The following is a 72,089-nucleotide window of genomic DNA, read 5'->3' as shown; positions in this document are numbered from 1 at the left end:
TAAATAGCCAATTAAGATAAATAAGAATATGCTAGTATATGAAACAATCAGGAAAGTTAATAAGTGAGGAAATGAATTCAGAAATTTATCTATCTCTCCTTTTTGATCCTAGTGATCAAAATTTGATTTAATACCTATGGCGAGGAGAACGTCGCCATGTTTTGGTTGCTTGTTCCCGGTGGCGCTGTTGTCAAATTAGACGCCCCGAAGCACTTTACGGTTGCGCTCCTTATTAGTCGCACTGGGCCATCGGCAGCGCTTGTTATTAGCGATCCTGGTTATTTCCCTTGGTTGTTGTTTTAGGAGGAGGCGCTATTGTCAGATTAGACGCCCCTAAAAATCCTCTATAGCTTTGGTTCAATTCTCTACAAGGAATGCAGCATAATGATTTGTCTATATTATTGAGAAGAGATATGGTAAAGAGAATATTTGCGATAAATGAGAGAAATAAGGCTTTTTCCAGTGACAAAGAAGAATATAAGAAATAAGAATTTGCTGTGGAAAGAATAAATAGAAGAATTTATCGAGAATATAAGAATATCTCGGCGGAATATAGAAGACAATAAGAATTACTGATGAAAGAAGAAATAAGAATTGATATGAATGGAGGAAATAAGAAACAGCGATGAATAAAAGGGGATGACTATTTTTCTTGTGAATAGAAGAAAGAGATAGTCATAAAAGGTAGAAGAAAGAAAAAGAAGATTATCCTTTTACCAAAGAAAAGAAGTGGAAATTGAAGAAAGAAGAAGCCTTTCATATATTTTGTCATAGAAGAAATTGACGAAAGAAGAAGAAGCCTTTATTTCCTATAGAAGAAATTGATGAAAGAAAAAAAGCCTTCCTATTACCATAGAGGATTGATAAAAGAAGAAGAAGCCTTTTACCAAAATAGAAGGAAGAAAATAAGAAGAAGCCTTTTCCCAAATTAGAAGAAAAGAAGAAGAAGACTTTTTCCCAAAAATTACGAGAAGAAAGAAGAAGAAGATTTCCTTTCAATTATTCATACCGAGTGAGGCACCTAAAAGTACCACCTGAAATAGCGAAGAAACCAGAAACAGTAGCGATGTGAGGTTTGCGGGAAACAATAATATCAAATGGGGCTCGTAAATCGGAGGTATGGGGTGGGTCGAAAAATATCGACAAATGGGGCATCTGGAGCAAAGTCATATTTTTTTTAATGGAACGATATACAATAACATGCATAATATAAAAGAGCACACGCAGAGAAACACAACGCCGTTGGTCCCATGCATCTACTGCACATAGGAACGAAGATACGGCCATGTGAAAATATGTAAACAAACTAACAAGTGGCCCACTTGACCGTCAGTACCACGGCATGTACAAGTATGAGATGTCGGAAGCCATTGGACAAGATGAAGACAGAACGTGTTAAAGGAAGAAAAATACAGTAGACATCGTCAGCACCATGTATTTGACAGTGTTACAGCATAATGAAAATGACCATGACAGTATGTCGAAGAACCATTGCGTAAGAAGCAAAAACCTGTCAAAGTGTGTGTTCAAAGTGGTGGTGTGGTCAAACTTGTTAGTTTGTTTACATATTTTCACATGGCCATATCTTCGTTCCTATGTGCAGTAGATGCATGAGACCAACGGCGTTGTGTTTCTTCTGCGTGTGCTCTTTTATATTATGCATGTTATTGTATATCGTTCCATTAAAAAAAATATGACTTTGCTCCAGATGCCCCATTTGTCGATATTTTTCGACCCACCCCATACCTCCGATTTACGAGCCCCATTTGATATTATTGTATCCCGCAAACCTCACATCGCTACTGTTTCTGGTTTCTTCGCTATTTCAGGTGGTACTTTTAGGTGCCTCACGCGGTATATATATGTGAATAATTGAAAGGAAATCATCATCTTCTTTCTTCTCGTAATATATATATATATATATATTTCAATGTATATACAAGCTTCGATATATATTTTCTCTGTATTGTGTACAGTTTTCAGAATATAGATCCGCATTTAACTATATCCTCTTGGCTATAAAACGCTTTCTTATTTGGAATTCTCGAATAAAGAACCTATCCCCTGAGATTAAGATATCTGTAGCCGTGGTGTAAGTTTATTTTAAGAAGTGCACTAGAGGGAACTTGCACAAGTGGCGCTCCTAACGTGGGGCATACATGAGGGCCTTGCAAGCGACATCTAGTATCAAAGGTAATAAGCAGAACCAACACTGTGAAAGCTTGTTTGGCATGAAGAGGGCGGGGGAGTTGATGTGTAATTTGGTTATAAAATCACTTTGACCCAGCTTTTCTTTAAAAAGCTAGTCAAATCATTCAAGGGGTGGTATCGAGCAGAGACGTGACCAGATAGATATAAATGCCTGCGTCACATGAGCACACGTTTTATGCTCGTTACAGTTTCGATGAACAAGACTCGATCTCGCCTGGGGTCTCGGAATGCAACGCATACAGCGTATAGATGCAACTTTACTTGATAACGCTTTTGTGTTTACCATCTCGTTTCGATGATAGGAATCCTCGAGAAACATGAATTCATTGTAAATGTATGAAACCACGCCGCACAAGTGCACAGCAGACACGAAGGGGTTGGTTCAATTATCAATGACAATAAACCATATCTAAGTACAGAATCAGGTATACTCTGCCTATGTTATCTCTGGAGCTAGCGATCGAAAACAAGTCTCTGCGCAAGTAGTGACGTGAGACGGCTCCTCCAATGAACACGTGAGAGGCAATGGGATTGCAAGGAGGAGGAAAGCGACTGCAGTTACCCGCCATCATGGCAGCGTGTACTGCTTCGCTCTGCCAACTCGATTTTCCCCCTTCTAAGCTGCTATGCGCGACCTTGCTCCCGAGGTAGCCGGGACAGAGTATAGATATCCGCTTGGTATGTCTGAAGACGTCACACAGACAGAAATTATGGTTTACGTAATTTTTTCAAATATATATTATAATTTGCCCAAACCTGGAGACCGCAAGATTTGATTTCTGTCTCTTCTCGATTGTTAGCCGACCTCCGTGGCGATGTGGTTAGCACAGCACGCTACGACAGCAGGGGTACCGAGTTCGAATCCCGGTCTGGGCAAGTATGTTCCTTGTGAACGTCCCTTCATCACATCATCACTCATCATCATTGTCGAGATTAGCCAAAGGTGGCAGAAAAGCAACGCTAAATTACAGAAATCAAAAATCAAATAAAAATATCTAGAATCTAATTCAAGTTTCCTCTTAGATAATGTAAGGAACCTAAATTAAGAGTATTTGAAAATAAAATCATTAGAAAAATATTTGGACCTAAAAGGGATGAGGAGCCAGGTGAGTGGAGAGGGTTACATAATTTAGAACTCCATAATTTGTATTCATGTTCAGATATTATTAGAATAATTAAATCGAGAAGACTTAGATGGGAAAGAAGAGAAAAGAAGAAGTCATAGGATTTTTGTTGGGAAACCTGATAGTGAGATAGGAAGGCCAAGACGAAGATGGAGGGATAACGTTGAGATGGATCTAAAGGAAATCGATAAGGATGGAAAAGATTGAATTGATCTTTCCCAGGATAGGAATAGATAGAAGGCCTGTGTTGCTGCAACCATAAACCTTCGGGTTTAAGAAGGCTAGAGAGTTAGTTAGTCTTAGGGAATGTTTTGTTCAGAGAGTTTACACACAATATGTTCTCATCTGGACAAAGCGTGAGACCTACCGTCTCCAAAACCAGCAATTCCGACACAAAATAATAACCACTTGCCCTCAGAAGCGACAGTACACTGGCACCTTCCCCCCCCCCCCCACAAACAACCTCGGTATGGACAAAAACCAATCGTGCGAATGTGCTGCTAACAGCGACTAATTACCGATAACAAACCTAGTTAATATACACCGCAGAGCATCATGCTACACGAGAGAGATTTATAGTAATGTCCGGTTGCGAGTCGTGAAAATCACCGTCATTATTGTCTCTCTTCATGATTGGAGCGTCCTCGTGAAGGCACCAATCTTGTGGAGGTGTGATTGGCCCGCAGTCACTGCACGAGGTGTCATGACTGATTGGAGTGTGGCTCTTACCCTGCAGCCTAAGCACCAATGAGTCGCCGACCCCAAGCAGCATTTACTAAGCTAGTAGTGTGCTAAAGTCTGTAATTTCAATCAAGGTCTTCCTTCTATCTATGATTCTCAGCTTATTTGTCAAAAAAGTTACAAGAACAAGATAATTCTTCCTAATGGGCTTTGATGGAAAACCTTGTACTACGCAGTTGTAAGGAGGAAAAATATTCATGTCCTTTAGGCCCGTTCCAATCACAGACTGTGCTTGAATTTGGTCACCGTTAGGGAAGAAACAAGACCCTCTGGCATCCCTAAACTCGAAGGTTTTTGACGCAACAATTTAAGTCTTCCAAATGGACGTTCGAGGGCGAAATGATCAGAAGTGAATTCATGAACCGACGAGCTGTGATGTTACTAGGAACAGTTGCGCCATCTAATGTTGCCAGCTGATGGCATGAGAAGAGTCCAGAACCCTAACCTGATCAGAATTATTTTCATGTATGGCAATATTTTCAAATTTGACACTTTGGAAACGTAGAATTAAACGCTTTTTGCAGCAGACTTGCTATTTAGTGTTATCATACCTGACCAATTTCAAAGGTAGGTACATCTGAAATCACTTTAAGGCGAAGAGGGACAATTACGCACCAGGCATGCATTTATTCCAATATCGTCGGAATGAGCAATGCTACTAAAAAGATCTCCGACAGAAATGAAGAGTATGAATTTCTCCCCATGTGGCAAGTGGAAGCGGTTTCCTAAGTTGATTATTAAGCCTTATACGATTTTTGAAAAATATGATGAATTAGTATTTACCGAATCCCATGTATTCCTTATGGGACATCAACTTCAACTTCAAGTTACGGCTCATCAAATGCGAGTTTCGACTTTCCCTACTGCTATCACATAGTTCTACGTGTCCTTTTTACGTCCATGTACTTTTATACGTCATCGGATGATTGATATTCCCGAGAGAACGAATAAAATAATGGTCCCATAAGCCTAGTGCATTTCTCCTTGCCTCCTACGGCCATCCTGGCAGTGTTGCCAAACCTGATGTGCATAATAGAACTAAATTTCACCATTAATATAGCTAAAGAGGACTTTCAAGGAGCTAGATTAACGAAGGCTGCATAAAGTGCCTACTAGGGTAATTTTAGTTGTCAGAAGGGTAGGGGTGCTGCTATTACCGTTAGCTTTAAAGTGATGGCAATTTATTCATTCTTAGTTTTCACCGCCTAGATTTGGCGGCATCACCCATCTCAATAATCCAATGATGTTAATATAAAATCGAAAATAAAGGGTTCCCGGATAACAAAATTGTCATCTTCATCTTAGCCACAGCGCTATATATAAAAGTACATGGGGAGGAAACAAAAGGTGGGTGACGCAGCCTATAGCTATACGAATATCACGTCACGTGCAAAATGTACACTCATGGCAAAAGTTGGTATTTTTGGGCCGGAGCCAGTGGTGGCATCATAGTGGGGCAGAGGGCGGGTGCCACAGTTCACAGTCAAACGAGTGCACGAAAGAGCCAGATTTGGCTCCAAAAGAGCGAAGTTGGCAACAGTGATCAGCAGCTGCCCCAGCGAGAAAGACCAAGGGAAAATTGTCCCTCCTCGCCTTAATGTAATATAAGAATGGGAAACAATAAACAAAAGAAAGTCGATATTCTAATTTATCGTTTCAGTTTCTGTTCCCGCGTTGGATGATCAGTTTTTGGGCACATGCTGTCAGCATCCATGGGATGGGACTGCTAATGTTGCCACCCAAGATGATATACCATAAAAATCTAACATTATCGCATCACACACATACATGTAAAACCATTATTGACTAATTCTTAAGGATTTCACATGAATAAAACCACAGATTATCATCGTGCCGGACAGAAACTTAAGAAACATTGATTTGACTATTAGTTAATCCGTATGTATGATAAACTGGCAAATAAAACTATATTTGAAATGTCTAGACTCCATAATACAAGAAAATGTCTCGTAACTTTCAAGTTATAAGCGATCAAAGGTATGGCTGCGAAACTTTTGAGACACACTGTACAAAGTGATTTCCAAAAGAAGTTTATAATGGAAGTTAATGTAAATCAGATGCAAAAAAATTAGGAGCTAATCCGGAACTTGAGAAATTTGCCCCGAGGAAAAAAATATCTTAACCGTGTGCTGAAACACTGTCCTGCCATGAGCTGGCAACACTGGATTGACGTAATGGCTGCTGACGCCATTACAGCATCCAGATCTTCCTGGAATTGAATCCAGTTTCTCGGAAAGTAGTGCGAAGACACGTGAGTGAGGAAGAAGAAGAAATAGAAAGGAAGAGTTTACAAGCAGCGCCAAGAGGACAGAGTTAATGGACGAGGTTCACAGTCCCCCATTACCTGCAACAGACATGGAGCTCACACAAACACACAAGAAGTGGGCAAAACGCAGCAGTAATTTCTGGAACTGTTATTATTCATAGGGTAGCGTGACCGAAGTGTCCCTCAGCTTCTGGGAAATCGGTCGAAAACTTTTTTTTTCAACTCCGTCACTTCTCTTTTGATCGTCTTGTTAAAAGTACTTCGCGCACGGCCATCTTGTCGTGCTACCAATGTCTGAACGCCAGGCTCGAGGCTCACTAAATTTGACTTAATACGCGTCAACTGCTTATTTTCTTCTCTGAACAATTTCGTCCTATAATTGCTGGTACGAGTACGGCTAACTGGAGGAGTACAAGGGAAAATGTCATGCTGGAAATTAACAAAAGTTCAAGTGTATCGTCGTCAGTTTGCAACACTGATATATGTTCTTGCGTCCATTACCAGTTTTCGTGTATTTCCCTCTACCCGTAGGCAGTTATATCCGACATTCACTTGTAGCTGGATAGTTTATTGATTGGCTTCCCCAATGGCGCAGTTGTAGCGCCGTCAAGGGATCCCGGGTTCGATACCCGGTGGAGGCACATAGTGGTTCGGATCCCACTTTACACTGTAGGTCCAGTCTTCATTAGCCTCACTGTGCATAAAGCGGACTTAAAACACAAACTCAATCAATATTGATTGATTTAGTTTATTCAACGACGCATTTCTGTTTATTTTGGCAAATCGCAACCATGGTGATAAGACGAAGGGACAATCACAAACTTATGGACAACAGAGAACGACCTTCAAATAGGATAATACGCCTGTGGGTCCAGACGCCAGAGCCTCGTTAGTGTGCAAAATGCAGTCCAGGGTGCGCTACGTGGAAGAGAAATGGACATTTGTGTGTCTTTAGAAAGAGCCACCTTACACTGGTTTGGCGCCCGACCCTTAGGCGGCCCCTGATTTATGCTCAGATATGCTAATCTGGACTGCACCTGCACTTTAAAGAGGATTCCGAACAACTGTCCCCGTTACAGGTGTTCGGAGGGAGGCAAGGGTGGCATCCCCTTCCGAAAATAAATGTCAGCCTACATTTATGTGTCCCAGAAGTCTTTCCCTGATTACCACTTTATTCATATCCACTATATGCAATGTAGAGATGCGAAAGTGGTGCCAAAATGTTGGAAAACTAACCAAGTTTATTTGTTGCAGGTTTCAGTAATGTGGCTGTAGTGTAGCAGTGTCAGTGCCAAGGAATCCGGAATTAATGCTCTTGATATCGGGTGGCATATTTCCGTACAATGTTCCTTGGACTTGACAGGATTTGGGAATGAAGATAAATTCCATTTTTTAAATACCAACTTATTGATGGCAGATATTCTGGACGAAAGAATTCTGTACATTTGAAAGTTCCTCTGCACTGTTATTGGTGAACGGGTCTCGTGATGTCAGAGGACATGCTGAGCTTTTTCCTGATATGTGAACATTTCCGGTTTTCTGGGCACTGACACTGCTACACTACAGCCACGTTACTCAAACCTGCAACAAAAACCTTGGTTAGTTTTCCAACATTTTGGCACCACTTTCACATCTCTACATTGCATATAGCGGATATGAACAAAGTTTGTAATCAGGGAAAGACTTCTGGGACACCCGGTATTTCTCAGTGTAATCTCATTTCAGTTGCAGTGATTTGCTTTAACTAAGGAACGGATACAGGGCATTGCAGGAACGTGATACGTTGAAGCTGGTAGAACTGGTCCGCATCCTGTGGACGCCCTTACCCACTGGGGATCGAATCAGGAACCACTTGATTTGAAGACGACAGTGTTACCACTACGCCATTGGAGAGTACTTCTTGTTGGAAGCTATCCTAAAGTTGACGTCAATGTGCGCACTCTAGAATTCAAACATGTTCATTTCTGTTATCTCGTCATGGTTCTCACACCAGTATCTTCAAATTCCCCATGAATAATATTTTCCATCTGCACCATCGTCTCTCCCACCCATTCTCACTGCCAGTTTTAAAAATTCTGCTTGATTTCCCAGTTCCCACACATGAGTAATTTTCTCTCCATGACCTGGCAACGCTGGTCTCACCTTACAACTAGTTAATGTTGCCCGCCTCCAATGCTAGTTTTATTTTAGCCTTTGGTGGTTGTCGTGAGGTGGCTTCTGGTCTTCAGCTTCTGGCTCAGTAAAAAAACAAAATAACAGTAACTCGCGTAGACCTGATCGTCGTCATCGAATACTACACGAGATCGTCTAATTACCATTCTTACATCACACAAAAACCTTGGCCTTGGGATACCTGTTAAGTCTTTTGATAGGCGACAGATGGCAGAGCTAACCAATCCCATTATTATAGTATAGTTTACATTGAATTTAAAACAAAGGATCCCAATATGTAATCCCATTATATGCCACCAGATACATGCCTTTATATATCTTATAGAATTTTTGCAATCATTAAGTTATTCTTAATGAAAATAAGATTTAAATGAACACACTCGTTTGTAACTATTGGGGAAATGATTATAACAAATTAAATAAGGGGACGACTATGACAAATATAATATGGAATCCTCGCAGCGACGAAACTTAAAAATTCATTATCAAATTTAACATTATTTATATTGTGATCATATGCATTCTTTAACTATCTGAAGAGACTTGTGAAGAAGGAAAGGAAAAAACGAGGAAAAGCCTGGCAATTACCAACATTATTTGTTAAGAACACTATTTTATTTTATTATTTAATTGATTTGCTTTATTTTACTTCGGTTTTGTGCCACTTTTGGCTAATTTGCGAAGATGGAGATGAGTGACGATATGATGAAATTGATGAATGGACACTCGCAAACATACATGTCCAGACCAGGATTCGAACCCGGGACTCCTGGCGTCGTAGCGTGATGTGCTAACCCTTCCGCCACGGGGCGGGCTTATTCTTTACTATGAGTCTTTAACAGTGGCGGCGATTGGGTTCCAAACCCGGGGGGCAAGGTGGCGAAACTTGGGGGGGGGGGGCAAACTTAGTATATTTCACTCTGTAGGTAAGGTTAAGCATAGTGCGGACGCAAAAGTGGCAACTGCCCCCCTCGCCCCACTGGTCTTTAAAAATGTAATAGTACTCAGTATGTGTGTGAGAGAGGTTGGTCTGGTAAAGTATTAACAATCATATTCCAGTATTTTCATTCAGTTTGCGTTACTTTACATGGCTACTTCCTGGGCTAATCGCAATGATGAGGATGAATGATGAACTGACGACCGAACTTGTAACTACTCCGCTACGGAGTGATTCTAAATATGCTAAATGTAGCTAATATGTTGCTTACGTGGGGTCTTTCAGAGATTACAGACCGAAGCAGCAAGCAACACGGGCCCCTTCACTGCACATACGTCAACAACAGACTGAGGCGACACGATGCACGGTATTGCGAAAACGGTCCAGTCCCAGTGACACAAACGACACTTGCAGCTTGTCGTGTCGCTTCGGAAGGTTGCATATATTTCTAAGGGTCATGTACCAAGAGACGCTTGTCACTTCGGTCGGAAAGCTCCCTGAGGAGATTTCAGACCGAAGCGACAAGTGACACTGAGATCTCACACAGATGCGACACGTCTCGCTTGAGGATTTCTCCAATCGAACGCAGGCTTGTGGAACCAGTACGGTGTGAAACGTTATTGCTGGGTGTGAATTCTCCCTTATAGAGATTTCATACTGAAGCGACACATGTCGCTTGCGAACGAGCCAATCAGCAATAACGTCTCTCACCGTAGCGGTATGACAGGCCGCCTAAGTCTGCGTTCGATTGGTGGAATCCTCAAGCAACATATACCGTTAGTAGAAGGGAAAATACTTTAGACCTAACAATAGACCCGTTAATTGACATTAATGGTTTTTTAATTCATTTTCGAGGGGTGACGCTATTGTTATTTAATCTAGCGCCACGTGTCGTGGGTGGAGGAGGAGATGAGTCATCGATGACTCATGCACACGTGTGAGTTTGAAATTAATGGTTTTCCATTAGTGCACAAAAGACACTATTATGTATTCCGTTTTTGACCTAAGCTAACACTATTGTTGTATATTATATATGCGTTTCTGCCGGATATGAGTCACAGATGATTTATACTGACGTTGGAGTTTGGAATTAATGGTTTTTCCATTAAGGTACAAAAGACACTATTGTGGAGTTCGTTTTCGGACTATTCTAACACTATTGTTGTATATTATATATGCGTTTCTGCCGGATATGAGTCATGGGTGCTTTATACAGACGTGGGAACTTGGAATTAATGGTTTTTCCATTAATGTACAAACGCCATTTTGGCGTCGGTGGTGAGTCATATTTGGTATAATTAAGGATCCGAATTTACCCGTATTCAATCGGTGCCGACGCGTTCGATCGGAGGTAGAAGATATTATAACACATGTTCGCTTTAAAGGCGAAGAAATTGAACGATGTATCCTATATGAAAACGAAGTATGCGAGCAGAATCCATGTTATTAATATTAACCTGTTACGGAAGAACCTGTTATGTGGTTGCATTCATCGGCACCCCCAAACCGCGCGCGTTCATGGACACGTGAGGGGAAAAAAAGTTCTCTATTGTTACGGCCCCCATCGCTTGGTCTTCTTCCGAAGTTGAATGGAAGTCAAGTGTCGCCAAATTTTTACACACGAGTATTGATTTTCTTTGAGGTTCCAATTTTATTTGGTGGAAGTAATCTACGCGGTATTTCTGCCGCCTTTTGTAACATTGCAAAGACTATTTAACCTAAAGCGTAACGAATTTGGCTGAACTAGGAACATTCTGTTCCAGTATCTACAGGTTAAAGTGGATGCGATCCACTATTTGCTCTTATTTCTGGGTTGCGAACCACGGCCCATTTGATTATTGGGTTATAAACATCAGGATTCATGTAAAATTGACCAGATGTTTTTACTGTTAGAGACAATATTTCGCATTTTTTGTGTATTTTTACTCAGAAAACGCTATTTGAACGATTCAAGCAAGAGTTCGCATGGGAATTTAGACACACAAACTGTGTTTCTTCAACTTTAGCTGAAATTTAGGTTTATTTTTTACTCTAATATCACAATTTCTTCTATTCAGGCAACATTTTTTATTAAATTTTGGACTCACAAAGACATTTTTCAACTTTTAACTTGTTATTTTAAAAGTTTATTTCCATTTTTTACTCTAATATCACAATTTCTTCTATTCAGGCAACATTTTTTATTAAATTTTGGACTCACAAAGACATTTTTCAACTTTTAACTTGCTATTTTAAAAGTTTATTTCCATTTTTTACTCTAATATCACAATTTGATCTATTCTTGCAGAAGTGTTTATTGCAATTTTGACTTGCAAAGATAATTTTTTCAACTTCTTTTATTATTTTTTCTATTTATTGCCTTTTGTATCTTATATTTTTAATTCTTAACTTTGAGTTTTGTTCTTTATATAAAAAAATTCTCTAATCACTAAGGAAGAAGTACTTTTAAGTAAAACTGTACCCACAAAGTTTATTATTACTATTATTATTATTAGTATTATTATTATTATTGTTGTTGTTTTTGTTTTGATGTAGTTGTTGAATCTTGTTGTTGTTGTTAGGGTTTATTGACTTCCACTACGCTATTTTTGGTTTGCTTCGTAGGAAAGTTTGTTTATTTTAGAGTTTCCTCGGTATTTTCTTACTGTTAGGGTAGGTAAAGTTTCCTAAATATATGAGTAGGGTTCCATATATTCTTGTTCTTGCATGTTTTTCATATGATGTGATCACAACAACTCTCCAAGTGCTTTTACTGCATGTTTCCATTTTTATTGAGGCTTAGTGATTCCTAGAGCCACTTTATGCATGAGAGAAAGCTTGAAAATTTCGATCTCAGATAGCCGTCAACCTTATGTCAGAGTATTTTCGAGTATATTTTAGACTTATTATGGGGCAGTAGAATATCACGGCTTGCTTATTTTTTAAGTATGTTGCGCAGTTATTGTATTTTTGCTTTTGCTTTCTAGATAAACTGTATGAAATGTTTAATATTTGTACTTTTTTTGCACTTATAAGAGGCCAAACTTTTACTGTAACTAAAATTATTATCTCTCTAAGCACTGAAACCCCTTTACCAAGAGTACTATAACTGAATGTTTATTAATATTGTTTCTTTCATCCCTTAAATATAACTACTTAACAATATAATGACAAATCACAGGACAAGACGATGTTAGCAGATGACTACGTGGCTCTTAAGTCCACCTGCCAAACTTTTCTTACCATGCTATTTACCCTTATAGTCTTTTATTCGGGGTACGTTTCAAGTACTACTTGACTTTTTGAGTGTTTGATTAACACCAGGGGTTATTTGTATCTGTTATGCTGTATTATTTGAGGCTTCTTTTTTTTATTCTACAATCACTATATGTCCCTGAGAACTAAATTTCCACTGACTGAAGCTTAAAGCTTAGGCTCTACAGCATGTTGAATGGTTAAGCACTGGTCAATATGAATTTTACAGAGGCTAGTAGGAGGCATAGGAACACACGCCAGAGCCTTATTAGCGTGCAAGAAGCATTTTCAGGGAGTACTACGAGGAAACGAAGTTGATTTTTTTGAGGGCTTTACCAGTTACACAGCCAATATTTGCTATTTCAAGTAACTACATGTACCAAAACATTTTACAGCCCAACACTAACTAGACTTCAATTTATATTTTATTAGGTGCTAAATGTAGCAAGAACACTGATTGTACATACTTTTGAGAATCCAACTATTTCAGGATTTTTTCTATGTACGCATATTTTTATTGATTACTAACTTTAACAGACCAATCAGGAAGACGCCAAAATTCACTAAACTTAGTACTATAGTGTATGTGATTGCATGAAAAGTAGAAATTATAACAAACACAAGATTTCGCTTTTTTTGCTTTTGGGACTAATCGTGACGCTGAGGATGAATGGATGGCCAAAAATCTTAAGGACTGGATGTATTTTACCACTACAGACGCCTATGTAGAAACACTAGAGTACTGTTAGCTTTCAAAATTGAGGTTATACTGTACTGTTTTTTAAATATTTCGTATTTGGCACGCTTAACAAGTTACATTTATATCCATTTCAGGACAAATATTGCTAAAACTCTCAAATTAATGTGTACAACTTTATATTTCTGCTATCAAAGGAATTAACAATCCTATTTTACAAACAAAGGGTATTGTTTACACTTTATTTACTTCAATCTGAGACTAATATTTTACAGTAATTGAATCATTCAGCCCTAGTCAATATTTTACTGCATCAGAAAGTTTGTTATTAATCTAATAAGTATGCTATTTTGTGATATTCTAATGCAAACGTTGTTTAATTCACTGGTTATAATGCAAACTTTTGCACAAATTCGATATATTCACTACCTTCAAACCAAACAATTGTACTTATTTAGCGCATTTCATTTATATTTCTTGTAATTAACTTATGTTTCTTATAATTAACAAACTAAACTAATTACTTTGGCATGTTAAAAACCTTATTTTTTACTATTTCCTATTCTATCAGGTTCTATATTGCTGTTTTTATCAATTATGTAAGACCACACTCTGGTAAATGCACATATATTCTCTTTTATACACACGCACGTCACACACACACACACACACACACACACACACACACACACACACACACACACACACACACACACACACACACATTTACACACTTATACGAACATACATCTGACATTTTTCAATATTTTGCTATGAAGTTTGCATCCACGCTATTCAAACAAGGGCAGGCAATGTAGTATTTATGAGTATTAGTAATCCCAAAGTGGTGTTTTTGGTGTCCAAGTTCAGATGAGAGGCTGCTATGTGCCTTTTGCAGGGGATTGCATGTGAAGTGTATGCATATTGAGCATTATTGAGTGTGTAGGCTTCCAAGTTTTGCTGTTATTTTCCTATAATTCTGTGAGACTGTAGAGAGTTCTCCCTTTTCAACCAGTTTTCTTTCATTGATTGGATACTTTTTGGGAACTTAGCAGTTTTTTATGTTATGAAGCAGATTGTTGTAGAATATTTTGCATGGTCTTTTGTGATATTGAGTGCCTGCTGTAACGGAAGTAAGTATCTTTCCTTCTTGTGTTGATGTTCTCGTGTAGGTTTCCTATTTTCGGTCAAGTTGCAGTAGGGAACTTAGCAGTTTTTATGTTATGAAGCAGATTGTTGTAGAATATTTTGCATGGTCTTTTGTGATATTGAGTGGGTGCTGTAATGGTAGTAAGTATCTTTCCTTTTTGTGTTGATGTTCTTGTGTAGGTTTCCTATTTTCTGTCAAGTTGCAGTACTTAGAATAATCGCTACTGTCTTATTGATCTACGAAGCTCCTTTGAATAATCATTTGCATGTGACCCTATACTCCACGTTGTACTTTGTTCTGGGAGCTATCTTTTGAAGCCTTGGCATTCTGCTAGTACAGTATTATTATCGTAGAGGTAAATTAGTTCGTGAAAATATGTATTTTTCTGATTAACTATAGTCGCTTAGTTGTTCTAGCAGGTATAAGTAGTTACTGCTGATGTTGTTAATTTTCTATTCGCAGGGGCTATGTATGATGTAGCGTATTTGTGTTGGCTGTCCCTTTTATTCCTATGTTGTTGAGTTTCTCCATAAGCATGTCCTGTTTTACTCTATTCTATGCCTTGTTGCTGCTAGATATCTGAGGTATGTTGCTGGTTCATATCTGAGGTAGCTTGTTTGACTATCTATTATTTTTGCTATGGCTGTGGCTATTGATGTCCCTTTCTGAATTCCATGTTGGTTTCTGTTTATCCTTGTTGCTGCTTGTTATCTGAGTTAGGTTGTTTGACTTCAGGACTATCCTTTTTTAACTTTATTGTTGATTGCTGTTTTGTTTATTTCCTTATTTGTTTTTATTTGTTTACTGAATCTATTTGTTTTGTGTCTTGTAATATTATTTACTATAGTAACAAAATTATTTTCCTTCCATCCCACATTTATTATTCTGAGCAACAGAACTTCTCCTTCTTTCCTATATATTTGATTATTTCTGGTGTAAAGTACATTTTTTTCAAAGTGAATGTTTTAAAAGTACAATTTTTACAAAGTTAATGTTTTAAAAGTACAATTTTTACAAAGTTAATGTTTTAAAAGTACAATTTTTACAAACTTAATGTTTTAAAAGTACAATTTTTACAAAGTTAATGTTTTAAAAATACTATTCTTTCAAAGTTAATAATTTAAGAGTACAATTCTTCTGCTATTTGAACTTTTGTACAACTTTGTTATTTTTGTTAAAATAAATATGTTAGTTGATATAAAATTACAGTAAATTTTCAGGAATTTATATATTAAATTTCAAAATAATGTTATTTGCTAAAGAAAGCGGACAAAATAAATTAAACTTTGACAAATACTGAACAAGAAATATACAAGTATGGTGATAAATATCAATTTTTAAAAATAATTTTGTTACTATAGTAAATAATATTATTTTCCTTCCATCCCACATTTATTATTCTGAGCAACAGAACTTCTCCTTCTTTCCTATATATTTGATTATTTCTGGTGTAAAGTACATTTTTTTCAAAGTGAATGTTTTAAAAGTACAATTTTTACAAAGTTAATGTTTTAAAAGTACAATTTTTACAAAGTTAATGTTTTAAAAGTACAATTTTTACAAAGTTAATGTTTTAAAAGTACAATTTTTACAAACTTAATGTTTTAAAAGTACAATTTTTACAAAGTTAATGTTTTAAAAATACTATTCTTTCAAAGTTAATAATTTAAGAGTACAATTCTTCTGCTATTTGAACTTTTGTACAACTTTGTTATTTTTGTTAAAATAAATATGTTAGTTGATATAAAATTACAGTAAATTTTCAGGAATTTATATATTAAATTTCAAAATAATGTTATTTGCTAAAGAAAGCGGACAAAATAAATTAAACTTTGACAAATACTGAACAAGAAATATACAAGTATGGTGATATATATCAATTTTTAAAAATAATTTTGTTACTATAGTAAATAATATTACAAGACACAAAACAAATAGATTCAGTAAACAAATAAAAACAAATAAGGAAATAAACAAAACAGCAATCAACAATAAAGTTAAAAAAGGATAGTCCTGAAGTCAAACAACCTAACTCAGATAACAAGCAGCAACAAGGATAAACAGAAACCAACATGGAATTCAGAAAGGGACATCAATAGCCACAGCCATAGCAAAAATAATAGATAGTCAAACAAGCTACCTCAGATATGAACCAGCAACATACCTCAGATATCTAGCAGCAACAAGGCATAGAATAGAGTAAAACAGGACATGCTTATGGAGAAACTCAACAACATAGGAATAAAAGGGACAGCCAACACAAATACGCTACATCATACATAGCCCCTGCGAATAGAAAATTAACAACATCAGCAGTAACTACTTATACCTGCTAGAACAACTAAGCGACTATAGTTAATCAGAAAAATACATATTTTCACGAACTAATTTACCTCTACGATAATAATACTGTACTAGCAGAATGCCAAGGCTTCAAAAGATAGCTCCCAGAACAAAGTACAACGTGGAGTATAGGGTCACATGCAAATGATTATTCAAAGGAGCTTCGTAGATCAATAAGACAGTAGCGATTATTCTAAGTACTGCAACTTGACAGAAAATAGGAAACCTACACAAGAACATCAACACAAAAAGGAAAGATACTTACTACCATTACAGCACCCACTCAATATCACAAAAGACCATGCAAAATATTCTACAACAATCTGCTTCATAACATAAAAACTGCTAAGTTCCCTACTGCAACTTGACCGAAAATAGGAAACCTACACGAGAACATCAACACAAGAAGGAAAGATACTTACTTCCATTACAGCAGGCACTCAATATCACAAAAGACCATGCAAAATATTCTACAACAATCTGCTTCATAACATAAAAAACTGCTAAGTTCCCAAAAAGTATCCAATCAATGAAAGAAAACTGGTTGAAAAGGGAGAACTCTCTACAGTCTCACAGAATTATAGGAAAATAACAGCAAAACTTGGAAGCCTACACACTCAATAATGCTCAATATGCATACACTTCACATGCAATCCCCTGCAAAAGGCACATAGCAGCCTCTCATCTGAACTTGGACACCAAAAACACCACTTTGGGATTACTAATACTCATAAATACTACATTGCCTGCCCTTGTTTGAATAGCGTGGATGCAAACTTCATAGCAAAATATTGAAAAACGTCAGATGTATGTTCGTATAAGTGTGTAAATGTGTGTGTGTGTGTGTGTGTGTGTGTGACGTGCGTGTGTATAAAAGAGAATATATGTGCATTTACCAGAGTGTGGTCTTACATAATTGATAAAAACAGCAATATAGAACCTGATAGGATAGGAAATAGTAAAAAATAAGGTTTTTAACATGCCAAAGTAATTAGTTTAGTTTGTTAATTATAAGAAACATAAGTTAATTACAAGAAATATAAATGAAATGCGCTAAATAAGTACAATTGTTTGGTTTGAAGGTAGTGAATATATCGAATTTGTGCAAAAGTTTGCATTATAACCAGTGAATTAAACAACGTTTGCGTTAGAATAGCACAAAATAGGATACTTATTAGATTAATAACAAACTTTCTGATGCAGTAAAATATTGACTAGGGCTGAATGATTCAATTACTGTAAAATATTAGTCTCAGATTGAAGTAAATAAAGTGTAAACAATACCCTTTGTTTGTAAAATAGGATTGTTAATTCCTTTGATAGCAGAAATATAAAGTTGTACACATTAATTTGAGAGTTTTAGCAATATTTGTCCTGAAATGGATATAAATGTAACTTGTTAAGCGTGCCAAATACGAAATATTTAAAAACAGTGCAGTATAACCTCAATTTTGAAAGCTAACAGTACTCTAGTGTTTCTACATAGGCGTCTGTAGTGGTAAAATACATCCAGTCCTTAAGATTTTTGGCCATCCATTCATCCTCAGCGTCACGATTAGTCCCAAAAGCAAAAAAAGCGAAATCTTGTGTTTGTTATAATTTCTACTTTTCATGCAATCACATACACTATAGTACTAAGTTTAGTGAATTTTGGCGTCTTCCTGATTGGTCTGTTAAAGTTAGTAATCAATAAAAATATGCGTACATAGAAAAAATCCTGAAATAGTTGGATTCTCAAAAGTATGTACAATCAGTGTTCTTGCTACATTTAGCACCTAATAAAATATAAATTGAAGTCTAGTTAGTGTTGGGCTGTAAAATGTTTTGGTACATGTAGTTACCTGAAATAGCAAATATTGGCTGTGTAACTGGTAAAGCCCTCAAAAAAATCAACTTCGTTTCCTCGTAGTACTCCCTGAAAATGCTTCTTGCACGCTAATAAGGCTCTGGCGTGTGTTCCTAGCTGTAGAGCCTAAGCTTTAAGCTTCAGTCAGTGGAAATTTAGTTCTCAGGGACATATAGTGATTGTAGAATAAAAAAAGAAGCCTCAAATAATACAGCATAACAGATACAAATAACCCCTGGTGTTAATCAAACACTCAAAAAGTCAAGTAGTACTTGAAACGTACCCCGAATAAAAGACTATAAGGGTAAATAGCATGGTAAGAAAAGTTTGGCAGGTGGACTTAAGAGCCACGTAGCCATCTGCTAACATCGTCTTGTCCTGTGATTTGTCATTATATTGTTAAGTAGTTATATTTAAGGGATGAAAGAAACAATATTAATAAACATTCAGTTATAGTACTCTTGGTAAAGGGGTTTCAGTGCTTAGAGAGATAATAATTTTAGTTACAGTAAAAGTTTGGCCTCTTATAAGTGCAAAAAGTACAAATATTAAACATTTCATACAGTTTATCTAGAAAGCAAAAGCAAAAATACAATAACTGCGCAACATACTTAAAAAATAAGCAAGCCATGATATTCTACTGCCCCATAATAAGACTAAAATATACTCGAAAATACTCTGACATAAGGTTGACGGCTATCTGAGATCGAAATTTTCAAGCTTTCTCTCATGCATAAAGTGGCTCTAGGAATCACTAAGCCTCAATAAAAATGGAAACATGCAGTAAAAGCACTTGGAGAGTTGTGGTGATCACATCATATGAAAAACATGCAAGAACAAGAATATATGGAACCCTACTCATATATTTAGGAAACTTTACCTACCCTAACAGTAAGAAAATACCGAGGAAACTCTAAAATAAACAAACTTTCCTACGAAGCAAACCAAAAATAGCGTAGTGGAAGTCAATAAACCCTAACAACAACAACAAGATTCAACAACTACATCAAAACAAAAACAACAACAATAATAATAATAATACTAATAATAATAATAGTAATAATAAACTTTGTGGGTACAGTTTTACTTAAAAGTACTTCTTCCTTAGTGATTAGAGAATTTTTTTATATAAAGAACAAAACTCAAAGTTAAGAATTAAAAATATAAGATACAAAAGGCAATAAATAGAAAAAATAATAAAAGAAGTTGAAAAAATTATCTTTGCAAGTCAAAATTGCAATAAACACTTCTGCAAGAATAGATCAAATTGTGATATTAGAGTAAAAAATGGAAATAAACTTTTAAAATAGCAAGTTAAAAGTTGAAAAATGTCTTTGTGAGTCCAAAATTTAATAAAAAATGTTGCCTGAATAGAAGAAATTGTGATATTAGAGTAAAAAATGGAAATAAACTTTTAAAATAACAAGTTAAAAGTTGAAAAATGTCTTTGTGAGTCCAAAATTTAATAAAAAATGTTGCCTGAATAGAAGAAATTGTGATATTAGAGTAAAAAATAAACCTAAATTTCAGCTAAAGTTGAAGAAACACAGTTTGTGTGTCTAAATTCCCATGCGAACTCTTGCTTGAATCGTTCAAATAGCGTTTTCTGAGTAAAAATACACAAAAAATGCGAAATATTGTCTCTAACAGTAAAAACATCTGGTCAATTTTACATGAATCCTGATGTTTATAACCCAATAATCAAATGGGCCGTGGTTCGCAACCCAGATAGATAAGAGCAAATAGTGGATCGCATCCACTTTAACCTGTAGATACTGGAACAGAATGTTCCTAGTTCAGCCAAATTCGTTACGCCTTAGGTTAAATAGTCTTTGCAATGTTACAAAAGGCGGCAGAAATACCGCGTAGATTACTTCCACCAAATAAAATTGGAACCTCAAAGAAAATCAATACTCGTGTGTAAAAATTTGGCGACACTTGACTTCCATTCAACTTCGGAAGAAGACCAAGCGATGGGGGCCGTAACAATAGAGAACTTTTTTTCCCCTCACGTGTCCATGAACGCGCGCGGTTTGGGGGTGCCGATGAATGCAACCACATAACAGGTTCTTCCGTAACAGGTTAATATTAATAACATGGATTCTGCTCGCATACTTCGTTTTCATATAGGATACATCGTTCAATTTCTTCGCCTTTAAAGCGAACATGTGTTATAATATCTTCTACCTCCGATCGAACGCGTCGGCACCGATTGAATACGGGTAAATTCGGATCCTTAATTATACCAAATATGACTCACCACCGACGCCAAAATGGCGTTTGTACATTAATGGAAAAACCATTAATTCCAAGTTCCCACGTCTGTATAAAGCACCCATGACTCATATCCGGCAGAAACGCATATATAATATACAACAATAGTGTTAGAATAGTCCGAAAACGAACTCCACAATAGTGTCTTTTGTACCTTAATGGAAAAACCATTAATTCCAAACTCCAACGTCTGTATAAATCATCTGTGACTCATATCCGGCAGAAACGCATATATAATATACAACAATAGTGTTAGCTTAGGTCAAAAACGGAATACATAATAGTGTCTTTTGTGCACTAATGGAAAACCATTAATTTCAAACTCACACGTGTGCATGAGTCATCGATGACTCATCTCCTCCTCCACCCACGACACGTGGCGCTAGATTAAATAACAATAGCGTCACCCCTCGAAAATGAATTAAAAAACCATTAATGTCAATTAACGGGTCTATTGTTAGGTCTAAAGTATTATCCCTACTACTACCGTTTGGTAGCGAACCCTCAGTAATGAATGCAACCTTTCAAACCGTAGCGACATGACGTGTCGCTTGTGCGTCGTTCGAACTGGGTTGTTTTTTCAATGCCGCCTCGGTCTGTTATTCACGTATGCACAGTGAATGTTTTGCCTTGCTGCCTGTAGCTAAAAAAACGTTAACTTAAAAAGGCACATCGAAAGTGTCAAGATAGAACTTCGCAGCCAGTCCATGCAAGTTTAGACTTGTTCCAGCCCAATCTCTGCTCGTTACCTTCTCCAGCCGGAGGAGTTACAAGGAGTTTTATCTACGACACCGAGATAACACGCATCCACAGTACTAATTTAATCAAGAGTAATGACAGTGTTGCAAACTCAGGTTTAAGTTACTTGTTTATGAAGAAAAAAACATGCTCTTCTAAAACAAATCTAAATCTTAGACAATAATCCTCGAATATCAGTGCAAATGGAGGTATTATTGTTGTTATTTTTATTATTCAGTCTTAAATTTATTTTGATATAATCATCACAATACCCTTACACCCTCTGTGCAAGTTTAACATCAAATGAACATGTTCTTTTAGCCCTCTGAATCATTATGATTCTTGTAATTATTTTATTTATTTATCGGCTTTTTTACATGGCGAAGTTAAGGTTTTAATTAACGCCTTTTCTTACACTTAACCATTTGCTTACATCTAACAAATGAAGTACAGGGTGAGGCAAAAGTCCGGCACCCTTTTAATTTGAAAACGACTTGAGGGAGGGCGATGAAATGTCGGATATGGATACTTGGGGTGGGGGCACACCAGATGGGGCTAGTGTGTATCATGGCGGCCACCTTGAAAGCCGCCATCTTGGAATTACATCCAGAGTTTCAAATGGGAAGGGGGTCATGTAGCATATCATTTTACATGTGCGTTTTCTCAGAAATTAGAATATGCAGAAGAAAGAAAATATTAAGAAGAATACAACAAAAAATATATCGTTTATAAACGTAAACACACAGAGACATGCTCACGTTTTCCACACACAAATGAAAAAGCAGTACAGTATCGCATACACCATCAAACACACACACATTCTCGTTCTTATACAGTACATACGCGCCTACAAGCAAATACATAACGTTACGCTAAACATAGTCCAAAACAGTCTAAATTAATCATAATTCATCTGAAATATTATATAGAGTGGGCCACGAAAAAGTAACCCCAGACTGAAATGATGTACTGCGGGGACGGGCCACTTATTCGTGGCCCACCCTGTATGTAATATTTTTTTGTTCCTGTGCCTTACTTTCTTCTCGCATTCTCTGTAATTACATTACAATCAGACGAGAAGGTAGGGCCGGGGGTGAGGAAAGGGATCCCTGATAAGAAAACGGCCATTCGCCCCGTATCCCACCAAATCAGTCTTATGAATATATCACTCGATCCACCGAATCAGCGAATATATCCAGCAGAACTGTGTTTTTCATTATTTTCATTCTTTCATCTACATTTAGTATACGCAGTTATTCTATCTTTTTATTAATCTTTACACACCTTACTTAAGAAATAACTTCGAAAGCTAGGGAGAAATTTTAGCCAGTGTTCATGTTGAATGATCTCTCACATTGATTTTGCACACACACCCAGCACCCATCTAACACCACCGAAAATCTCCTCAACACCCAGCATACTTTTCACAAATGCCAAACGTATGGTCATTTTGGCTCTAAATTACCACCCTAAATGGTACTTACACCACCCATACGGAAAATTTGGGATAAATGACAGAAAACTATTTTTTTGGAATTTTGAAAACTGTTGACTTTGGGACAACAAACTGGTTCCACTATTTTGCATTCATTTTTTTTTCGATTTAACGCATTTTTACTTCGTTATTCTGTTCGAATAATAACTTAATTAACTTGAAATTAAATATGCCAATTTCACCTGTTCAATCCTCCCACCCTTTCCGTAATCAAGGGGATACAACATGGAGACATGTAGTTGTTCGCATTCGACTTTAAACTGTAGCGCCAGTCCCAATTAGCATCTCTGTGCATAATACGTGTAATGATAACCTGTGGCTCTACAGCCCTTGAAGGGCCTAGGCCTATCTCCCGACTGCCAGTCTCCCTCCCACAATCCTGCCTAGAGGTGTGGAAATCTTCAACCAGTAATGGGGTGATGCGGTGTCAGCACGTCGAACCTCAGCCGTTATAAGAAATTTCCGAGACCGGATTACGCTACTCACTCGTAGCTCCCTAATTTCCTCACGATGGTGGGTTGCCACCGGTCCTATACACGGCCCAAGAACCCAGAGACTGAACTCTCTGTGCATGTAAGACAAACGTCGATATAGTTTGAATAATTTGCATTAATTATTATGAAGAATTTATAGTTAGAATCCAAAATTCAAACTGAAGCAGTGTTTTCAGGAAACATGCCTTGCTTGCCATTTTTTTTTGGGTCTCACTTATCGCACACAGCATTGAGCACCATACTCTACTGAGGTCACAAAAAATTTCTTGTTGTTAGATTAGGCATGTTAGGTTTGCATATATTCACGATAAATACATACACTGCAATTTTGCTTGAACAAAAATATACTATTTATGCTGAGAGCCCCAAACGTCACACACCTAACTTAACAACGAGAGCATTTATCGAGACGCAGGTAAACGAAGGTGCTCAATACGGTGTGCGATAAGTGAGCTCTACCTTCTTTATCCTGTGGACCGCCATTATTACGGATTTAAATAACACAAACATGCGGCCTGAATTTGCTTGCATAAGAAGCCAAAATTGCATTCGATGATTGGCAACACTTTCGAACGTTTGCGAACGCGTTTTGGCTTGAGGATGGATTCCAGACACGGAATAAGGGAACCACACGCATATCGGAACGATTTGAGGAAGGTCACCGCCTCTGCTCACGTGAAGTGAGGCATTTCTTGCCTCCAGAATATTTTTTTTCTTCAATTGGAAGGAAGGAGTTAAAGTAGGTTGAAATTCCGCTGGAAAATGACCGGTTCGCATGCGACCATCTTCCAGCGCCCCAAAAACCGGAATATCTTTTGAGAGCACGTGTTGATACCCGATGGTTATTTTTGCATTTAGTTGAGTCTATAGAATATATATTTACACCGTTAGAAGCTACCGTACAAGTCACACTTTTGTACCGTTGAAACTTCACAGTCTGCAAAAAAGAAAAATAGCAAGTATAAAAATTTACGTTTTTTTTCATTTCCTCTTAAAATTACTCAAAAACCGTTGGGAATATTTAAAACATGAAGAGGACCAAATTTAGAGAAAGTAATGTAGGTACTAAAATTAAAAAAAAGAACGTCACGATATGTCCCCTAGTTTCAGAGATATGGACGTTTTCCTAAAACAATGCATATTGAATGTTCAGGGTGGCGTAGGGAGGGAGAAGCTACGGGGGGAAGGGCGGGGACTTTCGGGAAAATACATCTCTTATGATGGTCTAACAATACACCAAAATTCAGCTTTCCAACAACCCTCCATTTTTTGGCTTTTTTTGGGGGGGTACGCGATCAGCTCGGTAGAAAAATGTGGAGAATACCAAAACGACAACATTTTCACTGCAGGTGTGTAGAGCAGACTTCATAGCACGACAGGCTTATCTTTGTTTCATATATTTTGTAATAAAATACTCGTTAGAAATCTATATTAGGCTAAATTTGGAGCTACATGTGGGGCACTTAGTGAAATGGGAAAATTAAGAGAGGAAGTGGATGCCAAAATGAGGAGCATTAAATACGGGGCAAAACTGATCACCATGGAGGGGGGGTAATTTGAAGAAACTCTGTGTACAACCACAGATAGGTGGGGGTAATGGGAGGCAATGGATAGCAAAGATAAAGACGGAATTATACGGTATATGGCTGGGATGGGTGTGTTAAGAGGGAATAGAGGGGAGAATTGATATGCAGATGCTAGGGATCATACGTGCCAGACTGGAAGATATTAACAAAATTGGCCTGGTTCAGATTAGGGGGATGGACACTAGTTAAACTAAAACGGGAGGTCAGGAGAGTAGAATGTCCGCTATGCAGTGAAGACGAGACAAAATTTCACATTCTCCTCCAGTGCAAAGAAACAGGGGATGCAAGACAAGAATATATCAGGGAAATAAATGAAGCTAACATTGAGAAAATAATGGCAACCGTTATTAGGAAGACCGAGAGGGGGGGGAGGTGCAAAAAAGGAATCTGGGAACTCTCCTACACTGTGTCTGGACAGAGAGAACAAAAAAAAGGCTCAGTGGGGATAGCGAAAATGTGTGAAATAAATAAATAAATAAATCTGAGAAAAAATAGGAATCACTCAGGTAACAGTGTAAGCAAGTGTAGTGAAAGAATGGAAATGGAAAGACGGTGTTTGTGAACTCCCAAGCAGTGTGAATGTGAAAGTAGACTGAGAGGAGAAAGGGTGTAGGAAAACTGCTCTAAAAATGTTTTCATCCTTGTATGGTATGCACAGCTGTAAAGGTTCATAGGCGACATGAAATAAATTTTATTCTAAATTTGGAGCTGAATTCCAGCTTGAAACTTTCAACTGCACAGTCAGCCGTCAAGAAACTGTGTCAGGCTATGCAGGTACATCCTTCTCACTAGAAACTAGGATTTACAATAAAAATTACAAAATTGTGCTTGACAGTTTGTTCATAAACTTATTTTTGTATTTACTTTTTTTAACAACCCTGAAAAAATATATAAAAAATAAAGCTTTTTTTATTAGCATGTGTTTCAGATTTTTTCTTGTAATTAATCATAAAGATTGTTAACGTAGGAACACCCAATAAAATAATAAAAGTAGATTTCTAATGTTTATTTGTTTACCATCGGGAATAGGGGCAAGCAAATTATATGGAAGCAAGAGAGGAACTAGCATGGCTGAGATTGAGGGGATGGAGACAGTGCGGTGAAAAGAGGTACATATGAATGTATAATATGTAAGGGGAATGACGGGACGGATCATCTGTTTGCATGCCCGGGAACGCGCGGCCTGCAGGACAAATGGCTGGAGGGAGTGGGAAAAGAAGAAGCAATCAAATTATTATAGTTGTGCAACAGAGTGCAGCTAGCGTGGAAGAGTTAGAGAAAATGGGAGTGCTTTTGGTGCAAGTGAAGGAAAAGAGAAGTGAGGCGAGGAAGAAGGATGAAAGACTGGAAGAAGAACGAGTTGAGTGAATGAGCTGTTAAGGGAGGGGAAAGAACGTGTACATAGGGGACAAACTAAGAGACAGTATATAAGATAAACTAAATGCCAAAAATATATACCGGGTGGTCCAAAAGTCCCGGAAGGACTAGAGTGAAAGCGATTGCAGTTTCGGAATATGCACGTCAATACCTTTCAATAGAGTATATGGCCTACGATCACATGCAGATTCCGAATCTGCAATCTCTTTCACTCTAGCTCAATTAGGGGCAGAGATACGTCCCTTGGATTTTTTTTTAAATCGCCATATCTCCTCCGTTCCTAATTGAGCTAGGAGGATGGTTGATAGCTCGTTGGACTCGGAATGAAGTCGTCCTTCCGATTCTACAATACAAAATGGGGGTTTCCACTTAAAATTTCACAGTCGCCCCATCCCCAGGGGGCGGGGGTGGGGAATCAAGTGTGATATCATTGAATAGCTTTCTTTCACTTATTAAACACGTATTTTTTCATTTTCCGATTCGAAGTGTATTTATCACGATATGCGACCGTTCCGGGACTTTTGGACCACCCGGTATATGTATTGTAGAAGAAAAATCCAAACGTTATGTAGTGCGTACAGCTTATGGCTCGCACATGAAAGAATGAATCTAATCACTTACTCTCCTCGAGTTACGACCAAAGGGTACAATGAGAAAAAAACAACTTTGAGAACCGCTCCTCTAATGGCACCACGAGTGGTAATTCTGCTTCCACAATGAATCAAGCGAGATATGTTCTTTACGAGAAGAAAAATAAGATGAAATTTGCCTGCGTGTTTCACTTTTGAATTTCCTATATGTGGGTGCCGATCGTTCGAAGACTGTGCCACATCAAGACCCGCCAAGGAAGAAGACAGGCGCCATCTATCTACCAAGCGAATGGAATTTCGCGTTATGGACGCACAGGACATCAGTGGGCGACTAACGTGGAAATCTTCACAGCTCCAAATGTGGAAATCTTTGTGTTTTTCGAAAGGATATGTTCCCACACACACTTTTGAGCGGTTTTACCCAGTACTGCAGTTAAAACAGATTTCTTGAAATTACGAGTAGGTCCTTTATGAAGTTCATTTCGTTCATTACCTTTCATTTGGTTCATTGTTTGGGATTCTTGGAATTCACCAAATTGGGTGTGTTCCGCAAATTGTTTACCCCTTTTTTTTACCTTTGAAAGGCTTGTCAAAGTTTTATTTTTTAAAAAAAGTCCGCTTTTTGCACAGATATAATCGGTTGATTGATTGATTTGGTTTATTTTACTTCGCTTTCTGCCAGTTTTGGTTAATTGCGAAGATGAGGAAGGCATTGGTAATAATTCTCAAATATTGAAAAAACATTAGAAACCCATTCGCGTCATATGACGAGCAGGACTCGCATGAACCTGTTATGACACATACGTCGTATGACGAGCTCAGCTCACAATGCTGCACTGCTTGATAGAAATGCACGTAGTTCAGCTCATAGATGTCACTTTTATTCATTCTGAAACGAAGTCCAGTTATGTGACGTTTGAAATTCCTTGAGTGTGAAGTAAGATGTGTTTGTGTGGAGTAAGAAAAAAATCTTTATCGCTCTCCTCAGCTGTCATTATGGCATCAACATTTCGCATTTTCCCCAGTTTAGTAACCAATTTAAATTTATAAGTCATTTTCGAGCTTTTATTCATATTTAGCCTCTCAAAACGCATATAATCTGTTATTTGGACACTAGGATCAAAACTCGATTTTTCGTGGAATCTGGTGTTCAGTGCTACTCCTTTGAAACTCGTTTTCTACACATCCCAAACCAGAGATAATTTTCAGAGAAATGTCAGATTATTACACAGTTCTGAGCCAATAAAGCTTATATATTCTCACATTTCAACCCTTTGATCCGAAGTTTGGTCTTTATGGAAAACTTAGAAAACTTAACATTTTCAACTTTTCTGTAGGCAATTTATCTTAATTTATTTTTGCACTTCAAACTGTCGCACTACGGAATTTAAATACGATTTCTTGGTCAACTCCGAAGGTATTTAAACATGACTTCAATGGTTTAAAAACAGCTGCAAATCCCAGACACTGGCCATAATTTTTCCAGACAGGAACTCAAGTAAGGAATGCGGTGTCAGACATTACCTGAGCTCTACCGGATTGACAACGATGTAAAAAGGTAAACAAGCGCTACCCAGGAAGAACCCGGAGGGGACTGACACGGTATTGCTTGGTAGAATCCATTGCAATAAATAACTTGGATGAATGCTGGTCATTAGTCAGTTTTTTTGAGTTATCAGCCGTGGTGCAGGATTACGATCAAGAAGCCTAGTAGAAGGAGAGTGAAGTCTGGGCATTCAGACTAGCATCACAGACGGACACCTCGTTTATTAATCAGTTCGTAGTTCGACACCTCGAGGGAGTACTTCCACACGGTAGAGACAGGTATTATGCTGGTCCAGTCTTTGAGGGTGTAAAACTCAAATGTTGTGTTTTGCCATTCATATGTGTATTTGTCACCTCTCGCACGTACGCCATTATTGAGGATGAGTGATGAATGAGCTACACCACCCAGATTCGATCCACAATTCCTTAGGGGACGTTACGCATTGATGAAGAGAGACAAAAACACCCAGCGCGCTGTGCTAACCACTCCACCACGGAGGTCGGCTAGGGTGTTGTGACAGTCAGATTTACCTTCATTATTATTATTATTATTATTATTATTATTATTATTCATGTCTGTAGCGGTAAAAAGATGTGTTGATTCAAAGTGTTGAGTGTTTTAATTTGTAAGAATACATATTTGATTTTTGCCAAGCCGACGGGAGGAACGAGACGTTCGCGTGTCTTAAGGGTGATTACCTGAAGGGTCACGTTATGCGTCTAAAGCTTAGGAAATTCGACCGTAATGACAAACATTTAAATATATCGGTCTCCAGCGGTCAGATTCATGTGAAACTTATACCAGCGTAGCAGCATGTGTGCAAGGACGGATGTGTGGAGTTTCGTCGCGATCAAGCAACAATTACGGACGCCAGATCAAATCGGTTGTAATTGATCAGTTTGTGGACACCGGTTGCAATTGAGCTATGGGCGACGGCCAGGCGGAAGCTTAATCCGCACATACCGAACTTCGAGCACGGCCCGTCCAAGTTGGGAGACAATAGAGCGAAGTGGAATGACCTCTCCGGAAGCGTCGCTTCAACGAGCGCCTAGCGTCTTTTTTCAAAATCCAAATAAAACGAAGGACATGGTTTTTCGATACACAGTCTTACCGCGATCCTTGTAGCGAGAGCACCTCCGTGCTACCTCTCCGTATACAGTTTTGCAGCGATTCTTGTAGCGACAGCGCCTTCGTGCTACCTCTTCGTATACAGTGGACTTTGTTGTGTTTTGCGAACACCAGTGTGTGATCAACCGCTGGGGGAAGTTGAAGCGAGACCGTGTTTCCGTGATTACCTTACGCCGTTTATAGTTTTTGTGAAACGAGGAACACCGGAAATTATGGCGGGCTAGAGGAAGAAGAGAGATGAGGGCGTTACCCTCGATTCGCCCGATGTCAGAAGAAACGACGAGCCATGCCTACAACATGCCAAGAAACGACGCCTACCAGCCGCCACAGAGAGAGAGATGTTGAACGCCGCCCTGTCGACGCCCCGACGACGCCTACCAGCCCACGGAGATGTTCACAAACCCCGAGAGGAAGAGAAGCCGAGGAACCAGACGTATGAACGCCCTTCGCATCTTCATCGTCGCGACCAAGGAAACCTTTCGTGTGAATACTGTGTGTTTTCAATCGCCCATAAAGACGCCAGGATGCACCTCGGAAGCTGAGAGATGGTAATGTATTCAGCTGTGTGATTGTCAGCACGTGACGGCCCGATTGATTTAGAAAACGCCCTTGAAATTCGTCAACATTTTGAAAACGCCCACTCAACTCGAAACTTCATATCAAAACTTCCGTCGCGCTTGTCATTTGTAATTTATTCGTCTCAGGTCAATTTTTCTTATTCCTTGTGATATTTTATTTATGATCTTAAATTCATTGTTGTTTGTGCTCCTTTGTATTTGTTTAAAGTGCTTACTATTAGAGTGAAGCGCCGCCCACTTAATTGTTTAATCTACTTGAGGTTTGTTCATTTTTATGTGTCAGTGCTGTGTCGCTGCTAGCTACGTCCGGTCGCATATGTGATTATTTGTTAAAGTATTTGCCTGGTAATATGAATTGCTCGTCGCGGCGAAGTGTTTAAGTCCCGCCTGCTAGAGAGTATATGTTTGCGTCACTCAACGGAGGTTATTTGTTATGTTTGGAACCACGTGAGGTCTTGTAAAAAGGAAAACGTCCGCCAACGTGAATGTAATTGCAGTTGAGACGCCTTTGTTTTTGCCGGACACATAATGTATGGTCACCGCGCCGACCTAGTTTCTTTTTAAAAAAGGGTGAACTTAAGTAAGGGCTGGCTAGGATTTGAGTAGCACTGGAGCAAAATCAAAAATGACCTGGTTAGACAAAAAGTAAGATAAAATTAATTGAGAATGCAATAATTAGGGCTTGTCGTCATAAAACCTGTACATGTCATGTATCATTCTTTGTGTCGATGACCCCGTGAGAACTGAATGTGTGAATGAATGTGAGAGCGTGAAAGAGGGGGAGATGTAGTAAATTGATTCTTGTTTTGTTATGAATAGAATATACTTTTTATTTTCATGTTAATTTTTGGGCTATATCATTTCGTACGCATGTCGCTACCCGTGATTTTCAGGTATGCAGCTAGCCGCTTCCCGGCTACAGGTACAGAGGTGGTAATTTGAAAGTATATATGTTTTTTTTTTATTCGATACGGCTAATTACTATGCACTGTTGGTCACCGGTTCCTACACACGAACTTAACCTGGACCGTAACGCTATTTCGCTTGTCCGAGGGAGATTTTGCCGCCTCTATCTAGGTAGTGGTAGCATTTGTTTTCCCGGGCAAGGGAGGGAGGGAAAATATAGCAGTAGTAAAGAATAAACACACCGAGCCTTCATTTACACGATGTAATTCTTCATTGATTTAAACTAGAATAAGTGAAGGTACGGTCGCTGACCTGGCACAGTAACATCAATTTCTTGCCGATTTTTCGGACAAATCATATTTTGTTTGAATGTTGGTCCCAAAAATATATCTGCATATTCAGTGAAAACTAAAGAAATGGCGCAATAAAATATGCCTCAAAATATGTAAAAGAAAAATATTTGACATGAAATCCAGTTTATCGTTCCCAACAATGCAATCGGCTGAAATTTGTCATTTCTGCTCGGCTCCATACACTGGCGTAGCCAGGGATGAGCTATTGGGGTTAAAGCCCCCTCCAAAATTTTGAGAATATCAAAGTTTTTCAAGTGAAAGCAATAATGAACTCGGAAAAACTAAGGTGATAAATTCAACCCCTTTCCCTTAAAATGACCAAGATAATATTAAAACTAAGTTTAATGGCAATTATGAAATATTTTTTATTGTGTATGTTGGCGCCTCTAGAATGCAGCTATATAGTAACCACCTTTACAATTAGATCTTCCTCCGAAAAGAAAATATCTGCGTGTGCTGGTGGCCATGAGTGGCGTGCCCAGGATTTTCGAAAGGGAAGGGTTACATATACTTTTCTTCAACAATCAGCCCTAATTTTGCCATCTTTTCCTGCCTTTGGCGTTCTCTTTTTTATAGAAATATTGGAGCCAGGGAGGCACTTGCCCCCCTTCCGAGATATCTGGAGTGGTGAAATTGTAGCCTGAAAACATGGATGATGAGTACAGTGAAAGACAGCGCCTATGCAAATTATCCTAGGGAGTATGCTTTGTGAGAATTCTCTTAATTAGGGGAAAACATCACTCCACGTTTCCTGAGCCCTTCTGTCCCCCGTGAGAAAAGAGCAAGGATGTGACCCCCACCAACCCCCCCCCTTTAGCACGCCACTGCTAGTGGGTACAAAAAAATGTAATTACATAATAATCCGCACCTTGAATTAATAACTAGAGGCACATATTTTTGGTAAATAAAAAGGCAAAATTTCTGTACAAAAACTGAGTCAATTTCGGGTTCAAAAGCGGTAAATAAAATAAAATATCGGTGTTATAGCGGTGAAAAAATGGATGAAAAGTGGTATATAAAAAGGGATATTGGTTTTAAAATTGTGAAAATAATCCTAAATTTGATTTAAAAACTACACTTATTCCACAGAATTAACATTTCACTTCTAATAGCACATTCATGTAGTTATAAGAGTATTAAGTTTATTTCTGTGTAAAGGAGTCCATTTTTGCTTCTCCAATATTAACAGCAGAATAATCAATTTTCCGGGAATTGCATAACTCTCAGGATAATTCAGACCTCGGAAGGTGTCGTGTCGGTGAATAAACCCTGAATTTCGTGTTTAAGAGTTAATTTTGATTTTTGCAGTTCATTTCGCATTATTTCGTGACAAAATATGGTCACAAAATGCACCTCACACCTTTCAAAAACATGAAAAATTAACACTACAATGTGTTTTTTCAAATTTCGTTTTTTTCGTCAAAAACGAAATATGCATGCCCCTATTAATAACCATATATTTCTTTCCACTATCACACACATGCTAAGGCCCGACAAAACGGAGCCCAGGGTAGCAGCCTGCCTGCTTTACATGTTCACGGACTTGTTTCATCCTCCGTTTTCCGCGAGAATCCAGCAAGTGCAGGTGGACATGAGTCACCCAACCCAGAGTTGCATCAGGCGCTCTTTAAAAAGAGCACATGAGAACCACATGCGAACAGGCTAATATGATTCATTCGCTCCGATAAGCGGGAGTTTACGCTCTCGAGCACCTTATGCGTAAGTCAGGTGTGTACGTGTGTGTGTGTGTGTGTGTGTCATGGATGGGGACGTGACCTTCATTCTGGTCGACTGGGTCTTCGAGCGCTGGAGTTTTTATTGCGTCTTGGTTAGGATCGACACAGGAATGACTTGCTGACGGGTTCTTGAAGGGTGATGAAACAAATGGAAGAATTCGCGCTGGAATAGCATCAGTGGCCGACCTCCATGGTTAGTACAGCGTTGCCACAGTTCGAATCCTGGCCTGGGCATGGATGTTCCCTATGAGTGTGTCCCTTCATCAATTTCATTATATCATCACTTCTTCTCATCAGCGCGATTAACCCAAAGTGGCTTAAAGGTGAATTTGAAAAAGGTAGAGGGAACCCCCGAAATATGCACAACCTCCACCCTCATACATTTCATTTAAATTTACAATGATTATTTTACAATATATCGTGGTATGCTTTATTTAATTGTGTCTGAAGTTGTCCCGGTGTCCGGGACAGATTCAGATTATTCGAAGTAAAATAAAACAAATCAGATTCAGATTTACTGGAAGTAAAATAAACCAAATCAGATTCAGATTATTGGAAGTAAAATAAACCAAATCAGATGCAGATTTCTTGGAAATAAAGTAAACCAAATCAGATTAAGATTTACTGGAAGTAAAATAAACCAAATCAGATTAAGATTTTTGGAAGTAAAATAAACCAAATCAGATTCAGATTAACTGGAAGTAAAATAACCAATTCAGATTCAGATTCATTGGAAGTAAAATAAACCAAATCAGATTCAGATTTACTGAAAGTAAAATAGACCAAATCAGATTCAGACTTATTGGAAGTAAAATAAAGCAAATCAGATTCAGATTATTGGAAGTAAAATAAACCAAATCAGATTCAGAGTAATTGGAAGTAAAATAAACCAAATCAGATTCAGATTTATTGGAAGTAAAATATACCAAATCAGATTCAGATTATTGGAAGTAAAATAAACCAAATCAGATTCAGATTATTGGAAGTAAAATAAAGCAAATCAGTTTCAGATTATTGGAAGTAAAATAAACCAAATCAGATTAATATTATTGGAAGTAAAATTAACCAAATCAGATTCAGATTTATTGGAAGTAAAATATACCAAATCAGATTCAGATTTATTGGAAGTAAAATAAACCAAATCAGATTAATATTATTGGAAGTAAAATTAACCAAATCAGACTCAGATTTACTGCAAGTAAAATAAACCAAATCAGATGCATATTATTGGAAGTATAATAAACCAAATCAGATCAGATTATTGGAAGTAAAATAAACTAAATAAGATTCAGATTATTGGACGTAAAAAAAATCTGATCCAGAGTTATTGGAAGTAAAATAAAGCAAATCAGATTCAGATTATTGGAAGTAAAGTAAACCAAATCAGATTCAGATTATTGGAAGTAAAATAAACCAAATCAGATTCAGATTTATTGGAAGCAAAATAAACTAAATCAATCAGTGGTTATTATCCTATGCTACGCTACAATTCAAGAAGAAATCGACGCCAATCTGGCTCCATGTTCCATAGTGCAAAGGCCGACCGACCTTGTTGACGCCGCCTGCGTACGGAAGTAAACGGACAGCAATTTGAAGAAATAAAACTGAACGACAGTCCTTACTACATTTATTTACTTTCAGCATTTGACTTCCGGAAATTAGCAGACCGCTAAACAACCCTTGACAGCAGAGAAGAACGCACTATAGGAATTACAATAATGAGAATCCACATGAAACAGGAAGAGATCTTCATTAAACTGAAAGCTCTAGTTATCGGTGCTCAGTATTGCCCTCTAGCGGCTAAATCCACAAACAACGTCGTTCGTTCTGATTGTAGACCGGGACGAATGCCTCTTAATCAACAGCTTCGTATTCAGAGAAAACCCGAGCCGGTGGATGCCGAAGCAGTTCGAACCGATCCTTCCAATTAGAAGAGGCGAAGAGAGAGAATTGAAATAAGCGACCCAATAGAAACTCTGCAGTCACGTCTCACCATTAAAGGACTCTCACAACTTCCAGTTTGATGCAAGCCGTTGGATTTTATTTTTTAAATTCTCCTCGTACTTATCCGCAAGGGTAAATGGAGCAGGAAAAGCAACGTAATTAATTGAACGGGTTGATCAATGTACAGAGGCGAATTGGTTGGAGTTTTAAGTCCTGGTACTTAAGTAAAGTCTGGATGTCGGCATAATTGAGGGAAGTTGCACACGAGGTTTCATCCTAATGTATAGTCTCTACAGGGGGTTACAAAAGTAGATATACAATTATGGAACGTGTAAGTAAAAAGTAACTTGTCAATACCATATAACATAACAACCCGTGGCGCAACAGCCCATTGAGGGCCCGGGCCCGACCAGTTACGGAATAACGTGTGGTCGGCACGACGAACCCCCAGTCGTTGTAGATTTTCTATGACTGAGTTACGCTTCCCCAAGGAGACCCGAATCTGCGCAAGTCCCGTATCCGGAGCCCAAAGCACGACGCTTACGGTGCGAGACAATAGTTTTATTAAACAACAATAAGAGTGGCATATATAAAGAGAGCTAACAACTTACTGGGAATACCCCCAACGGTAAACCTCACTTTACACGTAATACACGCCGATAACTGCAGTCTTTCAGGCCAACGAGGTTCTGGCGCCTGAATCCACTGCCAGTAGGGTTGTCCTGTGTTTTGCCCTTATACAGGGTATCCCCGGAGGAAGTGGCAATACTTTGGGAAATGGTAGTATGGGTGATTCTAAGCAGAAAAGTTCATATGAACATGGGCCCGATTTTGAACGATAACTGAGCTTAATTACTTAATTATCATGTACTAATTACTACTACACCACAAATTAATGCAATAAAAATTAGTATCAGGATGTCCCTTCTAGTATTTACATGTTACTGTTTTTGTTTACGTTTTTCTACTTCATTTTTATTTCTCTTCATATCTCAGTTATCGTTCAAAATCGGACCCATGTTCATATGAACTTTTTTTTGCTTAGAATCACCCATACTACCATTTCCAAAAGTATTGCCAATTCCTCCCGGGACACCCTGTATGTGCTGAGCGCCCCTTTACAGCCTGAGCTCTTAATCTAGATATGGAGATTCTAGTCCTCAGAGACAAGCGTTGATTTTAGTTACAGTAATGTGCCGGGTGCAAATAACTCAAGTGTTGACGCACCTAAAAATGTTATTTTATTTAGTCCATTGCCCAGGCCTAGATCCCGATAACTTCTGCGGCTAGTTCTTCGGGAGTGAACCACTCAATGCCCTCGCCCACCGATCAGGCTAAGCAGTAATCACTTAAATATCTGGTACTGTTTATTTACGCTGGGATATGTTCCATGAGGGTTCCCTATTCAACCTAGTTCCACTATAGTGCTCTATTCGAGCGCCATTTTCAAATATGGCGGCGGGTACCTCACGTGGGATTTCAGTTGATTTGTGTTGAGTGAAAGGTGTATATACGTCCATTATTTTCTGTGTTTATATGTGAATCATATGTGAAAGACAAGTCATGAGCCTTAAGGGGGAGAGGGACAATTTCCCCTAGGTCCTTCTCTCTGAGGCAGCTGGGGAGCATTGTTGCCAACTTAGCTCTTTTGGCGCCAGATCTGGCTCTTTCGTGCACTCGTTTGGCTGTGAACCGTGGCACCCGCCCCCTGCCTCACTATGATGCCATCACTAGCCCGGGCCCACATAGATCAACTTTTGCAATGCGTATACATTTTTCACCTGACGTCATGGACATCCGCAGGATTTTTCCCAGGGAGGGGCAAGCAAGGTAATTTTTTCCATGGCGGGGGGGGGGGGGGCAAAGGACACATATTAAAGTTACCGGTAATAGCAGCCCCCCCACCCCTTCGACAACTAAAATTACCATGTTAGGCACTTTATCCAGCCTTCGTAATCTAGCTCCTTCAAAGTCAACTTTAACTCAATTTAAGGTGAAATATAGCTCTTTTATGCGCATCAGGTTTGGCAACACTGCCAGGATGGTCGTAGGAAACAAGGAGAAATGCATTACGTATAGCTCCTTGAAAGTCAACTTTAACTCAATTTAAGGTGAAATATAGCTCTTTTATGCGCATCAGGTTTGGCAACACTGCCAGGATGGTCGTAGGAAACAAGGAGAAATGCATTACGTATATGGGAGAATGATTTCCCCAAGAAAACGAATAAAATAAAAGTTCCGATGGCGGAAAAAAAAACATATGATCGGAATACATGGGATTCTGTAAATATTTATTCATCATATTTTTCAAACATGGTATCTAGCTTAATAATCAACTTTAAAAGCCGCTTTCACTTGCAACATCGGGAGCAATTCGTACTCTCAAATTATGCGTGGATTTTCTTTAATAGCAGTGCTCGTTACGACGATATTTAAATAAATGCATGCCTGGTGTAAAATTGTCACACCTCCCCGCCATAAGAGCTGAAGAAACAAATACATTTTCCAGCCGAAATTAGTGTCCCTTAAGCTTCCCCCCCCCCCTCTAGACCCAGAATATTGTTGTATTATGTGTGTCCACATTTCTTTAAGGCTCATCTCACGTGATATCGATTATGATACAGGAGTCACCATGTGTGCAGCCCAAAGGTGCGCATATAAGCCCTGTAAAAAAAGCTCAGAAGCTTGGGTTCTTTACGAGTACTATTTGAGAGTTCCTGAACTTTTTTTGGGGGGGAGTTTACTGCTAACGTCTGCACGCGAAACAGATACATACATCAGCGACAGAGATCAAAAGGAATCCCGCAAACAAATGAGCAGCGCCGGAAACAAGAGAACGAAGAAGAAACTAAAAATTCCATGAGTTCCTTGCTAACGTCTTTGAAAGTATCTCCTCCCTGCTTTGTGCATAATACAAGTTTCTGCGCAAGAAGTGACTCGAGAGAGCACGACCAATGAACGCGCGAGAGGGGAAGTGAGTGCATGGAGGGGTAAACGTGTCTGCAGCTACTGCCACTGCTTTGATCCGCCAACTCGCCGCTTCCTTCCCTTCTCTACTGTTATGCGCGCCATTGCTCTACAGATTCCGGAGACAGCTTGGTTAAAGGCTAAGGCTGTAAAGTTGCACTCAGGTACACAAGGGCGTTAACTTGGAACCTAATTTTGAGAAGGTCAGATTCAAACTGGGCCAAATTTTGAGAGGGTAGAATCAAACTGGTCCTAATTTTGAGAAGGGCAGAATCAAACTGGGCCAAATTTTGAGAGGGTAGAATCAAGATGGTCCTAATTTTGAGAAGGGGAGAAGAAAACTGGGCCTAATTTTGAGAGGGCAGAATCAAACTGGGCCTAATTTTGAGAGGGGTAGAATCAAACTGAGCCTAATTTTGAAAAGGGGAGAATCAAACTAGGCCAAATTTTGAGAGGGGCAGAATGAAACTGGGCCAAATTTTGAAGGGGAAGAATCAAACTGGGCCTAATTTTGAAGGGGTAGAATCAAACTGGGCCTAATTTTGAGGGGGTAGAATCGAACCTGGGACTTAAGTTTGGGGGAAGAGATTCGAAAAGTTTTCCATCTAATAAAAACAACGTTCAGGATTATTTGCTAAAAAAAACTGTGGCGTTTGCGAAATCACAAATATTATTACTTTGTTCCTCAGGTACCCTAAATTGTAACTTTTTAATAAAACTGAACATTTTGCGGGGCGCAAGTGCCCCCTCTTGCCCCCGCCAACTTACGCCAATGCAGGTACAGCAACGAGAAATACAGGGCAATACGGCACCACAGAGGATTATGTGGAAGTAAGGTGCAGTGCAGCGACGCTGTTATGAGTGAAATGGAGCAACATACGAACGTAAAATTCTGCTTCAAACTGGTATCTGCTGCACGATAATGCACACCACCATACTGCCATAACCGTGCAACAGTTCCTGGCACGTAAGGGGGTTGTTGTACTCCATCATCCCCCTTATTCACCGGATCTGGCCCCTGACGATTATTTCCTTTTCCCTCGCTTGAAGAAACACTTAAGAGGACAACGGTTTTCGGACATTGCCGACATCATCAATAAAATCAAATAAAATAAAATCCAACGCAATATGAACGCTGAACTCAACCGTATCACACAGGCTGCCTTCGCCCAAAGTATGCGAGACCTCTACACGCATTACCATTGGAGGCGATTATTTTGAAGGACAATAAGCTGTATTCCTGCATACATATACCATCTTTCCTGCGTTGTAGCGCGCTGTGCTCTGCCAAGGAGGTTGGTTTACATTTGTGTGAAACGTATTAATTAATTATGTGTGAATTCAACACTTCAAAATGAACAGGTATCTTATAAAACCACGTATAAGGTTGATAAAGACAATTAGAGTCAGCTAATTGAGCCTTCAGGGGGGTGGGGGGGAGGGAAGACAGTTGCAGAAAAAGATAAAAGAAGGGCCATTCACGTACCGAAAGAGCACCGAAGCGTAAAACGCGACGCGAAATCCTGCACAAAGGGGGCGTGGCGTAGACAGATAACTGAGAGGCTTTCCACAAGCATGTCTTCCCTGAGCCAGAACACACGCGTTGGTCTCAGTCGAGCTACCCCGGGCAGACTTCCACCTCGTAAGAATCATAGCGCCCTTGTTATCTAAGTGGGGCGGGGGGTGATATTTCTTCCCAGGTAAGACGGATGCGAACCCCGTGCTACGCGTGACTCGCTGCAGACAAAGCGCGACGCCATTAACCTCTTCTTATTTCAGCCTCGCTCAGACTTTATTAAGGGCCTCATTAAGTGATGCGGGAAGTCGCAGATTTATTGGTTAGCGTCTTCCTGCTTGGAATTTCTGAAACGCGTTTCTCTATTTTTTTTTCAGGCATGGAGATCCTGGATATTATAAGGAAAGACAGATGGCAACCATGCATTGTTAGAAGTTTACCGTAACAGTTACAGTATCTTACCGTTAAAATTAAACAATCTGCCGGTCAATTCACGAAAATGGGACCGCACCGTTTTATTTACATTTGGATATTTATCATGCATAAAGAATTGGGACTGCGCTGATCCCATGCATCGGATCTTAAAGTACCGGCCGATACTACAAGGCCTGTTCAAAAAGAAACCGAACTCTTTTTTGTAAAGTTTGCACATCAACTCATTGAAGAGAACCGACAGTGATGGTGCCTAGCGGTGTCCTGGGTTATTAATAGACCTCGGAGTTTTAGGCTCTAAAAATCCTAAAATAGGTTCTCAAAAATCTTAAATTAAGCTAAAAAAAAAGCTGAAGTAGGTTGCAAAGAATGTAAAATGGTTCAAAATTCGGGAAAAATACTGATTAGGTACAACCGTTAAAAAACAAAATTTCAATTTGGGGATACATTGCAATCACACAGACCCTTCATATTGTTAAAATATATTTGTGTGTGTGTGTGTGTGGTGAGAGGCGGTAATACGCAAGGTTGAAATATAGAAAATATCTGCCTCTACCATTGAATTTTTGAAAATTTCGCCTTTAAAACCAGGAATTATAGTTGAATTTTATCATGAGACCACCTTGAATACATAATCATTTTTTTAATGTTATCCACAATCAAACTCCGCGTTTTGTCTGTGAGTATCATCTTACGTATTTAACATGATATTTCAACAAAAAACAGTGGTGCAAATTTGAGTGTTGAAATGTTACTTTGCAAGCCGTGAATGCCACGCACAGAACTGAAGCGAAGGTGAGCACACGGATAAGAAATGTGCACTTTGGACCGTGCAGGTAACAGTGGCGTCAGACATTTTGCTTTGTTTAGAGCTTTGAGAAACATCATAGACTCGCAGGAAGAGAAATCGACAGAACGTTTGTTTCATACACGTTAATCATTGATTTTTTTCGGTGCCAAAGCAAGATAATACCTCGGTGTGATACAAAAATTCTTACGAACCTTAAAAAGTACATAAAATCTAAAAAAAAAGGTTTGATTTAGGCGCATAAACCTAAAATAGGTTCTAACAAGCAAAGTAGGTTATTTTAGGCACTATAAAACTTCGTCAGTTCTTACGTTTTTTTAATGAAACGCTGACATAACTTGTTACCCCCACACCCCCTATACGCCTTCATGGCGTGGTGCTATGCACAGGGGAACACTTTACTTTACCTTTTTGACATAACTTGTTAGTTCTTATTTGCCTGCAAAGGAAAAAAATAGGTTAGAAACCTAAACCCGAGGTCTAGTTATTAGTTTGGTCCAGTTTGAAAGCAGCTGCAGCTGCCAACCGCAATAGCGCAGCAGATCGCGTTGGTGCAGTTCCGTTGGCCGTTCCGCGGCGATTTTCAGTCACCGTACCATCAAGGAACGAACTTGAAGAGCAGCGAGTAATGAGTAAAATCCTTTATGAGATTGCAGAAACTTCCTAAGAGGCGTACGACATGTTATATGAAGCCTACAGCGAAGAATGTTTCAGTCAAACACAGTGTTACGAACGATACAGACGAACTTCCATCGACGACGCAAAATCTGGACGCCCATTGACCTCTACCGACATCGACCACGTGGAAAGAGTGTGGGATGTCATACGTGCAAATCGCCGTCTCACCGTATGTCAAGTTGCTGGTGAACGAAGCTCGTGTCAAACGATTTTGACGGAAACCTACAGATGCAAGTCCTTGATAATCATCACGATAATGCACGTGCTCACTCGTTGTCCGGTAGTTTTTGGCAAAGCCCCAGACACCCACTGTCCCACAACCGACCTACTCCCATGATTTGGCAGACTTCTTCATCTTCCCCAAGTTGAAATCAGACCTGAAAGATCACACATTTCAGACAATAGAAGAGATCAAGGAGAATTTGCTACGGGACCTACAGGTCGTTCCAAAACTGGAGTTCCAGCAGGCATTCCAGGACTAGAAGAGACGCTGGGAGCGGTGTGTGCACAGTGGAGGGGAGTACTTTGAAGGAGACAGGTCCAAATAACTGGTGAATATTACCATTTTCTCAATTTTGTAAAAGTTCGGGTTCTCTTTTAACAGCCCTTGTATTCCGGAATTTTGATCGTTCGCGGGATCCGCAAAAATATTGCGCGACAATTTCGCGCAGTGTATTCTTGAAGTTATGTAAACTTCAAAGTATTGATTTTGTACAGTCACAGGCACTTCTGCGTTGTATCGATTCCATTGAAAGTAAATGTGGTCATTACAACTCAGAAGTGTCAGTGATTGTACCAATATTCTGTGTAAAAACTGTATTTAGTGAATACATGACAGGTTTCCCAACATCAATTTGTGACTGAACAAATAATGTTAGAAAGAGCATGATGTTCATCATTAACGGTTCATATCCACGTTCCCCCTTGGGCGGTGACAGTCCTGCATCTCATTCCGATGCCAACGGGGCCATTGTCTTAACTTCATCAGGCGAGAGGAAGGTCCCTGAACCTAATCTGCAATCGCTTACGCATCCGACCTTTGACAAGCGTGCTGGAAAAGTCATTCCTCTGTTGCTGAGATGCCCAATGAGGTGTGCATAAAAAAGAGAAGTACTGAAATAACAAAATTACCCCTTGCGTGTTCTTCTGGCTGTCGGGAGGAGCAACCATGTGATCGAAAGAAGAACCCTCCCCCCCTTTCCTCTTTGGGTTATCAGTAGCAGATCGGCCCGAGGCCACATCCACGCCCTTTGAATCTTAATTACAATTAAGGGGGAGGGGGCATTGTCGTTAAAGAACTACGAAATCAATTATTGGCGCTAGGTATTTACCAACCAGAGGGTCACACTCAAAGGCAGACGCTAAGCCGAGGATAGGGAACAGCGTTGCCAACCTCACGATAGGAGAAGTGCCATTTAAACTTTTAAATTATGCTGTGTGACTATTATAATTGTTGTTGTGTAAGAATTATTAACTTATTATTATTATTTTCTGTTGACTGTAGTTTCAAGTTCAATTTGTGTATGTATTTTGGAAAGGAGACCTTGACTTATTGATTATTTCCTGTGGTTGAGCTACAATCGGTCAACCAATGAAATGGGTTCAGTATAGTGCCTGAAGAAAATTGAGAAAAATTCTGGGATTAGGAACGGCGACCCGCTTGTTATATTTGAGATCGCCATACCGCCGCTCTCCGTAGCGGAATGGTTAGTACAGCGCACTACGGTGCCAGGGATCCTGAGTTCGTGCATGGGTGTTGATTGTGAGTATTCCTTCATCAGCAGAAAAGCGAAGTAAAACCAACTAAATTTCTACGATTTCCTTCAATAAAATGTACCTCACGAGCTAAATTGTTAAAAACTTGTCCCTGGGTTGGCATACTTCCTTTTTGTTTGAAACAAGTCCACTGGAGAAGTACAAATACAATCTGAGAATTCTAAAAATATATATGTATTATTTTCTCAAAATATGTTCCATTGAATTCAGTTTCCATATTCCTCATGGGTGCACGTTTGCAGATGATACTAGCTTTGGCAATCATGCCAAACACAGGGTGCTAGAGAGCGACCACAAGTAATAGAACCTTCGGCCAAAAGTCTCCGCGCACCTTCCCCTCCATGGAAGTAGGCTCCACTCTGTACCTCCCCTCCACGCGGGAGTAAGATGCGCAGGAGTCGAGGGTCTGCGCAAGCTCTTTTACCTGTGGTTGCACTATAAAGAACTCTCCTCGTTATAATGTCCTTATCCCATCCCTCTTCTTGTTGAAACCACAACACGTGCCACGGTTGACAGTCGAAAGCGTTGCCACATCTTTCCTCCCTTCTCGCCTATCAACAGCCAGTCCACCTCTGGGTATGGCCACTGCATTGCCCAGCGACATGTACAGGGTGAGACAGTCAAACGGGAAGATTTAAAAAATTCACAAGAAATAGATAGAGCAACAATTAGTTATTTTTTGAACATGATGTACACGAGTTGAAATTACTAGTGTACCTAAAAAATGTTCATTTTTTAAAAAAAATGGTGTCAGTAAGATGGCGTCCTAGGTGTTGCACACATTGTCGGAGTCTCAGAGTAAATCCGCCCATGACGTTGCGTAGCATCTCCAACGGAATGTTGTGGATCTCTTGCCGAATTCGCTCCTTCAAATCATCCCTGGTTCTTGGAGGGTTGTCCTTGAATACTTTGGATTTGAGGTAACCCCAAAGGAAAAAGCCAGGAGCCTTTAGGTCGGGTGAACGGGCAGGCCACGGAATATCGCCGAATGTGCTGATGAGACGACCAGGAAATGCGAGTCTAAGCACATCCATAGACACTCTGGCAGTATGGCTAGTTGCATCATCTTGCTGGAAGCAAGGAGCACGCGGGGGTAACTGAAACTCTCGACAGAAAGCGTGTTTATCTCCAACAAAACTATCCAAGTTTTTGTAACACGCCTTTACAGCAATGTGTGCAACACCAAGGTCGCCATCTTACTGACACCATATTCAAAAAATGAACATTTTTCAGGTACCCTAGTAATTTCAACTCATGTACAGAACATTCATGTTCAAGAAATAAATAATATTTGCTCTCTCTATTCTTCCCGTTTGACTGCATCACCCTATATGTGAGGGAGGGATAAGGAGAAGAACGTCCACATGCGCCACCCTCTCCCTGTCCTGTTTTAGGGGCGGGGGTGGTAGTGGCAAGCAGGGCCGGATTAAGACGAAATTGGGCCTGATGCTGCATCAATTGATAGCATTAACTTGAAATATTCGGTGAACAATACACACAACGATGTTATAGTTACGTCACAGCGCAAAGAATAATAGTAACTGTATAGCAGTCGCGTAATTAGAGTCCAACATCCGGGCTGTCTCACAATGTCACGTTGTCCTAGGCTATGAATAGAAATAAATTTACCATCTCCTAAGAAATCATTTTGCCAACTCATAAGAAATCAGGTTGCCAACTCATAGGGAATCAGGTTGCCAACTCATAGGGAATCAGGTTGCCAACTCATAAGTAATCAGGTTGCCAACTCCAGAATCAGCATCATTATCTCACTGATATGAATAATACACAGCGCAAAGAATAATAGTAACTGTATAGCAGTCGCGTAATTTGAGTCCAACATCCGGGCTGTCTCACAATGTCACGTTATCCTAGGCTATGAATAGAAATAAATTTACCATCTCCTAAGAAATCATTTTGCCAACTCATAAGAAATCAGGTTGCCAACTCATAGGGAATCAGGTTGCCAACTCATAGGGAATCAGGTTGCCAACTCAGGAAATCAGGTTGCCAACTCATAGGAAATCAGGTTGCTAACTCATAGGGAATCAGGTTGCCAACTCATAGGGAATCAGGTTGCCAACTCAGGAAATCAGGATGCCAACTCATAAGAAATCAGGTTGCCAACTCATAGGGAATCAGGTTGCCAACTCATAGGGAATCAGGTTGCCAACTCATAAGTAATCAGGTTGCCAACTCCAGAATCAGCATCATTATCTCACTGATATGAATAATACACAGCGCAAAGAATAATAGTAACTGTATAGCAGTCGCGTAATTTGAGTCCAACATCCGGGCTGTCTCACAATGTCACGTTGTCCTAGGCTATGAATAGAAATAAATTTACCATCTCCTAAGAAAACATTTTGCCAACTCATAAGAAATCAGGTTGCCAACTTATAGGGAATCAGGTTGGCAACTCATAGGGAATCAGGTTGCCAACTCATAGGGAATCAGGTTGCCAACTCAGGAAATCAGGATGCCAACTCATAAGAAATCAGGTTGCCAACTCATAGGGAATCAGGTTGCCAACTCATAGGGAATCAGGTTGCCAACTCATAGGGAATCAGGTTGCCAACTCATAGGAAATCAGGTTGCCAACTCATAGGTAATCAGGTTGCCAACTCCAGAATCAGCATCATTATCTCACTGATATGAATAATACACAGCGCAAAGAATAATAGTAACTGTATAGCAGTCGCGTAATTTGAGTCCAACATCCGGGCTGTCTCACAATGTCACGTTATCCTAGGCTATGAATAGAAATAAATTTACCATCTCCTAAGAAATCATTTTGCCAACTCATAAGAAATCAGGTTGCCAACTCATAGGGAATCAGGTTGCCAACTCATAGGGAATCAGGTTGCCAACTCAGGAAATCAGGTTGCCAACTCATAGGAAATCAGGTTGCTAACTCATAGGGAATCAGGTTGCCAACTCATAGGGAATCAGGTTGCCAACTCAGGAAATCAGGATGCCAACTCATAAGAAATCAGGTTGCCAACTCATAGGGAATCAGGTTGCCAACTCATAGGGAATCAGGTTGCCAACTCATAGGAAATCAGGTTGCCAACTCATAGGAAATCAGGTTGCCAACTCATAAGTAATCAGGTTGCCAACTCCAGAATCAGCATCATTATCTCACTGATATGAATAATACACAGCGCAAAGAATAATAGTAACTGTATAGCAGTCGCGTAATTTGAGTCCAACATCCGGGCTGTCTCACAATGTCACGTTGTCCTAGGCTATGAATAGAAATAAATTTACCATCTCCTAAGAAAACATTTTGCCAACTCATAAGAAATCAGGTTGCCAACTTATAGGGAATCAGGTTGGCAACTCATAGGGAATCAGGTTGCCAACTCATAGGGAATCAGGTTGCCAACTCAGGAAATCAGGTTGCCAACTCATAGGGAATCAGGTTGCCAACTCATAGGGAATCAGGTTGCCAACTCAGGAAATCAGGATGCCAACTCATAAGAAATCAGGTTGCCAACTCATAAGAAATCAGGTTGCCAACTCATAGGGAATCAGGTTGCCAACTCATAGGGAATCAGGTTGCCAACTCATAGGAAATCAGGTTGCCAACTCATAAGTAATCAGGTTGCCAACTCCAGAATCAGCATCATTATCTCACTGATATGAATAATACACAGCGCAAAGAATAATAGTAACTGTATAGCAGTCGCGTAATTTGAGTCCAACATCCGGGCTGTCTCACAATGTCACGTTGTCCTAGGCTATGAATAGAAATAAATTTACCATCTCCTAAGAAATCATTTTGCCAACTCATAAGAAATCAGGTTGCCAACTCATAGGGAATCAGGTTGCCAACTCAGGAAATCAGGTTGCCAACTCATAGGAAATCAGGTTGCTAACTCATAGGGAATCAGGTTGCCAACTCATAGGGAATCAGGTTGCCAACTCATAGGGAATCAGGTTGCCAACTCATAGGGAATCAGGTTGCCAACTCAGGAAATCAGGATGACAACTCATAAGAAATCAGGTTGCCAACTCATAGGGAATCAGGTTGCCAACTCATAGGAAATCAGGTTGCCAACTCATAGGACATCAGGTTGCCAACTCATAGGGAATCAGGTTGCCAACTCAGGAAATCAGGTTGCCAACTCATAGGAAATCAGGTTGCCAACTCATAGGGAATCAGGTTGCCAACTCATAGGGAATCAGGTTGCCAACTCAGGAAATCAGGATGCCAACTCATAAGAAATCAGGTTGCCAACTCATAAGAAATCAGGTTGCCAACTCATAGGGAATCAGGTTGCCAACTCATAGGGAATCAGGTTGCCAACTCATAGGAAATCAGGTTGCCAACTCATAAGTAATCAGGTTGCCAACTCATAAGTAATCAGGTTGCCAACTCCAGAATCAGCATCATTATCTCACTGATATGAATAATACACAGCGCAAAGAATAATAGTAACTGTATAGCAGTCGCGTAATTTGAGTCCAACATCCGGGCTGTCTCACAATGTCACGTTGTCCTAGGCTATGAATAGAAATAAATTTACCATCTCCTAAGAAATCATTTTGCCAACTCATAAGAAATCAGGTTGCCAACTCATAGGGAATCAGGTTGCCAACTCATAGGGAATCAGGTTGCCAACTCAGGAAATCAGGTTGCCAACTCATAGGAAATCAGGTTGCCAACTCATAGGGAATCAGGTTGTCAACTCATAGGGAATCAGGTTGCCAACTCAGGAAATCAGGATGCCAACTCATAAGAAATCAGGTTGCCAACTCATAGGGAATCAGGTTGCCAACTCATAGGAAATCAGGTTGCCAACTCATAAGTAATCAGGTTGCCAACTCCAGAATCAGCATCATTATCTAACTGATATGAATAATACTATTTACAATTTCTGATCGATTTTTCTCCTGTATTTTATTCTCTAGACTTCATGCTTCGCAGATTGTCTAGCTAGCCTAGAATATACGCTCCTGCTGTATAGTAAGTAACGCTGTGTCTAGGAGTCCGAAATTGGGGCTCTAAATTTCATTCTAAGATTTATTTTCAGGTTAATATAGCAAAAGAAAACTGTTCAGCTTTCGGAAAATTCTCGTCTGTTTTCATCTGGGCCTATTTCAGGAATGGGCCTAATGCTACACCATCAATAGCGCCCAACTTAATCCGGCGCTAGTGACAAGACGCTTGCCAACTGCGAACAAGCCTTCCTTTGTCAGTATGCACTACACCTCTACATGTATGGTTGTGGTTTATTCTCGGATTGGGGAAACGAACGACATTTTACTTTGGCGCCACTGTGCTAGGGTTGGCGTCACTGCTAGGGAAGGCGCCCCCACCTTTTCTCCACCTCTTGCATTATTGATGGAGAGGTTGGAGGGGTTCGGGGCGGGGGGATTGGAGAAACAAACCCAAAAATTTCATGCAAACTGCACACCCGTCAGAAAACGAAGAGGCACAGCTGAAGTTCCGTCAACCGTGTGTTGTCAGTCCCGGGGCGACGGACAACAATCATCTGCTCGGGATGGGAAAAAGAACCCGATAGAGAGATAGCGAAGCAGACATGATAATGGAATGACATTAGCCGGTCCGCGACGCATAAAACGCAAAGGGACGCTCCTCTACGGCCCGCGGCGGGAGTCCCTTAAAGGGCCCGCAGGGAAGAAATTGACTGACAACTCCGGTCTGACTCGCTTTCGGAGGTTTTTTTGCGGAATTTGCCTAATCGTGCGGAGAACTTCATAATTAAGCTACCTCATTTGTGATCCGGGAGAATGGAGCAGAGTTGGGGGGGGGGGAGATGTCTCTTAAAAATGCAGATATGTAATAAGACTAGCAAGAGAGCGGAAAGCTTCAGTTGAGCACCGCAGGAAGAGGACGTAATAATCAATTATGAAACTTTCTTTTTCTGTGCGGAAGAACATTGAGGATGTAAATCCGGAAACATCCCCCCCCCCTACTTCTTTGGTTCATTTACCAATCTCTTTTGCATAGGAAAAGACCTGTTTGTCTTCGCTTGGGAGAACATTGTCAATCGGAAGAGCATCCTTCCCCGACAATATGGCTTGAGGAGTTCGACAGCATAGAAATGAAGTTTTATCTGAAGGAAAATTACGCATTTTTCTTAAATTACAAGATAAATTTCTGCAACTAATTTTAAAATATTGCGAAGAATCGTTTATGATTTTGGTATGGCACGAATTTTAGTATATCGCTAACATGACTTATGCATGAATGGAATGAAGGAACATTAAGGGGGTGGGGCAGTAGGGCCACACACATTCTCGATCTCTGCTTTGATTGATCGACTTGGTGTTTTTTAAGTCCACTTTGTGCACAGAAGGGCTAATCGGGAATGGACCTACAGTTTAATGTGGGATCCGAACCCGGGACCCCTTGATTAAAAGGAGACGACGCTATCACTGCGCCATCGGGGAGGCCCTCGATCTCTGCCAGTTTTGAAGGTGATGTGATCAACAGCACGCTCCGGCCGGCTTAACCGTCAGGGACCCATTTATTTGAGGCTGGGTGAGCCCCAAAACTGCTTTATGCGGGAACAATGCCGGTAAACTTACAACCTTAGAACATCCACCCCGAGAATCGAACCCGGTTCTCCCGCATGACAGTCAGACGCCATACCGACTAGACCAATTAACAATGCATGCTTAAGACTGCTTGGTCAGCATATTTAGTGTATTTCTAGTATGGCAAGAAGGCATAATCGTGTTACCATGGGACCTTTAATATCTGGTCACCGTATGTCGGACTTCAGTTGTGAAAAATGAAATAATGTAAATTTATTTTTGGAAATATAGCGTTTCCCTTATCTGCTCTGAAAATTCAGCTCCGCTTCCGACCTTGATAGTCGCAGAGAAGAAGAAAACCCTTAGCAATCATTGCGCTTCAAATAACCCTCCTGCTGAAAACGTGAGGGATCATCCAAATAAGCTGAACGATATAACCAAATCTTTGAAGAGGTCACGCTGCCCCCGGCTTTTGTCCAGAACGAGAGAGGAGATGAGGGCGATAAGGTACTTTCCTCCACCGCCGGACAGTGGTTATCTTGGGAGGATTGGTCGTTCGGGGCCTCCGGATGGCTCCCGGGGGTCGCTCTTCCATTTATTATTTACTGGTGGTTCCCACGGCGATCGAGGCGTTCATCTTGGACAGAAAGGGAGCGAAATTGCATGTCCCTTGATCCTTTGGGGAGGCCTGTGCCTCGCTTCATTTTAAACAAGTCACGCAATTTGGGAGACCATCTTCTGTGGATGTTCGACAAGTGGAGCGTCGGGGGAAGTCCTTCAGTGGTGCCAGGTCGTGGGAAAATGTCTACTGGCGGAGGGAAATTTCAAAGAAGGGTCTGGGATGAAAAGGAAATACAGTACTAGTATTTTCTCCATCTTGTGTTCAATTCGTCCACTAAAACAGACTGGGCTAACCTTTTGAAAACTTTTGTTGAACCATTGGACACTTTCCCAACGGGCCACCATAGAAGCAATTATTTGAAAATCAAATACTAATGATTCAAAATGGCTCCACAGTAAGTGTTGGGAAAACCACTACAATACGCATGGTTACAGCAAGATAGCGCTCCTGCTCACACTGCAAGACAAACAATAGCCTTCTTCGAGACATGTTTTCCAGATCGTCTCATCTATAAAGAGGTATGACCCCCGAAGTCACCTGAACTAAGTGTGTGTGATTTCCCTATATTTGAAAATAGAACTTTACTAGACAAAGCCGCCAATACTTGAAGACTTGAAATTACTCTACACGCGAAATAAGGGACACCTTTGTGGACGAGATTCAGTGTATATTTAGGAACATGTTGAAGAGGATCGACGCTACTTTCAACGCCTCCTTCAAACTCGAGTGAGTAAACCTGTTTGTGAATTCTCTGCTTGGAGCCACTGTATATGGACGACACAACTCAAACCCCACAAAATATTACACTGGCTGTGGAACCAGACGCCAGAGCCTCGTCAGCCTGTAACAATGCAGCCCTGGGTGTGCTACAGGGAAAAGTGTCTGCAGTGCAGAGATAGTCATCTCTTATGCCTAGAGTGGTGTGGAGACGAGTAAAATCTTGAACTCATCTCGAAATAAGAGAATCTTGTTTCGTTCAAGACTTTAGCAGACTATAATCTTGTCAATTAATCTTACACAGAACCAAATCGATAAAACAAGAAGCTCTAAAGTGCAGGCACGTATCTATTAATATGTTCCGTTGGGTGGGGGGGGTTCGAACCAAGTGTCTCAGGAATAATAATAAAGAGTTCAATGAAAATAATTGTATTAAATAAAGTTAATGCTAATTACAATACATAAATCAATATTATATTTTTATTACACGAATAGGTAAAAAGACTGTATAAGAATAGAGATATAACCTGTAGTTAAGATGGGAATAATTTACATAAAAACAAGTGCCCTGGCAATGAAATTAATGTCAAATACATGAATTGAGTATTTATCGAACAACAAAAATGATATTACATATAGTTGGAGAAAAGTAAGTTTCTGATTAATATTGTATGCATATAGAGTAGTAGTGTACATAAATCTTCTTTTTAATGTCATTCAAAGTCGTATGATTCCAATATAATACTTGCCTTGTAAAAATTTCAGAGGAAATTAATAACCATCGATTATGCAACAAATGCTAATATTTTCATTACTTAATTATAGTACTTCGTAAGTTTTTTGGGGGCGGAGGGTCCGCACGTCTGTACCCCCCTAAATACGTCCTTCCTGTTATTGAAAGGCGTATGATCCCAATATAATTCTTGTCTTCCAATAAGTTCAGAGGAAATTATACAACAAAGACTAAAATAATACAATTTTTCATTATTTAATTTTAGTACTTGAGAAATCTTTCGGGAGCCCGGACCCCCCCCCCCTAAATACGTCCTTGCTAAAGGGGTGTGCCTACGTTACCTGTAGAATCCTTTGTGAACATTTGGCTTCAAGTGAAACCCGAGGAAGGGTTGTTAAAAGTCCAGGAATTTTAAATAAATTCAATTCCGGTCCAGGAGAGAAAATCAGCAAGCGTAAATGGGTTCTGGACCGTAAAGAACCTTTTTATCTGTAAAGTATTTCAATTCGGTCCAGGAACCTTTTTTCCGGATCACATCGCGGTACGACGCCAGAGGTCCCGGGCTCGAATCCCAGCGTTTGTGAGTGTCCATTCATCAATTTCATGATATCATCACTCATCCCCATCCTCGCAAATTAACCAAAAGTGGCACAAGAAGCTAAGTAAAATAAAGCAAATCAATCAATCATTTTAATAGGGTCCACGGTTTCGTATTGAAGTGAAACAATACGTAACTTGGACTGAATTTAAATTGTGCGAGGAAAAAAAAAGTTCCGGTCTTTTTTGCGGAACCCAATGGAACCCGAGGGATTTTGGTTCACGAAAGGGAAACATTTTGCCACTCTTGAGGGAATTTGTGGGAAAAACGACCATCGCTCTCCCAGAGACGGTTTCCTCGCGAATTGGAGAAAATCGTGGACAGTTACAGCCTCGTAAACGTCCCAGATGGGCTTCCGGAGGATATCGAATGGGCCTCTCGAAGCCCTGGCATAGCTGCGTCGTTGACTGATTTCATATTGAAGGGCCTGCCACCTAATGGGGGGGCTTTATGCTACAATTTTTCCTAACCCCTACTCATTTTTGTCTTTCGGAGATCTACTACCGCCTGATGAAAAAGCCCTCCGCATCCAAATGATCGCAGATTGTCCCCCAGAGCGGAATGGTCTGTCGTGGAAATTTGTGACGATTGGCGTGGCGTGACTGGTACCAATAGCTCATCGATGACAACGGTTGAGTGTTCGATTCTATTAACGTTTGGAAGTGAGCACGGTGTTCTTCAGACACGCTATGCTTTTGCAATCCTTGGCATGTAATGCTATGCTACTTTTTTACTAGTCGAAACGTTATATGGTCCTTGGATGTAACATGTGGACAGGGGCGTATTCTCCATGTTACCGCGTTTGCCTCAGGTAAACCAACCTTTTGTTAAGCAACTTTTTTTGTTATATTATTATACATTTCTGACTGCCACGCGGGAGACCTGGGTTCGATTCCTGGTGTTCGTGATCTAAGGTCGGAATTTTTCCGGCGTTGTCCCCGCATAAAGCGGCTCTGGGGCTCACCCAGCCTCAAATCAATGTGTACCTGGGGGAAAACCTGGGGCGTAAAGGTAGCTGGAACGTGGTGCTTATCACATCACCTCCAAAATGCATGATTGATTGATTTGGTGTTTTAAGTCCACTTTATGCACAGTAAGGCTAATCGGGACTGAACCTACAGTCTAAAGTGGGATCCCAACCACTTTGTGCCTCCACCGGGTATCGAACCCGTTGATTACAAGGCAACGACGCTACCACTGCGCCATCGGGGAGCCCCCCCCCCAATTACTGAGATCAAGAATGTGTGGCGCCCTACCCCCACATCAAGAACATATTTAGGGGGTCGTAGAACCGAGAGTTGACTGTAGTTTTTTTTATAACAAAATAGAAATTGCCGAACATCAATATGCTGCTAAAGTGCGCGTCAAATCTCCTGTATATGACCTTGAACGGCTGAACAGCGCGAGCGAATCACAGACATGCAGCGTTGCCTCGTTCCGTGACAAGGAGTTTCGCTCAACCACGCTGTCTCTTTTCCGTGTGAGATTTCGACATGGCACCGCTGCAGTGCGTTGCTATTGGCTATCGCCATATGCAGGAGATTTGACGCGCACTCTAAACATTTATTACTGTATTCTTGCTGTTATTATTCATACAATTTGAATTGTAAGAAATTGATCATTTTGTGTGAAGAAATGCATAATGGTATGTTGTGGAATATAAAGAAGGAAAACATATTGTATTGTAATTTTTAATTGTTAAACCAATGATAATATCTAATAGAGTACGTAATGAAAGAATCAGAGAAGAATTAAATCAGAAGCCAGTAGAAGAGAAACGGTTTGGACATGTGGTAAGAATGGACGAAGATAGAAAAGCAAAACAATTAATGGAAGCTAGAACAGAGGGAAGGAGAACAAGAGGTAGACCCCGGAACACATTCGAAAAAGGAATAGAAGAAAATAAAGGAAAAGGAATAAGAGAATTGAAGAGGATGGCAAAGGAACGGAAGAGATGGAAGGAGTGGAAAGAGGAACCCGACGCTATAAGGCAAAAAGGGGAAGAAGAAGATAATATCCAGACAACAGAGAAAGCAAACAACACGACGATTCTCCAGAAGAAATTCTGATCACATATTTTTTTCTCAGAATTAGGAATATCATAGTGGTTTATCGAAAGGAGAGGAAATTTCGAAAATGACTTCACTGGCGTCCACCAAAAGGTCCAGTGGAGCCTTAACCCCATAAACCAGTGGTTCTGAACAAGCACGTACCTAGAAATATGCTGGGGGGGGGAGGTCCGAATCAAGTTTTTCAGGAATAATAATAATGTTAATTAAAATAATGATATTAAAATCAAATTAATAATAGTTACAATACATAAATTAATATTATTTTATTATTACACGAATAGGTAAAAAGACTGTATAAGAATAGAGATATAACAGCCCATAGGTATTCATTACATAGCTTACCTGTAGTTAAGATCGGAATAATTTCTATAAAAGCAAGTACCCTGGCAATGAAATTAATGTCAAATAGATGAAAAATTGAATATTTATCGAACAACAAAAATGATGTTGCATAGCTATAGTTGGAGAAAAGTAAGTTTCTGATTAATATTTTATGCATATTATTTTGAGTAGTAGTGTACTTAAATCTTCTTTGAAAGCCGTATGATCCCAATATAATCCTTGTCTTCCAATAAGTTCAGAGGAAATTATACAACAAAGGCTAAAATAATATATTTTTCATTATTTAATTCTAGTACTTGATAAGTCTTTCGGGAGGGGGGGAGGTTCGGGCCCCCTGGACCCCCTGGACCCCCTTGAATACGTCCTTTGTTCTGAATCTTTTTCAGTCCGGGACCCACCTTGAAGAATATTACACTTCATGGGACTCATAAGCATTGCCACCGGCAGAATCACTTGTAGACACCCAGTTTATAATCATATTTTTGCTAACATCGAGTACTTTAAGAAACCCTCTTTTACGCTTAAGGAAATTGCACATACTTCACTCTAGAAAAGTAAATATGTAAGTTAAAGGACTAATTTACTCTATTCTAACATCTAATTAAACACACATGCTAAAATTAAAAACTTTTTTTTTTTAATCACTGAACTAATGTGACGATTGGGGCTTCCGCATAAGCTTGGGTATGTTGGGTTCAAGGGTGGTTAACTTAAGTCGTAAATCTGCGTGCACGTTAAGTCTCAGAAACAGAAGCTGCTTATGTTCACTGCTCATTTCATCGTGCAGCACAGAAAAAATCTTAAATTTAACGGACGACCTCTTATAAACTTTACGAGATTTTAACCCCAAGGTTGAAAATAGTCTTGAAGCCACTCGGCATAATTTTAGGAGTCAATGCCTCCCGGGGAATACCAGAAATGTAGAGTTTAGACAAGGTCGTATTTAGGGGGGGTGCAGGGGATCCGGACTCCCCCCCTCCCGGAAAGACTTATCAAGTACTAAAATTAAGTAATGAAAAATATATTCGTTTAGCATTTGTTGCATAATTTCCTCTGAACTTATTGGAAGACAAGGATGATATTGGGATCATACACCTTTGAAGGACAGGAAGGAAATATTTAGGGGGTCCAGCGGTTCGGAACCCCCGAAAGACTGACCAAGCACTAAAATTAAGTAATGAAAATATTAACATTTGTTGCATAATCGATTCAACTTTTTGCAAGGCAAGGATTATATTGGGATCATACGGTACACTACTACTCAAAATAATATGACTAAAATATTAATCAGAAACTTACTTTTTTTCCAACTACATGTAATATCATTTTTGTTATTCGAAAAATATTCAATTATTCGCTTATTTGGCATTAATTTCATTGCCACGCACTTATTTTTATGTAAATTATTCCGATCTTAATTACAGGTAAGCCACGTAATGAATTTGCGTTGTTATATTTCTATTCTTATACAGTATTTTTACCTAATCGTAATCGTGCAATGAAAAAAAAAGTGCTCCACTGTGCTTAGCACGCCCCTGACCGCCTTTACCCCCCAGAGTTTACCCCAGGTACCCATGTTATTCGACGCTGGGTGGGTTCCAGGGCCGCTTCGAACGTTTAGAAAAGTTCCCGAATTTGAACCGGCCGGGAATCGAACCCGGGACCTTTAGCAAGGTAGTCAGACGCGTTACCGACTGAGCCACCGCGGCAATAATAATATAATATTAATTTATGTATTGTGTTTAGTATTAATTTGATTTAATTAAATTAATTATATTAATTATTATTACTGAGACACTTGGTTCAGACCCCCCCACCCCCGAAACATATTTCTAGATACGTGTCTGAGTTTAGACTAAGTACAACACGGGTTTAATTTAAATCGTTAAAACAACATAGCTATCTTAGTAATTTAAATATAATAGGTTTTTAAGACCCAATAAATACATTTTCGAGCCCGGCTTCGCGACCCACCAAACGCCCCTTCGGGACCCATCAGTGGGTCGCGCTCCATAGGTTGAGAAACGATGCCATAAACCACTGAGTACAGCCTGTTGCAGGCGTATAAATCGAGACAAGACGGAGAACAAGCCAGGCATTTGCAGATCGAGACGAGACCGAGACAACGTCAGTCTCGTCTCATCTCGTCGCCACGAAGTTACCAGGGAGAGCCAGTAAATTATTTACAAAATTTTCATATTGTCTCGTAACCATTTCGTAAGGGGAGACAATCCCCCCCGCCCCCTTTCTGAGTCTCATAATCATGAATCATTGAAGCAGTAACAACGAACCTCAATCAATAACAACAAATCATCATTTACATTTAACACAACCTTTTTTTACGTTTTGATGAATGGATTTAGTTCGGATCCTGTATCAATATTCGAAGAAGGAAAACGACCAATCTATTACGAAAAAAGACACCGAGCGAGAACGACAAATCACCAAATATGATGGTTACATCGAGAAAACACAAAAAGAGGAAGGAGGGGGAACGAAATACATCAGTTCATGGTTGCATGGAAATTCCATTTTGCAGAGATGACAGTCGATATGTACGGAAGGCGGCGATGACTGATGATAGAGACGACATCCAGTGACGTGGTTACAGATGGTTTCCGATCGCAGAGCAGGGGGGTCCCATACTGTCATATGTCTGCGTCCGTGTAGCGGAGTTAATTTCAGGACTGATTTCCAGGGAGGGGGATTGATTTCTTTGAAATGCCGCACGGTATATATCGGTTCGGTGGCTATAAAATTGCACACCAGGGATGGTTGTGTTTTTCAAGACGAAGTGGCGAACTGGTTCCTGGGTTCGAATCGTGAGTTCCCCAAAGGGATATTTCTTTTATATATTTAGCTCAATATATACAGGGTGTCCATAAATTATCTGTACAACTTGAAACACCCGTAAAAAAAATAAGGAGTTTAGATATCAAATCAATGGGTACCTGTGGGCAATCCTGGGGGGGTAAAGGCGGCCGATCACATCAACTCCAAAATGACCGGGATCGAGAATGTGTGGGATCCTACCCCCACATCCCCTGAATGTGCCTTCATGGCACGGTGCTATATGCACGGGGAACCTTACCTTTATCTTACCTATTTCGCATGCCCAATTACAGTGCATTGTGTAAACAAATATATATATATATAAACAATATAAAATCATGTGAAGAATGTAACATTTCAAATTACAACGTACTTATAAACGTAACTGATTTCATACATTGCTTGAGTTAATAAGTTTGAAATTATATTTGAATCCAAATATTTCGCTTATATACGTGTAAATTGTAGAGGAGAAGGTCTAAAAATGGGCGAAGGTTTAAATATGGGGTTTTGGAGTTATCCGCGCTACCGGGTGCTGCAACCTGGAGGAGGCTATGGGAACTGGTTATCCGTCACGGACAAAGTTTGCGGCGCCAATTCGCGAGAGAAAGTGGTGGTTAGTTTCGGCCTTGGATGCTGTTATAGAATTGCGACCTCAGAAAACTTTTTGCAGGTATGTTTTAACTCAGCGTTTTCTGAATTCTCATCTGCTTTGTATAGGTTATGATATTAGCGGTACATAAAACAAATGTGGGCTTTTATAATGCCATGATTTGTTTGTGAAATATGTACCACAGAGAGCGAAAATAAATTCAAGAAGAAAAATAGCGTGATGGTCTAAATATGGGCTACGACATGAGGTCTAATGTTGAGATCACATTTTCAACAGATATTTGGATGTTTTTCTTAATTTCGATTTTTCCCATTCTCAAAACAACATATTATTCATAAATATGACTTTTATAATGTTTTAGCGATAAATGACTGTTTTTTTAAATTTTAATTGCTTTTTGTGATATTGTCACTAGTAGCCCATATTTAGACCACAATTTTGAAATAGACATCATTTTACCACTTTAGCATGCTATTACAATTAAGTATATATTTCATAAATATGCATTTTAAAGGCAGGTGCTTGATATATTATTATTTTCCCCTCCGAAAATGGCAACATAAAAAGGGGGGCCCATATTTAGACCTTTTCCTCTAGTGATGCAATAGATATATTAAATAATAAATTGCACATGTAAAACACGGTCCAATGAAGGTTGAGAATCACTGTGTTAGGCCTTCGATGTAAAATAACCACATGTAAAGAATATCTCTTACGTATAAATTTCGTGAAGGAGAAATATCTCGACTCATTCCCTCCCTCCCCTAGGCGAAGTCGAAGCAGGAGTGAATTGTTCAGACGCAGTTGTGGAGGTGCATGTAGCATTATCTGCACGAAAGAGCCGACTTCATCTCGAGACTAATCCTTGCTCAGAATAAAAATCACAGGAAAAAAAAGGAGAAACCGTGACATCACCTGAAGCGACAGTGGCTCATCAATGCAGGGCGTGTTGGAACACGTTCTTGCCCGTCTGGGTTCTCGCACTCAAGGATTCTGCTCATACACACTGCAACACACTTCCATATTCCAAGCTGGGCTTGTTCTGAAGTTAACAATCTCACTGCTCTCAGCATAGTTTAGATTTTTTCCCTAATACTGAATAATGTTATCCAATTTGATCCATGACATCCAAGGGCGTCGGGAAGGAGGTCACACCGGCAGAGGCGCATCCATGAATTTTTGTCTTTGGAGGGGGGGGGGGGGAGTAGCTGGATAAACGTACCAATAATAATAATAATAATAATAATAATAAAGAAGTAATAATAATAATGCTATTATTATAACATTATAATAATAATAATTATTATTATTATTATTTGTAGTAGTAATAGTAGTATCAAAGACGTTATTATCCTCGTAAATTACGCAAAAAGGGCAGAAGTCGGTGATAAAGCATTTGGGTTCGAACAAACGATTGAATTATTTTTTTCAACACGTTCAGTTTCACATTAATAATGGGAAACAAGCACACAAACTATTTTTGAAAGACAGAAAATTCTTCATAAATGCATTCCGAATGTAACTCTTCTTCTACCTTAACATGTATAACTTCATGCACGATATATGTTTCACTCATGTGCAGCATGGAGCGACGTAAAATAAGAAACTTATTTATATACATATACAGCATGCTAACACTAACTTTTGTACGTATGGAAAATTTCTTCAATACACATACATACAAAAACCATATAGTATTACTTAAATACATTACACAATCAATTCATCCATCTCATAAAAACCAAAAGCAAGAATTTCATAAATTGGCTCAAATGTGTACGCTCCCTTTGCTCAAAACATTTGTTCATGCATCGAAGACAAAATTAATTAAGAGAAGTGTCACTTCTCTCTCTAATAATTTACAATGCATTGGACATTTCCACTCAATTTTTTTTTCAACAATTTTAAAAACTACACCATGGAAAAATGATCCCTGCAAGTTTTCGCGTTTCTCTGCGTCCAGTTTAAGGCAGAAACGAGACTTCCAAAGTTGCGAGGCTAGCGTTGCGCTGAAAACACGCCGCCGCCATGTTACTACGTCACTCCTTAGGGAGAGCTCGTTTGTCGTCTGCTTCGAGCGTCCAGTTCCGGATGGGTAGCCCACGGTGAGCGAACACGTGCAGCAGTTTTACAAATCTGTACCGATTTAAATAATGGAAGAAGGAGCGATAGGAGAAAGGAAAGCTATGCTTTGTAATGATCATTCTTCTATGAAATATACGTGCTGCTCACGTGCAAGATGAATGAAAAGGTTCAGCTCCGTGTGTGTTCTCAGGCCATGCGAAAAATATTGCTTATAAAATTGGTTGCTGACCAGACACTCAAAAATTTTTTTAAACTTATATTTATCGATATTTACCGTAACCTATGTAGTGCAAAATAGGAATTTTCACATTCTTCACTTTATTTATAAAGCCTATTTAACTTTCTTTTCCATAAAGCAATTTCAGTTTGTGTTCCATTTCTGTTGCGCAAATTATGATCAAACATTTTTGTGCAAATAAGAGAAAATACACTGAGAAGATTACATTAGTTGCACAGTACATATATATACTTAGTTTATGTATAATTATTACAAGGAAATATTGTGTATAACTATGGACGTATTTAAGGGGGATTCAACGGGTCCAACCCCTCTCTTTTTTTGGTTCACTAAAATTACCAGTTTCCTTGTTCTATCCGCTTGTTCATAAAAAATTCCTTCGGACTTATTTCATTCTCTTAAATTAGAGACGTATAGGACGGGATACGGATGGGAAGGAAATTTCGTAATTCCACTCACCAGATGGGACTGCAGACTAATATCTGCAATTTCCTGATAGTTTCGGAATTTCTGCGATAAGAAACTGCATTGAGACTATCAAATCAGTTATTTTTTCCCCTTCGAATCATATTAAAGAAATTTGGTTCTTAAAAACGTAGTGACACAAGATGAACAGAAAAGTATCAATTCTTCGTGATTACAAACACACAACTTTGTCGGGTCCAACATCCCCTCCCCCATGCTCCCCAACAAGCTTCCGGCCAGCAGTGTCCTGGATTTTCACTTACGAAATAAAGCAACCCTAATCATACCAAAAGTTGATCCATCCCTCCCCCCCGTGAACTATATATACGCCCATGTGTATTACAATATCCCATACTGAAATGGTACGATATAATTATTTTGAATTTTGTACTGCGAAAAAAGCCGCCTCATCTCGTTACCCCGAACGCATTAATTGGTTGGTTCACAACATCACCACTAAGGATCCTATCGAGACGAGACATTGCAGCCTTGGTCTCGTTCTCGTTGAGAGTTGTAAATGTCTGTCTCGTGTTTATTTGTAAATGTCTCATTGACAGTCTCGTCTCAATTTATAAACATCCGTCTCGGTTTGGGAGGGCAATTCTCGTTCTCGTCTCAAGTCTAGAAAAATATAGAATTAACAACGTATGCAGAGGCTTATCATTATAAATACAAAGAAAACCTTTAATATTTTTTTTAATATTTTTTTTTTTACTCCTCGTTTCGACGGTAGAGCCCTCGAAAACTAAATACTATCCTGCTTATATATGCAAACCAAACTGCAGATTCAGAATTACCAGGAATGAACTGGCGTTGTAATTATTATACACAAAATTCATGATTTATCTGAGGGAGTCGCATGTTCCAGGTTTGACTCTCGACCTGGGCATGACTGTTTCCTTGTGAGTGACATTTCATTGAACTGGAAATTGTTACATGGGACTCGAGACTTTGGGGACAGCTTAGGGTATGTTTCTATTGTTAATGTTAGTGTTTCTCACGAGACGAGGAATGTTCCGTCTCGTCTCATAAAAGGAGATGAGACAAGTGAATGTTTTCGAAATGAGATGGGACAGAAGAAAAAGTTCGTCTCTTATCATGGCAGGTTGGGTGATACTTAGATTGTGCAGTTGGTGGTAGTTTGTGTGTGTGTGGGGGGGGGGGATGTACTCCTGCACCCCGACTTCGAATACAGCTTGTAGTTATTCATCTTCATTGTAGCGATTAGCCAAAAGTGGGAAGAAATGTCATGTTAGAGATGATAATTAATAAATAAATTATAATAAATTAACCATGCGTTCTCATCGTTGCGGTTAAACAAAGTGAACGTAAAAGCGACGTAAAAGTAGGCTAAATACAAAAATTTGCAATATATATATATATATTAACTGAAGAAAAATGTCATTTACTACAGGAAATTTAAAAACTCACCGTACCTTTTTATACCGTATCACCTCTTATATTGCAGAAATTGGGGTGTAAACCAGTGTGTTCTAAAAGTATTATCATAAAATTTGTGAAGAAAATATTATGACGAAAATAACTGTAATTCCAGAAAAGGCATTCCTATAATATTAAGTTCTTGCCAGTCAGAACTAACCTATGTATTCGCAATGAACAAGGCTGTTCACGTGTTCAGCCATTGACTGTTACAAGGTTTGCTTTGTCACCCTAATGGGAAAACCCTCCACCGAGTGGCTGAATTATAGTAAATACTACTATACTGCTAGGGCATAATTCATCTCCAAGAAATGGAGCACAGATTTTTGCACTGGAAGTTGTAAGATACTTGTTTTACATAGCAGCAAGTGAATATTCTGTCGCTTCCGCGGCTCATGCTAAGTTGACGGGACGAGCAGAAGCCCCGCCTGCACACATTTCTAAGTGATGACGTCAGAGGACCTCCTGTCTGTGGAGAGGACGTTTTCAAATCCGTGACGTAGTAGGTGAATTTCAGCGGTGTTTGAAGGCGTGTTTCTCGAGAACCGAAACAAAAATCGCCGAGATATTTTGCACATCTCATGTTTGTGTCATTATCTGTAAAATGAATGGATTTAAAACGTTTTTCAAGTCAAAGTGGAAATGTCCATTATATACTGCAAGCGAAGCGAGGAAGAAAATTTTTATACCCAATTCTTTGGCAGGCTAAAATCAACATTGATTTAATAGGGCGCAAATAATTTCACGGGGGCGCCATGGCATTCTCTCTTTTACACCTTTTTCATTTAGATCGTTCGGCGCCCAGGGCCGACTCCCGCGCTCTGAACTTTATAAGACTTGAGAAAATTTTACGAAAACTAGTTTTATTTGCATAAAATTTGAAATTGGGGGCGATAATTGCCCCTTCAGGTAATGTTTGTCCCCTTGTTTCCCCCTAGAACTCATTTCCGTCCAAGGTTGGAGGGGGCAATGACCCCTGCCCCCTCCCCTTTGCGGTTGCGCCACTGCACACCGGTCCGTCAATCCCCCTGTGCAGCCATGTAATTCTAAACATTTAAGAGGGGTAACACAAGTTTCGTCTAACGTTAAGGGAAAACCGTGTTTCCATTCAATATATTGATGCGTTCACTGGTTTCAAGAGCATAAACTAAGGGGATCGTGACTGACGTTCCCCATACAATCTCGCTAACAGGCCCCTGGCAGAGAGTGGAAAGATTTCAAGGGATGTCGACGATGTACATTTTACCTCTCGGCCAAGCGGTTGAGTGTAGACGTCAGGCGACAGAGAACGGAGTCCTGAGTTCGACGGCCCACGGTCTTCTTGCCCGTGGCAGGCGACGAAGCACAAGCTGGTCTCGGAGAGATGGTCTTTGAGAAGGCGTCCGAACGACGGTCTGACCTACGGCTGTGACTTACAAGCAGTGATGTGCCGTAGACTGTAAGTTTACGTCTACATGCGTTGTCTACACGTAATCTACGCGTAGATTACATTGGGTTGTAGTTTACATAGACTACGTAGACAATCTAAAGTGCATTAAAAATAATTTTGAAGGGTTTCATGAAAGAAAAGTGACATTTTCAACTATATTGGTTCCTAACGAAATGAAAAGAATCCTATTTACAACAAAATTTCTCTTCTCTTCTATTATCAACTATGGAAGAAGATAAATAGTATGCCAAAAACAACAACAGATGGCAGTCGTGAGGCAAGAGTTGTCTTTTCCCCATAAAACACTAGAATATTTCCCATACTAGGTTTTTTTCCTAGGTGAGAAATTGTTCGAATTTGGAAGAAAGAGTATGAAAAGTTCTCTTCACACATCAGCAACTAATACGCAGTATAATTTTCTTTTAATTCCACGGCGCCCTTTGCTAAGTTATCACCTTTCGCCATGTTGTTTACATAGATTACGTCATCTACGTGTATAAAATTGTCTACGTGTAGAATGTAGACTATCGTTGTTTACGCGTAGACGTACATCCCTGCTTACAAGCCGAGGTGCTGAAGTTGGTCTACTCGCACTTGTGTTTGCGATTGTATTGGCGAAAGCTACGTCAGTTCTTCCGTATTTGCCAGCCGATGAAGGGGTTGAAGCCGGTAGTAACGAAGTATGCAGAGTCTCCTGACGTCGTGTGCTTCCTCTATTTGTGTAATGTTACGTTGTGCAGTGTATTGTCGCTTGATCGAGCACTGATGTCTGGAGAGAGATATTTTATCCTTTTACAGAGTCTCCCTTGAATCGTTGCACACAGATGAAATCATTTAACGTATGAAAAAAACAAAAAGCAGAACAGAAAACTAATGATGGTGATAGTTGTACCCATGTAACCTGTCCCCGTTATCTCTAACGCAAGGTCGCGCATAGCGGCAAAGAAGGGGAGGAGGGGAATCGAGTGGGCAGAGCGAAGCAGTACACGCTGCTCGAAGGCTGGCAGTCGCTTTCACCCTCCGGGTCATTCCATGTCAATTCATCCAGGCCATGTCATTCACCATCCCCGATTTTGGTGAAATTCGGTATACTTATAGAACTTTTAATGCAGATTACGAAAATAGAAGTAACACTTTTTTTAGATTCGTCAAAGGGTTCAGAAGTTACGCGCTTTTTAAAATCTCCGTGTACGCCACTTGCGGCTCCACTTTGAATGACACACATTGGGTTATAAATGATAGTATCTTCCCTCAGGTTTGCCGTAGAAACTTCAAGTTTGTTTTCCTTTGTTCAGAATAGTGTAAGCTTTCATTTAAATAAGGTTTCAGATGAGTGTATCAATCACCATGCATTTTTATGTATAGTTTCATGTATTTTTTTAGACAAATAAATGACTAACTTCAAGAGCGAATTTCGTGCAATGCCCCCCCTTCAATTTTCCCACAATTTTATATGTAGGTAGCTCAGAGTGTGTACTAATGCCTGATGGAAAAATTGCGATGGGACAGTAGTTTTGGAGGAAAAGAAAGAACGAGAGTAGTAAGGGTGTTGACGTAGAGAGGTGAATGATCGCAGTTTTGGAGGAAAAGCAAGAACGAGAGTAGTAAGGGTGTTGACGTAGAGAGGTGAATAATCGTAGTTTTGGAGGAAAAGCAAAAACGAGAGTAGTAAGGGTGTTGACGTAGAGAGGGGAATGATCGCAGTTTTGGAGGAAAAGCAAAAACGAGAGTAGTAAGGGTGTTGACGTAGAGAGGTGAATGATCGCAGTTTTGGAGGAAAAGCAAGAACGAGAGTAGTAAGGGTGTTGAAATAGAGAGGTGAATGATCGCAGTTTGAAGGAAAAGCAAAAACGAGAGTAGTAAGGGTGTTGACGTAGAGAGGTGAATAATCGTAGTTTTGGAGGAAAAGCAAAAACGAGAGTAGTAAGGGTGTTGACGTAGAGAGGTGAATGATCGCAGTTTTGGAGGAAAAGCAAGAACGAGAGTAGTAAGGGTGTTGACGTAGAGAGGTGAATGATCATAGTTTTGGAGGAAAAGCAAGAACGAGAGTAGTAAGGGTGTTGAAATAGAGAGGTGAATGATCGCAGTTTGAAGGAAAAGCAAAAACGAGAGTAGTAAGGGTGTTGACGTAGAGAGGTGAATAATCGTAGTTTTGGAGGAAAAGCAAAAACGAGAGTAGTAAGGGTGTTGACGTAGAGAGGTGAATGATCGCAGTTTTGGAGGAAAAGCAAGAACGAGAGTAGTAAGGGTGTTGACGTAGAGAGGTGAATGATCATAGTTTTGGAGGAAAAGCAAGAACGAGAGTAGTAAGGGTGTTGAAATAGAGAGGTGAATGATCGCAGTTTGAAGGAAAAGCAAAAACGAGAGTAGTAAGGGTCTTGACGTAGAGAGGTGAATAATCGTAGTTTTGGAGGAAAAGCAAAAACGAGAGTAGTAAGGGTGTTGACGTAGAGAGGTGAATAATCGTAGTTTTGGAGGAAAGGCAAAAACGAGAGTAGTAAGGGTGTTGACGTAGAGAGGTGAATGATCGCAGTTTTGGAGGAAAAGCAAAAACGAGAGTAGTAAGGGTGTTGACGTAGAGAGGTTAATGATCGCAGTTTTGGAGGAAAAGCAAGAACGAGAGTAGTAAGGGTGTTGAAATAGAGAGGTGAATGATCGCAGTTTGAAGGAAAAGCAAAAACGAGAGTAGTAAGGGTGTTGACGTAGAGAGGTGAATAATCGTAGTTTTGGAGGAAAAGCAAAAACGAGAGTAGTAAGGGTGTTGACGTAGAGAGGTGAATGATCGCAGTTTTGGAGGAAAAGCAAGAACGAGAGTAGTAAGGGTGTTGACGTAGAGAGGTGAATGATCATAGTTTTGGAGGAAAAGCAAGAACGAGAGTAGTAAGGGTGTTGAAATAGAGAGGTGAATGATCGCAGTTTGAAGGAAAAGCAAAAACGAGAGTAGTAAGGGTGTTGACGTAGAGAGGTGAATAATCGTAGTTTTGGAGGAAAAGCAAAAACGAGAGTAGTAAGGGTGTTGACGTAGAGAGGTGAATAATCGTAGTTTTGGAGGAAAAGCAAAAACGAGAGTAGTAAGGGTGTTGACGTAGAGAGGTGAATGATCGCAGTTTTGGAGGAAAAGCAAGAACGAGAGTTGTAAGGGTGTTGACGTAGAGAGGTGAATAATCGTAGTTTTGGAGGAAAAGCAAAAACGAGAGTAGTAAGGGTGTTGACGTAGAGAGGTGAATGATCGTAGTTTTGGAGGAAAAGCAAGAACGAGAGTAGTAAGGGTGTTGACGTAGAGAGGTGAATAATCGTAGTTTTGGAGGAAAAGCAAAAACGAGAGTAGTAAGGGTGTTGACGTAGAGAGGTGAATGATCGCAGTTTTGGAGGAAAAGCAAGAACGAGAGTAGTAAGGGTGTTGACGTAGAGAGGTGAATGATCATAGTTTTGGAGGAAAAGCAAGAACGAGAGTAGTAAGGGTGTTGAAATAGAGAGGTGAATGATCGCAGTTTGAAGGAAAAGCAAAAACGAGAGTAGTAAGGGTGTTGACGTAGAGAGGTGAATAATCGTAGTTTTGGAGGAAAAGCAAAAACGAGAGTAGTAAGGGTGTTGACGTAGAGAGGTGAATAATCGTAGTTTTGGAGGAAAAGCAAAAACGAGAGTAGTAAGGGTGTTGACGTAGAGAGGTGAATGATCGCAGTTTTGGAGGAAAAGCAAGAACGAGAGTTGTAAGGGTGTTGACGTAGAGAGGTGAATAATCGTAGTTTTGGAGGAAAAGCAAAAGCGAGAGTAGTAAGGGTGTTGACGTAGAGAGGTGAATGATCGTAGTTTTGGAGGAAAAGCAAGAACGAGAGTAGTAAGGGTGTTGACGTAGAGAGGTGAATGATCGTAGTTTTGGAGGAAAAGCAAGAACAAGAGTAGTAAGGGTGTTGACGTAGAGAGGTGAATGATCGTAGTTTTGGAGGAAAAGCAAGAACAAGAGTAGTAAGGGTGTTGACGTAGAGAGGTGAATGATCGTAGTTTTGGAGGAAAAGCAAGAACAAGAGTAATAAGGGTGTTGACGTCGAGAGGTGAATGATCGTAGTTTTGGAGGAAAAGCAAGAACGAGAGTAGTAAGGGTGTTGACGTAGAGAGGTGAATGATCGTAGTTTTGGAGGAAAAGGAAGAACGAGAGTAGTAAGGGTGTTGACGTAGAGAGGTGAATGATCGTAGTTTGGGAGGAAAAGCAAGAACGAGAGTAGTAAGGGTGTTGACGTAGAGAGGTGAATGATCGTAGTTTTGGAGGAAAAGGAAGAACGAGAGTAGTAAGGGTGTTGACGTAGAGAGGTGAATGATCGTAGTTTTGGAGGAAAAGGAAGAACGAGAGTAGTAAGGGTGTTGACGTACAGAGGTGAATGATCGTAGTTTTGGAGGAAAAGGAAGAACGAGAGTAGTAAGGGTGTTGACGTAGAGAGGTGAATAATCGTAGTTTTGGAGGAAAAGCAAAAACGAGAGTAGTAAGAGTGTTGACGTAGAGAGGTGAATGATCGCAGTTTTGGAGGAAAAGCAAGAACGAGAGTAGTAAGGGTGTTGACGTAGAGAGGTGAATGATCATAGTTTTGGAGGAAAAGCAAGAACGAGAGTAGTAAGGGTGTTGAAATAGAGAGGTGAATGATCGCAGTTTGAAGGAAAAGCAAAAACGAGAGTAGTAAGGGTGTTGACGTAGAGAGGTGAATAATCGTAGTTTTGGAGGAAAAGCAAAAACGAGAGTAGTAAGGGTGTTGACGTAGAGAGGTGAATAATCGTAGTTTTGGAGGAAAAGCAAAAACGAGAGTAGTAAGGGTGTTGACGTAGAGAGGTGAATGATCGCAGTTTTGGAGGAAAAGCAAGAACGAGAGTTGTAAGGGTGTTGACGTAGAGAGGTGAATAATCGTAGTTTTGGAGGAAAAGCAAAAACGAGAGTAGTAAGGGTGTTGACGTAGAGAGGTGAATGATCGTAGTTTTGGAGGAAAAGCAAGAACGAGAGTAGTAAGGGTGTTGACGTAGAGAGGTGAATGATCGTAGTTTTGGAGGAAAAGCAAGAACAAGAGTAGTAAGGGTGTTGACGTAGAGAGGTGAATGATCGTAGTTTTGGAGGAAAAGCAAGAACAAGAGTAGTAAGGGTGTTGACGTAGAGAGGTGAATGATCGTAGTTTTGGAGGAAAAGCAAGAACAAGAGTAATAAGGGTGTTGACGTCGAGAGGTGAATGATCGTAGTTTTGGAGGAAAAGCAAGAACGAGAGTAGTAAGGGTGTTGACGTAGAGAGGTGAATGATCGTAGTTTTGGAGGAAAAGGAAGAACGAGAGTAGTAAGGGTGTTGACGTAGAGAGGTGAATGATCGTAGTTTGGGAGGAAAAGCAAGAACGAGAGTAGTAAGGGTGTTGACGTAGAGAGGTGAATGATCGTAGTTTTGGAGGAAAAGGAAGAACGAGAGTAGTAAGGGTGTTGACGTACAGAGGTGAATGATCGTAGATTTGGAGGAAAAGGAAGAACGAGAGTAGTAAGGGTGTTGACGTACAGAGGTGAATGATCGTAGTTTTGGAGGAAAAGGAAGAACGAGAGTAGTAAGGGTGTTGACGTAGAGAGGTGAATGATCGTAGTTTTGGAGGAAAAGCAAGAACGAGAGTAGTAAGGGTGTTGACGTAGAGAGGTGAATGATCGTAGTTTTGGAGGAAAAGGAAGAACGAGAGTAGTAAGGGTGTTGACGTAGAGAGGTGAATGATCGTAGTTTTGGAGGAAAGGCAAAAACGAGAGTGGTAAGGTTGTTGACGTAGAGAGGTGAATGATCGTAGTTTTGGAGGAAAAGCAAGAACGAGAGTGGTAAGGGTGTTGACGTAGAGAGGTGAATGATCGTAGTTTTGGAGGAAAAGCAAAAACGAGAGTGGTAAGGGTGTTGACGTAGAGAGGTGAATGATCGTAGTTTTGGAGGAAAAGCAAGAACGAGAGTGGTAAGGGTGTTGACGTAGAGAGGTGAATGATCGTAATTTTGGAGGAAAAGCAAAAACGAGAGTAGTAAGGGTGTTGACGTGTAGAGTGAATGATCGTAGTTTTGGAGGAAAAGCAAGAACGAGAGTGGTAAGGGTGTTGACGTAGAGAGGTGAATGATCGTAGTTCTGGAGGAAAATGAAGAACGAGAGTAGTAAAGGTGTTGACGTAGAGAGGTGAATGATCGTAGTTTTGGAGGAAAAGCAAGAACAAGAGTAGGCCAGTTGGATTGATTTGATTTTGATTTATTTTACTTCGCGTTTTGTGCCTCTTGGCTAATTTGCGAAGATGGGGATGAGTAATGAAATGATGAAATTGATGAATGGACATTTACAAACATCCAAGCCCGAGCGGGATTCGAACCCGGGACCCCTAGCATTGTAGCGCGATGAGCTAACCACTCGGCCACGGGGTCCGGCATAGGTCAGTTGGATTAGAATCTGGAACGACAGAGCATCCAGGAGATGAGAATGGTCCTCACACATCCCAGCTAAATGCTAGCCAACCTAGCACCTAAATGTTGATTGATTTAGTTTATTTTACTTGGCGTTTTGTGCCTCTTGGCTAATTTGCGAAGATGGGGATGAGTGATGAAATTGATGAATGGACATTCACAAACAACCAAGCCCGACCGGGATTCGAACCCGGGACCTAGCACCTAAATGTGAATCAGTCGTTATGCAAGATATTATTAACGTGGGAATAAATGGGTATTTTGTAATTCGACTACATAAATTCGTAGGCGTTTGTTCGTTCCTTTTGCCAAGGATGAACATCCGCCTATCAGATCACCATTGATTTGACATGAATTACCTCTCGCAGCCCTTCCTTATTTCTAGGAAACATACGGTATATCCTCGACTACAGCCCTTCTCCCTGTGTTATTTTTATTGTTAATAACAGAAATAAATTTCAGATAGTCTGAATCCGAAGAGAATAACCAAACTAAAGGTGCGTTAAATCGAAAAGAAAAAGTGGAAAATAGAGGAACCAGGTATGTTTTCGTATTCTACCATTTAAACCAAGTGATAAATGGTTCCACAGTTTTCAAAATTACAAACATTAGTTCTATGGTAAAGAAGACTTAGGTGGGCAGGCCATGTGGCACGAATGGGAGAGGAAAGAGGAGTTCACAGGATTCTTCTTGGGAAACCTGATGGTAAGAGACCTATAGGAAGGCCAAGACGAAGATGGAGGGACAACGTTGAGATGGACCTAAAGGAAATCGGAAGGAATGGAAAGAGTATATAGATCATGCTCAAGATAGGGACAGATGGAAGGCCTGTGTTGCTGCGGCCATGAACCTTCGGGTTTAAGAAGGCTAGAGAGTTAGTTAGTTAGGTCGCACAACATAGACCCTATGAGTAAGGAAAGGTTCAGTCAAAATGACCACCGTCAGAGGCCAATTGAAAGCTTGCCTCTCAAACTGCAACTATGTTTTTGTCCGCAATGGTTGCATGAAGGTACCAACATTCCCGTCCGCGCTTTCTTAGCTATCTCAAGTGCATCAGTGCTTAAGAAAACATTGATGACGGCAATCCATGAAAGCCTTCACCAGACGAACAGAACAATGAAGATAAGTAATTAAAAAGAAGCTAACTGTGGCTACGAAACAGTTAATCCACGACCCCTTCTGGTCGGTCGATGCGGGCACGACAAACAAAGCAGCATCAAGTGCGCCAGAACTTGGGACACGTGGTCGTGCAACCACGTGAGGATACGCATCGGGCAACCTGCCAGGCC

The sequence above is a fragment of the Lepisma saccharinum genome, chromosome 7 (genome assembly GCF_977018435.1).
Source record: "Lepisma saccharinum chromosome 7, izLepSacc3.1, whole genome shotgun sequence".
In the NCBI taxonomy this organism is placed as follows: Eukaryota; Metazoa; Arthropoda; class Insecta; order Zygentoma; family Lepismatidae; genus Lepisma; species Lepisma saccharinum.
Note: the sequence above shows the minus strand (reverse complement) of the source record.